General features: G+C 39.1%; 1 protein-coding gene across 1 annotated transcript; it reads right to left on the reverse strand.

Moving 5' to 3' along the window:
* Positions 1-30523: 30523 nt before the first annotated feature.
* CHIC2 (cysteine rich hydrophobic domain 2) lies at positions 30524-59109 on the reverse strand. Its single transcript, XM_089525242.1, has 6 exons — positions 58813-59109; positions 44109-44163; positions 43285-43440; positions 36032-36088; positions 35804-35863; positions 30524-32376 (listed from the first exon to the last, which is right to left on the reverse strand). Exons 1-6 carry the CDS (start codon positions 58929-58931, stop codon positions 32326-32328), a joined length of 498 nt encoding a protein of 165 aa, XP_089381368.1. The 5' UTR covers positions 58932-59109; the 3' UTR covers positions 30524-32325.
* Positions 59110-60948: the final 1839 nt, after the last annotated feature.

Genomic DNA, 60948 nt, shown 5'->3' on the forward strand with positions numbered 1-60948 from the left:
ATGAATTCCAAAATGTCCTCTATTTTGAGCATGACTAAGAAGGCATGAATTTATATTTATATTAGTGTTTTTAGCTTTCATTTTGTAATGCCCTACATTTTTCTTGAATGTCTTACATTTTTGGTGCCTTGTCTTCCTTTGCAGTTAGGACATCTGGTCACCCTGATTCCAATATGTGCTCATGTTTCCAACAAGCCATCTCGCCCCCCTCTTAAATATCACTGTGGACCCTCGCTGCATCTTTGGTTTTGGCCTTGAAATCTCAGGGTCTGGTGTGTTTCCCTAGTAGGATCTAATCCAGTGTATGCATGTAGTCTTACACTATGTTATAGTACTTTGATCCTACAAGTTTGCATATCATAGGGGAAACCTATGGATTTCCATATCATAGGGGAAAGCAGGCTCCTCTCTACAAACACTCCTCTCAGATTAAATGTGTAGTTCTAATCTACCTGCAGCATGAATGCTGTTTAACACTGCTTTACCTGCTATGACTCAATACTATGGAATTCTGGGATTTGTAGTTTTGTGAAATAGTTAGCCTTCTCTGGTGCCACAACAAACGACAAATCTTCATAGGGGTCCTTGAGGCACATCTATAGACCCCCAAATATCCCCCGCTCTAATCTCAGACATGTTGACCCCAAAGGTATTCTAATTATTCAGAATAATATTATGGGGAAGACATTGTGGTACATGATCAGTGACACTAAATGAAGCCTGAAGAAATACAAGTGCATGAAATTCCGCATCTTTCTTTTACTGTTATTTTTGAATTTGTGTTTCACAAAATTACTCTGTAGATAAATATACACTCATCCCTCCACATTTACAGCTTTGACTTTTGCAGATATGATCATTCATGGATTTTATTAATCTTTTCTTTCTAGGAATATCTAGGTCCTCCAGCGCAACTCTATTGTCAACTGTAACCAAAAGTCACAGTGAAGGACCTAGAGATTCCTAGAGAGAACATCTACTAGGCATTTATAGCTCCTCCATCACAGTTATAGATGTTGACCACAGAGTTGTACTGGAGACCTAGAGATTCCTAAAGAGGTGTTCTTTCAGGTAAAAATATAGTGTTTTTGTTATTTGCAGTTTTCCCACATTCACGAGGGTCCTGTGCCCCTAGCCCCAGCAAATTAGTGTATAGATGTTACAAAATGTATGAATATGTTTTTCTAAAGATTGTTGAAGTTTTTAGTTATGTATTCCAGGAGTGAACTATAACAAAACTTATTCAGTAAGAGGGATCTGGAAAAGAGAAAGAGTACAAAACCTAGATCAGGTCATGGTTGAGGAGGTCAAAGGGGTGGGGGAAGCAAACTTTCCAGATTTCAGTTGCTGAATGTTTCAGCAGCTGGCAGCTCTCCCCCCACTGACTGAATGAATCCTACTGAAGAGGCAAGGGCAGGTGAAAAGATAATAGACATTAATTTTTATGTGTTGACCTTTCCTGGGGGGAGGGTCATTAAGTATCCCATCACCAGGCCACCCATCATCTTGTACATTTCTTGACCAAGAGACTCCAAGGTAATTACAGTTGCCATTTTCTTCATGCCCTGTTATAAACTTGGTTTTTAAAAGCAGATTCATGGGGGTATTATCAAGTGATAATGGTTAAGCTAAGGATATAGTGTAATTTCTTCATTTCATGATTGCTGCTTCTGATGTTTGCCCATTCCCATGTTTTTGTAGCCATTTCTGCAGCCATGAATAACTACTTCTACTACTACTACTACTATTTATTTATATCCTGCCTTTCTCCCAATATAGGGACTCAAAGCTGCTCAAGATCAAACTTAGGTTGGGCTTTTTTTAGAGTGAAGTGAAGCTCAAGAGGAAGATGTGAAAATCATGTCTGGCTGCCAATGTTAAATCTCCATCATGTACCAGAATTAAGTGAATGCTCCCAGCCTATGGAATTCCTTTCCATTGACAGCCAAACAGCATTTTATTCAGATGAGCCTCTGACAGCTTGCCAAAAAGGGGGATTTTTCACCTGGCACAGTGCTTTTTAATGTGCTTTTTAATCACCATTAATTTAACTGTATTATCTTATAATTTGTTCGACCGCGTTTTAACATGCAACTATAGTTTTATCTGCAGCACCTTCTAAAATCTTTTTGTGAGCTGCTGTAAGTCCCAGGTTTGGTGGAAAAAAATGGGAGATTAATCAAATGCGTTAATGAGTAAATATATTATGATGTTGAGACATCTGTGGATCTTTATAAGAATTTAAACAAGATGGCTGGCAAGACAGAAGAACAAGGGAGCACTAGTGAGTTTCCCCCTCAATTATGAAATTTTCACTGAAAAATGAAAACAATGTATCCTAATTCCCCACCTCATATCTTTTGCCTTTCATGCCACACCAGATTCAGGCTGAAATTTGAAATATTGAGAAAATTGGCTGAACTCTACTTTAATGCAGTTTGCCAGATAACGTCTACTTCACAAGAATTGGGTTGGGTTCCTCCTCACAATGTTGGACAAGCCTAGTGGGGAAAGTAGCTAGATATATTGCTGTCTGAAGTGAAAAACAAGACTGTGCCCTTTCTCTGTCTATGTACTAAGTCAACTGGAGAGTGGGAGTGGAATCGTTCTTTATTTTGGTGAGAAGATAACTTGGAGGCAGTATGGTAATCTTAGGACAGGCTACATAATACACAGCTGTCCTCCAGCACCTTGTTACTGTCTCCCAACAACTCCTTATCTTCCAAGTACCCTCACTTGACAGAGATAGTCTTGGTGAATCCTTTCTCATCCCACTTTTAAGCTGTTTTTAACATGATCCAGCTTCTCTTTCTTCCTCCCACTTCCCCACTTTTTCCTCAAGCTTAAAATATGCCTTTGGTATCGGCTGGGTTTTGGTTCCAGCAACCTCCGTGGATACCAAAATCTGTGGATGCTCAAGTCTAATTAAATACAGCGATGTAGTAAAATGGTATCCCTCATACAAAATGGCAAAATCAAGTTTTGCTTTTGGGAATTTTTTTCGGGGGGGGGGGGATATTTTCATGCTGTGGATGGTTGCATCTGTGGGTGCAGAATGCATGGATATAGTGGGAGACTAGAGTTAACTGTACTTCCTTTGCTGCAAAATGAGGTCAACTTGCAAAAGTAATTTGCACTCAGTTAACTGAGGAGAGGGGTAACCTTGCTCTTTCCAGTAGGCCCAGGCAAAAGTAAATTGCTGCAGCCTCTCTTACCTTGTGTTCTTCCACATTAATAACTTTTGTCCTCTTGACCACATTCTGATCTTGCTTTGCAATATATGTCCTTTTTTATCTGTGAAATGTTGGAGGGTATGCATCTTCCATCTGAAGCTACCAACCTTCTCTCATTTTAATTAGGGTGGCTCTGAACCAGCAGCAAGGAAGTGAAGAAGAATGAACCAAACCATAAGTAGGATTGTTATTGTTCTCTGCTTTTTATCAGTTGGCAGAAAAGCAATGATCAAGACAATCTCCATTTTTACCAAATCCATCCAGCTGATTTTTCTCACCTGCCTTTGGTTCTGATTATAACCCCAAGGAACCCACTCCCACCCTCAGACTATGTTCATCAGATATTGATTGCAAGATTTGGTGAGTGTCCATAAGCAATTTACTCTGTCATGCATGGAAATGGGCCTGCAACCCTTAGAATCCACCAGACATTACAGTTGAGAAGAGGCAAGCAAGAGGCAGAGTTGTGCCATGTATTCCTTAGTTTGTTGCAACTATTTGCATCAGGTTTGACAAGTGCTCCAAAACACCTGCTGGCTATGTAGTTCTGCCTCTTCCTACCTTGGTCATTTTCCTTCACCTGCTGTGACCAACACAATTCTATTTTTGCTCTTTAGCAAGTGAGGCAGGAGGATGAAGATCCTAGTAACCTTATTGGCCAATTTACAGGCCTGTATGGAAGGAAATGCTTAAGGTTATGGTCTTAATAGAGCTTCAATATATTGGGAAATTTGAGAATGCAAAAAGGCAACCAAGGATGGTTGGGTTTTCTGTGTGTGGTTTGTAGCAGGAGAGTTTAACCACTATTGTTATCTTCCTCAGCACAAGGTTGGTAGTTGGACACATCAGTGCAGGGGATTCTCAGATGAAAAACAATGATTGCAATTTCACCCCAGATCCAGAGAGATCAGCATACCCCAGTGGATCCAATCTGTTGTGCTGCTCTGAAAGTGATCATGTTTATCGCCATTATTGTAGTATCCATCTGCTTTCACTTGAAAGACGACACATGTTTTCTTAATCAAAGCAGTTGCTCTGTTGTGTTTATGTAAGATCATTATTTTCAACTTTAGACCTTCCTAATCCCAGGAGAGAAGCTCTAACCGCAAGTTTGCTTCTACGCCGTATGACATGCAAGTGACCAACAATTCCAAATTGGTCTCCTGAGATTACATAGTGGGCTGCTTGCCCAAAGTGGAAGACATAAAAACAGCCTCTGACATCAGAATTAAATTGGCTCCAGAGATTTCAGCAGCTGGTAGCCCAGCCAATGAAGAAAGATAGTGTGTCATTTATTGAAGAGGCTCGCTGTTGTTGTTATTGTATGTGATGTAGGGGAAGGGGCAATCCTAATGATGTGAAAATGTTTAAATTGGAAAGATAGGTTAGGAATGCCACTTTAGGCACTTTATCCACCTCACCCAAGACTTTTTGCATTTGGCCTCAGTACAATTTGCATGGGGTGATAATTGTTTCAGCTACTACTGAGACACAACTCATGCACAAAGATGGCCCCAGGCAGTTTGCCTCTGTCCTCTTAGGTGTTTAGGTATGTGCCTTCAAGGAACTGGCAAAAACTCCACTTAGTATTCCTTGCCCAAGAAAACCTTATGAATCTTATGAAATTCATGAGGTCACCATAAGTCTACAGATGACTTGAAAGGCATGCATACAAACAAACAAACACATATACTAGACATTTATCTGCAGGCATTCGGTTAATTTAATTTAATTTATATCCACTTTTCTCTTGGGACAGGACCCCTAAAGCAGGGGTGAGCAAAGTGCAACCGCGTCCAGTTGCTGTTGGACTTCTCCCCGCAACCCTCATAACTGGCAGTGCTGGTTAGGGATGATGGGAATTGCAGTCCAACAGACATCTGGGAGGGGCTCATCATGTCGCCAACCCCTGAACTAATTCTATTGCAGTTTCACATTATTAGACCAACAAGTAGTTAAATGAAATTAAACTCTCTGTATTTTATTTAAATACAGGCCTTTTTTTAAAGAGAAAAAAATGTTAGAACACTTTCTAATTGGTATCATCCCTAATAGCAGTAACATGAAAGGACTTGTTTTGGCTTTCGTTTCATTGTAAATAAAGATCTAAGTCACAAAATCACTCTGGATGGTCCACAGAGCCGTAGGATGACCAGGTGCAGAAATTCTACTTTGGTGCTAATCCCCTCACTCACTCCATACTCCTTGGCAGTTAAGCATTTCCTGGTGCGCCTGGTAATCACTGGCAGCTGTCCTGTCAATCCCCCCTAAAACAATGCCAACAACAAAACCAAATAATAAGGCTGGAAAGTGATTAGCATTTTGACGTCTTCCACTATTCGTATACTTCCTTCCATTTTCCTTGAAGGAAGTTCAGATGTTGTTCCTATCCATATGTTTCCTTCCAGTTTTTTGAAGGAAGTTCAGATGCTGTTCCTTAAAATTCCTTGCAGTTCCAGAAAAAGAAAAAAGGGCTAAATGTTATTTGTTGAATCAAAAGGATATGATGATGAGAAAAGTGATAGCTGCACGGAAATGTACCAAGTCACTTCAGTACAGTAGGACATGTGTCTCATTTGGGTGGAGAAAGGTCAAACATAAATCCAGGGAGGGTCATTAGGGGATGCAGAGTGTGTGGACAGCACCAGGTGACACCTCACAGGGCAGTGAAGACTTGGAGCGATCACTTGCCATTTGTCCCAAGAAGTCCCCTGGCTGCCCCCTCTGCCATCTGCCTGCTGTGGCTGCAGGTGAGGTGGGGTGCTGCTACCACCTGGCAGCCAGGAATGGCCAGGCTGCTGGCTGGGGTAGGAAAGTGAGGAGCTGGTGGCAGTAGCAGTGGTCACGGACTCTTCCCCTACCACTATTGCCCCCCTTTACTGACCGGCCAGCAGTCCTCCAGGCACAGAAGGGGCTGCCAGGTCGCAGTAGTCCCTATCCCCACCAGCTGCTGTGGTGGACCACTTTGACCTCCATCCCTACCCACTGCCTTCCCCTGTGGTCCCTGCCCTAGAAGGCAGGCAGAGCAGGACAGTGGGAAAGAAGGGAGGGCAAGGTGGGCAGCAGTGGGCCAGGAACGTCTGGTGGGGATACTAACCAGATGCTTGTTTTATGCTAGGCTCATAGGACCATTTGGGATGCAGCTCTAATAGTGTGGATTAGTTTCAGTCTTGTTTATTGATCTCGTAATCTAGTTACATATTCAGTTTGATGATGTCGCCATACTAAATTTCTTCTTTGCTTATAGGATTATTGGTTTTTCCTGTTTTAATTTATTGATATATTTTGTAACTATATTGTGTGGAGGGGTTCTCCCCATGATCGGTACATTTATAGAGGGTTACTTTGAACACTCTTTACAGTGGGATGATAACATATAAATTAACTAAAATGAAATTTACATTTGTTCTCTACCCCAGCATGAGTGAAAAAGTATTACAAGAAAACATGGCGGGATACAAACGGGCAGGGGAAGACGTCTTGGAGGTGTATTCTGCTGAATACGGAGCCTCCAGACCGCCCACCCCGGGGGCGTGGCTCAGGAGATGGGGCTTCCACATGGGGGGCAGTGAAGACGCCTCACCTGGGGCCGTTTCGGACCCGCAGTTTCCAAACCGCCGCCTCGGAGGACGCTGCAAAGAGAGAGGCAGCTTCCTCACGGGCGGCCAAAAACGGGGCTTTTTTTTTTCCTTTGCCGGCTGGCGGATGCGCAGCTGCGCAGCTGCAGCGCTAAGCAGCGGCGGCAGAAAGCCTATGGGCACATTTAAAGTGCCCAAGCCCCTTTAAAACTTTTTCCCCCACTCTGCCCAAGAACAATGGTGGTCTCCTGCCAGCTGGTGATCAGCTGGTGTTGGCATCCTTGTCCGCTTGCACGTTGCCAGTGTCACCAGCATCATGGATGCCTCCTCTCCTTTGGTCCCCGCGCTCTTGCTGAATCTGCAATGCACAGCTACAGCTGTCTCTGCTGCCACCGCTGTCCCCCTGCCATCCCCCATCACCTCCCTTGTACATATGTAAATATTTACAGTTTTAGGGGTTTTTATTGTTAGGTGAAAATAGCACAGGAATGTGTGTAGGGGCTCACTTTAAAGTCCAAACTTTCCAAGCAGCGCATGCGTACATGTTGCTCTAGGGTTAGGGTTAGGGTTAGGGTTGGGGTCAGGGTTACGAGTCTTAAAACGCGCTGCAGCTGTGCTGCAGCTTCCACACCTGCATGGCAGCTGACGCTGCAATTAAAGCCTGACTGCAAACTGCGCATGTTCCAGGACCCCGACTCATTATGCGACTCAGCAGACACGGAGCTTTTAAATGGGCAACTTAAATTAGCGGCGTAGCAATTCTGGCGTACCGGTGCAGCAGCTTACAGACGGAGCTGCACAGCTGCGCATCAAACGGAAAAGAAGCGGAGAAAAGCAGCACCTTTTTAATGCCGCCTCTTCCCGCTTGGGGCGTGCGGGGGGCGTGTTCATGGCGGCATTCAGGTAAGGCCCGTCTGAAGGCTCTACCTTCATGACGTCATGAATACACCCCTTTTTGCCCGTCTGTATCCCACCCAAATTTGTTTTCAAAATGAGTGAAAAAGCAATATGAGAACACAAACTTGTTTTCAAAATGACCAGGAGAACCGAGTCAAGCAGCTTTTCCCTACCTGCCTTTTTTTTTGCTCACACTGCTTTCTAGTTTGTTTGGTTTTAAAACTGTATTCAAAAGAATCACTGAACTCAGGGTAATGTAATTTAACTAAAGTGACTTTCTATTCACAATCCTATTTTCCTCCTTAAAGTCATCAAGACATTTTGATTCCTCAAGCGAAAGACAAAATGGTTCGCCTCACTCCACTGCACATACAGAAGCCAAATGGACTGGCAGTTGAACCATCACTGGAGATATAGCATCCCACGCTATACTTGAATTTGTCAAGCTAATTCTGGAGGAAGGGATGAGCAGAGCTTGTATGTAAAGTCTTTTTCTTATGTAAAGTGTTTCATTTGTATTGCTGTTCCTCAATGACTAATGTATTACTTGTTACTCATTACTTTGAGAGTAGGCTAGCATGGTGTAGTGGTCTGAGAGTTGGACTAGGACACTGGGAAATCCCGGCTCAGCCATGGAAACCCACTGGGTGCCCTTGGGCAAGTCACACTCTCTCAGCCTCAGAGGATGGCTCTGAAGATACTTGCCAAGTATTTTGCCAACCCCCCTCTGAAGATACTTGCCAAGAAAATCCTATGATAGGTTCGCCTTAGGGCCACCATAAGGCACACAACAACAACAACTGCATGTGTAACATGCTAGCCGTTGTTGTTGTTAATAATAACAGAAACACAGCTGGCATCCTGTTCAGTAGGTATAAAATTGGAAACTGGATTTACAGTCTCTGGGGATTCACATTTATGGTCATTACTGACTGAACATGACCCCCTCCCTCAACCCACCTTTTAAGCCTGGCAGTGTCCAACAGAAGGGCTTCTAAGGCACTGTAGATCAGGCCACTAGGAAATGATGTCTTCAATGCTCTCCCAGTTATGGGGTGCAATAGGAGAAGATGTTGGGACAGGACCCCAAATGGTCTCTCCAGCTGCCTGTTCTCAATGTCCCCTGTGACCGGGAGAGCACTACAGCTTTTGTTTCCCAGTGCCCAAAACTTGAAAATGCTTTAGCTGTGATGCTGCCAAGCTAAAAAAGGCAAGTTTGGGGGGGGGGGGGGAATTGTTAGAGTTAATTCCAGTGACGGAGCTCCATCATTATATTGTAACTGACAATTCAAGATCTCAGCTTACATTGCACAAGCTAGGAAAAATGGCCAACATTGACCAACCTTGATGTTTTAGAAGTAATGAGTAAACATTATTTGCTCACACATATAAAAGAGTGGTCGCACTGCACACTGCTATATTACTTTGCAAATTTGACAGGGGGATAACATCATTATGATTTCATTATAATGAACCATGTTGCTTCCAGGTTCTGGGAGTAAGGGCAGGTTGTGTAGCATCCAGCCTTCCTTCCAAAAAAAGAAAGAAGTGACCAGAAGGGCTGGGAGGACAGACCATGGATTGCCATGGCTGCCCTGTACAGTTTTAATGTTTTTATAAGTGTTTTAATGTGGTGATTTTAAATTGTTTTAAAAAAAAATTTCTCAACATTTTTAATTTGTTGTTTTGTAAGCTGCCTTGTAAGTAAATAACTAAATAAAGGCCTCAACTAGATTTATTTAAAACAAATTAAATTATAATCATTCTAAGTAGGAAAGGGCATTCCAAAAAAGAGAACCATTAAATGAAATAAGATCTTGCCAAGCTCCTTTTTTTAATTGTCGGGGGAAAGACATGGGATCCTCTTTCTTTCTTTTACCCACTTCAGCTGAAAAAGCAACTTGAAGGTGGAGATCTTAATCTCTGTGGCATGATGCCACATTGTGCTGGACGGACATATATATCTGACATTTAGTGGTGCAAAAGCACGAAAAGAAGTTTTGTGCATCATAAACCTGATGCGAGGGAATTTGAAATGCATTTTTTTTTGTCAAAGTAACCATTCTATCAGGAAGTCATTCAAGAAAACCAACCATGATACTGCCCCTAGACGAAAGGTACATACATGGGAAGTAAGGAGGGGCAAGCATTGTTTTGAGGAAGGGATGTAACAAATGATAATGTTACTACAAGTCATAAAGGGAGAAAGATCTTTCTCATGAGCGGCCTTTCTTTTGAAAAGTCACTTTAAAAGGGCTAGCCTATGAATAAAAGACCAAGATTTTCACATTTTCCACTGGCCTCAAGTCCTCCTTTGTTCTTCTTGTTTTCTTTTTATTGAGAATAGCAATGCCTTTTACTAGGGAGCCAGAGGCAGACTGTAGATTAGAAGTTATTTAGCTATATTCCAGCCTATTTGAAATGTATTTAGCAATTCTCTGTTGTTCTGTGGGATTTGTCATAAATCTTGAGTAAATATACTTAGCACAATCTCCAAGGACTGAAGTTTTGAATTCTCAGAGGGCTCAGAACTTTGAGCCTTAAAAACTTTTCTTGTTCAAAAGGAGACAAAGGGAAAGAATCCATTTGTCAAAACAAACGTTTTGAGGGGCAGGGGTGCTGACAAGAACACTAGGCATTATCTCTTTGGGGAAGTAGTATTCCTTCCACGCTTTTTAGCAGCCTTTTCTTTCTCTATAAAGCAAGGCCTATGCTGGGAATTAGATATGATAGCATCATATCTTGAAATGATAGCATTGCTAAGGAATCTATCACATGGGAGGAATTCCTCTTAATTTTGAAGGAAAAGAAAGTGGGGCCAGAACTAGTTCAGCGAATTTACGTGAATTCGAATTGCATTTGAACTGGCTTCCCATTGCCCGAAAGTAGCTTGCCATTGCCCGAAATTGCATGTGGTAGTCTATCATGCAATAACGTGAAACCCATGATTGTGTTTGGATTGCCATTGGATTATACTACCAATTTCCCTTGTCTGATAAACTCCTAAGAAATTAAGTGATAGCATCACGGAGAAAAGTCTCTTCAAGTTTGTTTTGTTTCTCCCTGTCTCTTCCAAATGGCATTCAAAGCTGCCTTCAAAGGACTGTATCCTGTGGACAGACATTTTCTGGCATAAACATCTGATTTAAATAGTAGTAATACTTGGATCACTTTGGGGCTGACTGCTGTGAAAAAGAAGATACTATGATAAGTTCAGCTGGTGGCCAGATCCCAGGAATGAACAAGATGTAACCATGAGAAGTAGAATTCTAGTTCCTGCAGCTCAATTTGGCCTTGAACCTGGGAAGGAAAGCAAGGTCTGCTGCAGAGCCAATCTAAGATATCTTGCAGCCTGAAAGGAAGGATCAGTGGTGTTATTTCCACACCACACATGCAAAAGCTGGCTGGACTGCCACTTGAATCTTACTTCAATATAACTGACAGGATAGAACTTTCATCATTGTTGAGACATTAGGCTAATTTGGGAAGCCCGGGACAATTTGGTGTCATAAATTGCTCAACACTCCAGTAGAAGGAACGGTATGGAGAGTTCACGAAAATAACCCCCAAAAGCACCAAACTGCTGGAATGCACTAAGAAATACTGGTCTGAAAGAATCAAAATGAGATATAAACAAAACTGGATAATAACATGTAATGGCAAACTAGTAGGACAGAAAACAAACATATGTATGGAGTTTATCACACTGGGGCTGATTTCGGCATTAAAGAGAGATTAAAGTGCATTTAAAGTATCCTGCAAATAAAGCGGAAATGGTGAGTTATTGTGCGAATGTTTATTAGACACAATTGTGCAAATAAAGTGATAGTGGAAATTAATTGTCCCTGAAATCCTGGAAGTAAAAAGATGCACATTGATGCTTCTTTGTGACCACTTTAATGGTGGGTTTTGTGCGACATTGTGTGAAATTGTTTCACGTAATTACGTGATTTTTCTGGGATATTCACGGGATAAACTCCCAATCTCCTTTGTGCGATAAACTCCTAGGTCAAGAACATATATTAAAGGGAAACTGGAGTTTGATAATCAGTTGCAAGTAAATCACATATAATAAACATACACAACTTGATAAAAGCACTATGATTGTCACTTTACAGATATTATCCCTAGTATGTTGGGGATCTTTCCTGACTCAAGGGAATTACTACAGACCTTACTATCTTGGTTTCACTCCAGTCTGATAAGCAGTAAGTGGGTTTTCATCTGTGGAGAGTAGAGGAGGATATAATGAGAGAGAATCTCTATATCTTTCTTCCCAGGAGCTGAAACTAGACTCAACTTTAAAAGGGACAGAGCTCTCTCAAAGGTGGGTAATCCTCTTTCTTAATGTACTGTAAAAGCTAATTTTCTCATTTGTAAGCATGTATCTTTCAAATGATTTTACAATTGTGCATAGTGCAATTCTACTTTAATATTGACTTCTATACATTTTAACTGTATGGTACTTATTTTAAATTGTAAACTGCCTTGAGTCCCAGTTTTGGAGGGTAATGCTAGGTGTAAGTAAAATCAATAATGATAATGATAATAATAATAATAATTTTGTAATTACTCTCCCCAGGAAACACAGTTATATCTAAATCACATTATGATTGTAACTTAATGAGGGAAAACTACAGTGTAGATACAAATCTACATTTTATTTACTGTCACAGGACAGTAGTTGCTGAAGGAATACCACATGGTTCAAGCGTTGGCTTATGCTCTGTTCTGAAGGCTGACCCAGATGGGAAGGGAATGTGTTTTAATTTGTAGCAGTCAGATCTTTAATCAGTAACAACTAAATAACTATCATGTCTTCTTATATGGCAAGGGGTTGAACAAGATGCCCCTTGTGGTCTCTCCCAACTCTATGATTCTATTAATCTAACGCTTTTAGTGACTTTCAAGAAACAGATAAATGGAGATGGGGGGGGGGGGAATTATTGGGTGGACAGTTGGCCATAAAACAAAACAACCCCTTCCCCCCTGTAAAGGTATCACCACAAGATGGAAGTGCAAACTTGAATTTTTAAAACTGAACTACATTTTGGAGCGTGAAATGGTTTGCTGTTGTTATCCACTCTTGAGTCAATTTTGACCCATGGCGACCCTGTAGGTGAGACATCACCAAGACACCCTGTCTTCTACTTCTCTGCTTATTGTTCATTTCTGATCTGTTAGCCATCATTTTGTTTTCCATATCTGTTGACATATGTTGGTTAGCACTGGTGTTGTTGATCTCGTCAGTGTGGATTTAAGCAGTTTGACTGGAATATCAGATGTTCCTGGTGATTTACTTTCTCCTCATTTCTCTAATTGCAGCTTCCACCTTTCTTTTTAGAATTTGGGGTCCATCTTCATATGGCTCTTCGATCCATGTGTTCTTCATTTGTTATCCCTTTTATATAGCTTTTCTTATTTTTTAAAAATACCTTTCCACATTCTGAGTTCCAGTTTCAGGTTGAAGAAAAATAAGAAAGAAACACACAACTTCTTCCGCTGTCAGAAACTGAAGGACCTCTGTGTGATGTTCTGTGCATGATGGCAAAGTCTTACTGATCTTGAAGAAGCATACACACTGCATTTCAAGCTATCTGATGTGGGGGATGAACCATTTTCTCCCCAGTATGGCTACATGTTTTTCTTTCTTTCTTGGAAACATGACAGGGACTGGTAACTGATAGCTCACAGGCCAGCACCGGTCCATGGATCCCTTCTTTGGCCCACTAGCATTGCATTACAACATGCAGAAGTTGTAGCTCAATGCCCACAAAGGGTAGCCTGGCTTTTGTTTGAAAGCAAGCAAACAGTGGCAGGTGGGAGGTACAAAGAGGAAGAATAATCCAAACCAAACTAAGGCCATCCAAGTTAGCAACAGAGCAAACATTTTCAAAAGAGAAAGAAAATTCAAACAGTGTTGTGCTCAGAGGAAAATATGAGACGTTTGAACATGTTTAACGCTACAGAGAGGTAGCTTCCATCTATCATGGGGATCCTCAGCCCCGAGATTGGTTGAATGCCAAGCATTTCAAATGGTTCTGTGTTAGTACAAATGATTGCTCCCTTGGGCCCTGATGGAAAAAGCTGACAATAATTAGACTGCTAAATAATCAAGAACTCGTTTTGTAGGATCAGGAGAAGGGCTAGGAGCCAGTTGTCTCCAGGGTTTCCATTGGCCTCTTGTGGACTACCCTGTGTGCTCTGTGTATGCCAAATATCCCGATGAATGAAGTGTGACATTAACAAATATGCACTTAGCTCCCACTACATCATTACAACATGATTTCACAACATCTTTTCAAATTGAAGGGCACTAGATTAAACAAAGTTAAATATACAACGATGAGAGATGGTGTAGTCCAGTAGCACAAATCCTCAACTTGAGCTTGAGAGATGTGGAATATTACCACAACATGTCCCAAAACTCAAAAGGTGAACTTGGGCCAGTCTGGTGGTTCTTCTTAAGCTTTCATATCTGAATTGTGACTGATCATTCTTGTCAAAGAACCTGGGTCCCACCATGACAGAAATGACAAACCCACTCCATCAAAGGATATTTATATGATGTACAGGCATTCAGTTATATCACTTATGATTAAATTTTAAGGTTTTAATAATATACTATATTGTGTATGTTTGTTGGGTGGTTCCCTGGGTTTGAATCTCCAAGTCTTCAGCCATGTTAGTGTTAAGCAAGGATTGGCCATTCTTTCTTAATAAGTTTAATAGTAAAACAGGGTTTCCTCCTTCTCTTACTATAAGGGCCTTCATCTTCATGTCCTATGTGGCTGGCAGTTAATGGTCCTCCCTGTGTAAATAGCTATAGTTAGTGAATTTGGCCAGTGCAAGTGGGCTGAAATTAAGTTGTTTTTGTGGGCTTTGTGGGGTTTTTTGAAGAGTTGATTGACATTTGCAAATTTCATCATTTCTGAGATGGATTTTTTTTAATTAAAAAAAATTAATGTTGGAGAAAGTGGAGCGATCCTTGGTAGTGGTCAATATAAAGACCAAGAAATGAAAATCCCTAGCATTGTAAACCCTATTTCATAGCTTGAAATAATTATTTATCTGCATGAAATCTCCCATGTCTGTAGGGATTCTGAAATTACAGTCCAAAACAGTAACTTTCCCAAAGCCTGTCCTCATTTTATGAGAGAATAGTTGCCATTAAAAGAGGGTATGGATGGCAGTGGATCAGTTTAGGCTTCCCACATCAAAATATATTATGAAAAACAATTTGCCACTGCCTCTCAACTCCCCTAAAGGGATGGGAATTGGGCAACCCTCAAAATGTTGGACTGCAAGACCCACCACAACCAACAGTGAGGAAGTCAGAAACACCACCTTTCGATCTCTCATACCATATTTAGGTTCTGGGTTAGCAGGAGTGCCAAATAGTAATGTCCAGATTTGATTCTGATTCCTGCTCTTTTCCCTCCTTGGCAGTTTGTAGGTATTTTATAATGCAGTTGAATCCCTTTCGATTTTCCATTGGTCAATCCCTTGCTGAGTAGCCCTAATGAAACCAATGAGACATCTCACAAGCAATATTGTGATCAGGCCTTTGCTGAGGATGACTAGTTGTATCTTCAAAGTGCACAGGAGACTCTGTTTCATGTACTTTGAAAGCCATTCAGGAGGATTATCTTTGCCAATGGGAGGAAGGCCCTTAATTAAGGCAATCATCATGTTAATGGAAAGTGGTGGAATAAAAACTGACTAAAAGCTAATGGTCAAATTATGTTGGCAGTGATTTTTAATAGAGCATTTACTTCCTTGCTTTTTCTTCAAAGCAAACGAGTCCTTTAAAATTACTACTTTCATAAATTAAAAATATGGTTAAGCCTGATCTATTGGTAGCACAGACTCTGCTCCAAATTGTATGAAACCCAAAAGCACATTTATTATGGTCGTTGTGCAGACTCTTTTGTGTTATAAACAATGGAGAACAACATTTGTAGTGGATTAGAAGAGCAGGAAACAAACTTGGGAAATACTATTGATTTGATAACTGAAAAACAAGATACACTGAGAAGTGTTTGGCTTTAAGGAAAAAATTAGGTATATATAAATGGCACTGCACATGTTGTATAGACAAATAAATCATACATCTCATAAGTCTGAAAGTTACTTTATTGGACTAGTATCCAGAAGCTCCCAGAGAGTGGTCTGTGCCATTCCATCCTGACTTAAGAGATTCTGGATACTGTCATTCAAAAAGTTCTGATATTGCTTATAAAATGCTATCCTCATCAGCAAAAGATTTAACCAGGATAAACAGGGGGATGGATTACTATTCAGGCCTTTCCTGAACATTTCCCCAGCCATCAGAAGGAAAATCTAACTGCTGAACTCCAATCTCACTGTCTATAGTTCATTGTCTTTTAAAATTATTATTAAAGTATGTTTTAATTTTTATATTGTTTAATTCTATTTTAAGGGGGGTTGGATTGAGGGATTTGGATTGTATATTTTTAATTCTTGCATCCTATAGAGGAGCAGAATATAAATAAATTCTATTATTTATTTTATTATTTATTATGATCCTTGTAGTCTCTTCTAACTCTATGATTCTATAGACATGCGCTGAATCGTGGTTTAACCATATGAACTCAATACATTTCACAGCTTCTTGAATTTTCATTTTTCATTGTCTTGCTGAAAATTAGGAGTCATCCTTTAACATTTCTCTGACATAGCTGAACAAAATTGATTTCCATAGCTAGAGCCTGAAATGGTACTATCAAGTGTACCCCATTATTCTGAATGTGGAAACAGTTGCAGGACCTGTCATGTTATTTGGTGATGTCCTGGACATTTCTTGAAGGAAGAAGTTGAGAGCCACACTACTGTGGGGAGAATTGACACATAGCCTTCCAAAATGTGATTGCCATCCCTATACTCGAATTTCCAAAAATGTTTATAGAAGTCCCACTGTATTTTTCTTTTTCCTCCCAGGCCAATTAAATACTTTTTTGAGATACTTCACTTCTTCCTGTACCTGTTAAGTCCTGCTTCCTACTTATCAGGCCTTATGCATGATGGAACAATGTCCTTAGCCCTTCTCTTCCAGCAACACATTATGTATGGCACAATTCTGCCTTTTCTGGAGGGAATCATATGAGAGTGTAGCCTTATTCTGGCATTCTATACAATGAGAGATTGGTTACTTACCGTGATGATTACCCAACTGTAAAATGGATTGCTTTTCTGTGCCATCGAGAATGATTGAATAAATGCAAAACAAGAGGAGCATGCTGACCCTACCTCCTTCAACTGTCACTTTGTTCATGTGAAAAGTGACAAATCTGAGTCAGGGACCCTCCAATATACGTGGAGGCAACTCTATAAAAATATTTACACTGATTTCCAATGGCTCTGTCACAGAGAACTACCACAGGTAAATGACTTCCCCAGTTGCTCTGGATTTGTTATAAAGAAATGTAAAAAACAGTGGAGCCATAAAATTTGGTTCTTCATTTCAGAAGACAAGGGTCCCTGAAATAAATCTCCCAACTATCTCTGCCTGGTTTGGAGCAAATTGTGGAGAGTATTTTATTTTATTTATATTAAACTTGTATCCCGCCTTTCTTCCAAAATAGGATTCAAGGCCTATATAATCCTAACACTTCCACCTCCCCCTCCTTTCCCACACAAAACTGTTTAAAAATCATCTTTGCCTGATGAAGGTACTTCGGTTCAAAAAGTTAGCATCAAGATTTTTGCATTTTTTTTGGCTGGCCTCATAAAATTATTGTCACAGTATGGCCTCCAATACTAAACTACTCAACAGTGAGTACATGTTATTATAGGTGGCATAACCATAAATGTATTGGTCTATCTACGTAGTGAAGCTAGTATCTGCATTGGTAACCAGCCACATGTGCTTCTCAGTATCTAAGGCTTTTCTGCTCTGTAAAGTTGAGTAGCATCTAATTCAGCCTAGGTCCTCATATCCAGAAACTGCCATAATGCATTTAAGCATCTTAACGTCCCCACCAGTGTTTAGTTTGAAGGTCAATATTGGAATGGTGTGTGACGAAAAGACTGTGGAAACCAGCGACAAAGTTATGGCTCCCACTTTGCTCTTTCCCAAGAAGGACGAGTCTGCTCACAGTTAGGCCAGCGCTTTCTGATTGCCTGTATTAAGCCAATGAGGTAATCCAGGGAGAGATGGGGCTGCAGAAAGTGGGTGGTCTTTGCGGATGGAGGCGCTCTCTCTTCACCCTCTGTGCCTCCCTTTGGCCCAAGCCAGTTCCTGCAGCTGGAGCAAAGGCAGGCTGCAGACTGTCCCCGGCACATTTCTTCATTTCTCACTTGAGTGCTCTTCTTTAGTTGCTTTTCAACTGCCCACTTTATATCGGCTTCATTACACCACCGCTCCATTTGTCATGCAAATTGGGAAACTCAGGGAAGTTTTTCTTTTGGCCTTGTCTACGGAAGAATACCGAGAGGTATTCAAAACGTATTAACACAAATCAATGGCACCAATAAAAGCAGGATCTCCTTAGCAACATAATCTTGATTGCAAAGGGAGAACTGAGAGCATTTAGCAGAACAGTGGTCCGCATGGAATACGCATTTGTCTGGAAGAATGCGGGACAAAGCCTAAGAGAGAGATGCTGAAAAAAAAACCCCAAAATTAACTCACACTGAACAGTTACTCTTTTTTTTTTTCAGAAGTGCACAATTGGCTACATTAAATCTATCATGGGCTTTTCTGCTCAGAAACATTGTATCATACCGCTTTGCAAACTGAAATTACAACACCCTGCATGCTTCAGAGTAGCTCCAGGGTGTTTTTTTAATTATACATATAAAGAGGCTGTTAGGGATTTTTTTCTCCCCGTATAGAAAGTAACTAAAAGGACTTCTAAAAGGGGAAAGCGTCACACAAAGATAGTAGATTGTTTAAATTCAAGGTCTTGTGTATAGTGCTGGACAGCACTGGGAGTGCTACATGTTACGGCCCAGGTTTTCATTGAAATTCTTGTAATAAAGGGGGCTACCTAATAATGTTTAAAAGGAGTTTTGAACAATCTGAGTATTCTCAGAACTAATGTTTTACATATCAACTGGAAGTAGAAGTTTGCCGCTCTTGCTGAATTTTGTATGAATAGCTGTACCTTATTTTTGATCTAAATTCTAACATTCTTTTACACAAACTAGAAAGATGGAAATGGATAGAACTAAATTCTTGTCTGTAAGTGGAAAATCTAAACAAGGGCACATAGGCTCTTAAACTGAATGTAATAATTATAGAAAATTACCATTTAACCTAATATCTCTAAATGTCATAATGAGAGATTTCCATCTTCAGTGAATACAGACATGGGATAAGGGGCTCTTTAAGGTTTTTAATGCCCTTTTCATCTCCTCCTTCCTTCTCAACTGAATTGTGCACAATTCAACTGTAAGCCATTTTACAAAAACTAAGGGTATTTTGTCCTCAGAAAAATGCCAGCATCTTTCTAAATATGAGGACAGCAGGCCAAGCTGGATTTTAAAAAGCATCAACAAATTTGTGTAAAAAAAGACCCTAGCATCAATAGTTCTTCAGTGTTGCTATGTCTACATGTTGACTTCAGTAAATTGAAACACTGTCAGAGGACTTGCCTGGCAAGATTTATTTAGAGGAAATTTGTCCTTTTTTCCTTTGAGGCTGAGAGAATGTGACTTGCCCATGCTTTTACTGGGTATCCATTCCTGAGCAAGCATTTGATCCTCTGGTCTACCAGAAACCAGTGCAACACTCAAACCTCTCTGTAACATACTGGTTCTCATTATGGCCAACAGTTTTACCAACTCATTCTTCTTTGTATCTTTAGTATATTAATCAAAAATATATTTCTCAATGTATATATTTCATTTTCAGTGAAAAAGGTGTTTACAATGCAGTCCTAGTCATGTCCCAATCATTCACAGTCTGCTCCAGTTGGAACTAATAACTGAATTTAGCCCATTAGGTCCAACTCTGGCTCTTCCAGAGACCCTACTCAAATCCTACAAAGGCTAATGTAGACCAATGTACTGTAAACATTTTATAGACTGAAAATGAAAAATACACATTGAGAAATATGTTTTTGATGGCCTACATTTTCCAACATGGTGCCCTTCAGTTGTGTTGTGCAAGAACTCCCATTGTTCCCAAGCAATAGCCAAACTACTGTAATTGAAGCTGATGGTAGTAGTAAATATCAGGATGACATTGGATTAGCAAAGATTGGTATAGCCCATACTACCAAAGATTGGTATAGGCCATATTGGTATAGGCCATATAGTGTAAGGCAACGGAGCTTTCCCGAGGCATCTAGTTTTTCATTCTACTGATATGATGCCAAGCAACTATGTGTACCAGAAATATATTTTTGTTTAAAGCACCACATTCAATTTGTAAAAGAAAAGAGGACTTGAGAAGATAGCTACATAGTTTTATTGGTTTGTAACAGATACAATTTAGGAAATTCTCCAGAGAAACTATTAAGTGGAATACATTCTAAACTGGGCCAGGTCAGGGAAAAAAATCTTAATATTTAGGAAAAGTTGTGGAATTTGGCTCAATATTAACAGAAACCAGTCACAGTAGATGTGGTTAAATATGCACACACATGTTGTTTTATTTTTTTTAAAAAAACAGCTAACAGTGTTCTATTCTCTTTGCTTGTGAATTTCACAAATTTTACCAACATCTAACTACACAGTTTGGATTTAAAATATTTTTCAGGGGGAAAAATGGTGTCAGTCAATGGTGTTATTTCTATTTAAGATATCCTAGGCTGCTAGATTTTCATATTATAGTATGCTGAAATGTATCTTCTTAATAATATTGATTGCCCTCATTCCACTATGCTAAACTAGCTGTTAATTTGTGCTGCATAATTATTCCAGGAATCTCATGAGATGTAATTATTACATATTTCTTAATATACTATGTTATATTAGATTAACTGGATCTTCTTAAATATAGTCAAATGTACCCTGTGTCAGTCATCTAGAAGAATCAACTGAGTTATGCACAATGACAACAATCTAAAAGGTCACGGGTGCACAGGGCTCCCATTGCTGGGGTATGAAAAGGCTAAACACTATGGCCAGGATCCAAAAAAACTACTTTAGACATGCCTGTGGGTGATGCAATGCTGTGTATGTGTGTGTTTAAAGTTCATTTTGAACAGCAGAGCACCTTGCTGTATGACACATATTTTCTCTTAAGTTTTTAAAGTGGTCTGCCATCTTGTACAGGGGGAACATCTGAGAAACACCTTGGTTGTATGAAAATAGTTACATGGTTCCCTGCATCATACCGGCTTTTTGTCCTAAAATAATTCATATTATGAAAAATTGCTTTAATTGTTGACCTGAATTTCTTCTGTATCATAACCAGTGAGAGCCACCTGGAGAAACTTAGATTTTATGTTGAACTCTCCCTGCAATCCAAGAACTAAGCACATTCCTAAATAGTCATCATCCAATCTTGATTAACCCAAAAGCAAGCCCTAAATAAAGTTATGTAGACTTGAAGTCTACACATCTATTAGATTTACTTTAATTAAACAAGAATATTTAATCTTGGGCTATTAGCATGTTGGGACTGTAAACTTTCCCTAGCTTGCCTACTAGATCTAAGAACGAATACATTTTTACATACATTCTGCACTGAAATACTTTTCGTAATTAATTCTTGCTGCAAATACTGATGTTGGTTCTTTGGATGGCATACATGACAATTCACATAGCCCCATTTTTACATCTATAGTTAGCAATTTACTCAACTTATTTATCTCAAGAATGTCATTCAGAAGCTTCTTTGGAATTAGGTGAAAAGTGGTAGGCAGAACTGCTTGTGTGCAGAAGTATGGGGAATGGAATGGGAGGGCAATCAGAAGCAACCATGGCTCTGGACAGTGAAATTTCCTTTTGCTTTGACTCCTGCTGTTTTGTTTCATTTGTTATGGCAGTTAACACATATACTATCACCCAAATTATAAGAGTATCCTATGAAAGGTGACTGAGTCAGTCTGTGTAGTATGCTTGCCACAGGAAGCAGTTTTTCAGATTTCCTCATCCACTGGTCTTATCACATTTTTTCTGTCCCAGATGGCCTCAACTCATAAAGTAAACTATACTAAACAATATAGCCAGGTGATTATTTTCTTGTTAATCATGATGGGAATGCTAAACTTCAAGACAAATAAACATCTACAACACTACATGTTAAATCATGCACTAGCTGCCTGTTTATGCTCCAACTACAGACTTTGAGACTGAAGGTAACAAACTGACCAGGAGTAAGTTGGCTGTATTTCAAAATGTGAGCCTCCATGCTAAACATGAATAGCTTGTGATATCAGTAATTTCTCTGCCATTCTACAAGAAGTGACATGCTTCATCATTTCACAACCCACTCTAAATTCCCATGTGCTCATATTCCAAAAATTCTGGTGTCAAGCCATACCTTGAAAGTGTATTTCACAGAAAACATGCACGTTAGGACTAAGCATGTATTATGTTAAGCACATGATGCTTTAACTCTGTAATAATCGAGGAATTAGATTTTCAAATACTATAATTAGTTCAGGCAGCTTATTTAAATAAAAACCTATAATTAAATTCCTTAGGATGACACTGAGCCAGTATGTTTGATTCAAATGTTTTTAGAAGTTACTAAGCTATTTTGCTTTTGTTTTTAAAGGATACACTTGCAGCACATTGCTAATTTTAAAATGGAGCTGTGTGAAAGGACAGACAGATGGCGATTGGAACATACAGAAAACTTAAGGAAATGCTGAGCTATTCTCTCTACTCAAGGCAAGGCACTTTCTTCACACAGACTATTAGGTTTTTTTTTCCATCTAGGCAAAATTAATAGCCAAACATTAAATTTTAGGTATATTAAAATGATTACGAATTTTAAAATGCATAACTAAATAGAATACCACAATTTACAACCAGAATGAAAACATGCATAGAGCACTACCAAAAGTAATGTTACAAATATAGCAGGAAAATTAAAGTACAAAGACAAGTACCTGAGAATATAATGTGACAAAGGAAGTAAGTACACAATAAATAAAGTTTATAACATTAACATTATATCATTTTCTGATACAGTGGTGGTACTTTGCTCAAGAACCAAAATACAGGCAAGAATTCAAACAGCTCTTGACCAAAGTATTCGATTAATCTTAAATGCAACTATTTCCCTTAGATACACAAGGAGGGGGGGAATATTAGAATGGCTTATTTTTCTTTTTTCCTGCTTTCTACAGTACAATCCCTATATTTGTTTTCTCAGAAACCAGAGCTATTGTGGGGCTTAGTCCACAGCATGTTAACAATAGTAACATTATGCTGGTTTGTCAATTATAATGTACATGAAAGGATATATATTCTTAAAGTCATGCCTACAAAATGAAAGTAATTAACATCCAGGCAAAAATAATATGTGCTCTACTCAGGATTTGTTTTTTGCTTCTTGCCCGAAGCAGTAAAAACAGCAGTTGTCATGTGTTGTATCCAATTTGATCTGCCATACATAGTTCCAAATCTCCCATCAAGGCACCATCCTTCTGTAATGGTAGAATTGTGAGATTCCCTGAAGCAAGAGGCTATGTTGACAGTAGTATTGCTACTGTCAGGGTCTCCCAGGTCAGACAAGGAATTCCAAGATATAGCCGTGTTAGTATGTAGAGTGAACTTGTAGCACCTTTGAGATTAACTGAAAGAAAGAAGCTGACAGGATGATCTTTCGTAGAAGTCTACGAAAACTCATGCTGCCAACTTCTTTCATTCAGTTAGTCTTAAAGGTGCCACAAGTTCTTTCTACGTACTGATCTCTCTACATACCAAGACAGAGATGCTTTTGCTGAGGAGCCAACAAATGTGCCAAATACCTTAACACAATGAAGGGAAGCTACTGAGAAGCAGCAGCAGTGGGACATGACACTGGCAGAGGATTTCTGAGAGACAACAGCATTCGCACTTTACCTAGCTCTTGTTAAAACTAAACAAAAGGAGGCAATGGTAAACCTGAATGACTTTTATTTAAAACTGAATAATATTTATCGTAAAAATCTTGTGAAGAAACTTCTTATGAAGTAAGGGACAGTGATGGGAGATGGACCAGCAGACTGGAAGGCATTCAGCCTGCTACTGGTGAAAAGCAAAGTATGAATAGTGTGATTTCTCATGATGCAAATGAATTTACACTGAAAGGACATTCAACTGCTCATTGCTCTGATATGAAATGAGAGCATAGAACTATATAATATATGTAATAGGGATGTGGAATCTGAGCAAACTGAATCAGGGAAAGCTAAACAGTGTAAAACAATAAATGAACTCCTTTTTTATCAATTACATACTGTTTTACTCTGGATATGTCAATCTAAGCAATGAAATGGTGAAACAAGATGTACCAAATGCAGTTATGGGATATAGCGCAAAGTCTGACTGAATAATATCAATAAGACTTGACGGAAAACCTGTCAACTTAAGTGTATTCCAAGTTTATGTTCCAACTACAGAGGTTGAAAAGGAAGAAAAAATATGCTGGTATCTGGGAGAAAACTGATAACAAAACAAAACAGGACATGATAGTCATAGACAATTAAAATGACTAAGTATGAACAGAGCAGAACCAAACATTCTTGACGAATTTCCTAGAAGCAAGAAACGAAACAGGAGGAACAATTAATGAATTCTGTGAGGGCAACAGTCTGTTCATTGCAAACACATTCTTCAGACAACCATACTGTATATGTGGACTGTGCATGCAGGTGTCACTGGATGGGTAATACAGATATCAAATAGACTACATAACTGGAAGCAGAAGAGGGAACAACATTCAACGTGCATAAACAAGACCAGGAGCAGTTTATGGCACAGACCTTGAACTACCAATATTAAAAAATAAAGTAAAGCTAAAGGAGAACATTAAATAAGTTTTAATGCCAAAAAAAGAACACCCTGTAGAATTTAAAGACCATGAAAAGGTTTGTAGTACTAAAGGTACAGGAGCCAGTACAACTGAGGACATATGCTAGGGACATTATTATGGAAGAATGCAAATGACTATCTGTAGCCCAAAAAGAAAGAAAAAGTCTCATGGGATGACAGCAGAAACTCTTCAAAAGGTAAAGGACAGATAAGAAGCAGAAGACTTCCAATCAGGATGGCAGCGTGATTAGTTGCTCTGTTTCATCTCTTCACTTTTTTCAGCTTCTGAACAACAAACATCCCTGAAATTACCATCATAAAGGTATTATGTCATGCTAATAGATGATACTGTATTATGATGATGTAGAAGGGTATGAGTGTAAGGGTGAGAAGGCTGGTTTTATTATACAAAAATATAACTTATTAAAGTTGTAGGATATTGCACAAATGTGTCAATAAATGAGATTTTGTCTTTGTTAATAAAAATTATAATTAAAAAAGAAATTACCATCTTAATTACCATTCCAGCCTCAGACTCAGCCTGGTGTGTATCAGTTTCACTCTATGACACAATCTTCTTTTTCTCCCTCTTTCTTCTTTCTTTCCTTGTTTCTTTCTTGCTTTGCTTTTTTCTTTTGTTTTATTTCACCTTCACTATCTTTGTTTTATTCATTTTATTGCATTCCATTAATTCAATCTTTATTAGAGTTTCATTTATCTATTCTATATTTCCCCCCGCCTTTCCTATTGAGGGTGTTCTGTGAGACAAATTAGTTAAGGGGAGAGAGAACAGTGGAGTAGTGAATCACAATGCTTTCTCCAACTGGAAGTCCATGGGGTTTCTTTCTCTCTCCTTTTCTTTTTAACTATCTTCATGTTTTTTGTTGGGGGGTTGGTTTTTGTATTTGCTTAAGGGCTTGGGGGGAGTAAATATCGGTACTTGTTTCTTATTTTTCCAACCACCTGAAGTGTTCATTTTCTGTATTTTTATTTCTTTTTATTCACTTATATTAATTTTATAAGGTTTTTCAGAGTTTATAAGATTACAAATAAGCAGTATAAGCAGCAAAGTGACCATTTATGGATTTGATAGGCGCAGATCACAAAAGAAATACAGTGGGACCTTGTTATCCACTGGAGTTTGGTTCCAGGAAGTCTCATGGATATACAACCTGATGGGCATGCAAGTCCCATTATATACAATGGCATATTAAGTTGGTGTCCCTTATATAAACTGGCAAAATTGAGGCTTGCTTTCTGGATCTTTTTTTAAAAAAAAAAACATTTTCAACCTGTGGATGGTTGAATCCGTGGATACAGAGGGCTGACTGTATATGCTATTTTGTACAAGCTTTAAAAAAATCAAGTTCTGTAGTACTAGAAATCATGAGTGCAATGTAGATGCTAAAATGTAGTCATGGTTTATGCTTAATGTAATTTCATGGAATGTCAAAGATCAGTACTTAGTTACTGGAAAGATAGTTTTCCCCCACCTGTGATCAAACAATGCTTGCAACATATGAAAGAATGATGTGCAGACGAAATTTACAAACGGACTTGTACATTTGGTCAGGTTTTATAGAGAGTGTGGACTAATGTGGTTTATTTTACTTCCTTTTGCATTTTTAATCTCCTGCTTTTGTCATCCTAGAACATTATTGTATGTTATTGAGATCTCTTTTGAATCTAATTTTTAAAAATTAAATGAGATATTTGTTAAAGGAACAGATAAGAAACAAATGGAAAACCCTCAAAATCCTGAATGCAACTGACAGAAATGCCGTCAGAATCCCAAATGCAACTCTTCAGCAACTTTTGATTAGGAACCAATAGAACTATAATCATCACTGCAAATAAATAAATGACAATAAAAAAGGTGGAACAGGAGAGCTCTTCCCCAAGATCTAAGTAATCAAGGGGGAAATTAAACCAAGAGTAAGTACTAACTATATAGGCAATGGGGAGCACATTATATAATCAGGATAAAATAAATGATGAAAACTATATGCAAGCACTATATAAGAGAGATGAAAGGATATCAGATTCTTTCAAGGAAAAATCTTTTCACAATGAACCCAAAATTTTAGAATGAGAAGTGGAGGCTGCTCTCAAAGTACTAAGAGAAATAAATCACCAAGACCAGATTGATATACGAACAAATAGAGCCATTTCAAGCTGTAGGCAAAATCTATTTGAATTTTTTAAAAATCTGCCAACAAAACAATGGTCCAGAATAAAAAGTGCTCAATATACATTGCAATCTTCAAGAAAGATGACATCAAGGACTGTACACACCAGAACAGGCTGCTTGTCAGGACAGAATATGAAGAATATGAACAAAATCATTTCATGTGCAGGTTCAAACAGGCCTGCATCTTATCACCGTTTAAAATTGATGCAGAATATATTTTATGGAAAGCAGAATTAGATTTGGAGGAAAGAAGTGTAAAAATTGGAAGAAGGAACTTCAACAAATTAAGATATGCAGATGACACCATATTATTAGTAAAAATTGGCAAAGAACAAAAAGAATGACTACAGATGTACATAACTTAAAAGTGGATGATAAAGACAGTGAAATGAAGACTTTCTATAGTTAATTAGTTCTATCATAAATCAAAATGGAAACTGTTGTTAAGAAATCAGAAGACTAGGACTTGGAAGGACAGCTATGAAGGCATGAAGTAAGATCCCGCTTTTCTCTTCCTTTTCGTTTTCTTTTCTTTTCTCCCCCTTGCTCCCACTTTTTTGTATTTCGGATTTCTATGTATGTTTGTAAAAGCTAGATAGTCCTGACAGCTAGCAGAAAGAAAATCAATTGATTTCAAATGTGGTGCTGGAGGAGAGTTCTACAGCTATCACAAACAGCCAAAGAAATGGGTCAGAGGGCAAAGTATTTGTTTTTGGCTGCCCTGAACTTTCATTAGAAGCCAAAACGAATAAACTGAAGCTCTTATTTGGGCATATCATGAGGCCAGATAACTCAATGAAAAAAGTGGTAGCACTTGGTAAAATGGAATACAGCAAGGAAAACAATATTACAGATGGATCGATTCAATAAGGGAAGCCATGGTCCCGAGTCTGCAAGACATGAGGACAACTGTTATGAATGGGAATCTTAGAAGTCTCTCATTCACTGGGGTGTCACAAGTCAAAGATAATTTGATGTCAAATTAACAACAAAGCTCCAGCTCTGTAGAAGGTCCCATATCAGAATTACATATGAGCTGAAAATGCCAATTAATATACACAGTAGTTTTACGTATATTGGCTGGGAATAAACAAAACAGACATGAAACTATATTTAGTAGTTACGTTGTGCCATTGCACCACACTCTCAATTGAATCTATAAAAGCAGGAATCAGTCTTTTTTTAATCAGTTTTTCAAATGTATCACCAGCATTATAATAAAAATTTCATACAATGAACATTTACTTTAGCAACTAAAATATGTGTCCAAAGAGTTGAGCTACTTTTTAGTTTTGTGCTTTGAAGTTATTCCTCTACCCCAAGTACTAGCGTAAAGAAAAGATCTCTTGTAAGCAAAGTGTAGTCTCAAAACAAAACAAAACAAAACAAAACAAAAATTTAAATGATCCCTGGCATAGACCTAGATTTGGTCATATTTAGAGTATACCCATTGATATCAAATGTGATATAAGAAATGAACTGATTTCAGTGAGTCTGAAGTCAACATTTTTTTTATATAATTCAAACAGACATTGCTTAACTGCAGTCACAGAAGGATATGCAAGACTGGTCAAATGTATAAATGGATTTAGAGTGTGTGCAGACAATCAAAGCTATCTGGCTCATGCAAGTAAGTGCTACTCAAGTGATCTATTTACTTAAACAGTGTAATACATGTGCCTTTCACAAGGCTGTAGCTGCTATTCACTGTTAAAATGCATGTGATTTCTTTGTTCACAAAGTATGAATTGCCTTCCTGTACAAGAGCACTCGTTATGAATTATGCTGCTCATCCAAAGACAATACTCAGATGAATGTTTAACACAACCTGATGGTATGATGAGTGGATTACAAAGGCCATGCTTGATCGGAATGATGGAAATTCTAGACCCGCAATAAACCAGAGGGTGCTAGGTTGCAACAGATTACCTGAACCAGCCAGAGACAAAGGCTAGTTTAGAGTAATATACATAATACTGAAATACTTCTCACCTCTGTTAGCCTGTATTTAGTTTGACCTATTTGCTGTGTGCCTTCAAGTAATTTCCAACTTATGGCAACCCTAAGGCAAACCTATTACAGGGTTTTCTTGGCAAGATGCCTTCAGAGGTTTTCCTTTGCCTTCTGAGGCTGAAAGAATGTGATTTGCTCAAGAACATCCAGTGGATTTCCATGGCTGAGCAGAGATTTGAAACCTGGTGTCCAGAGTCATTGTCCAAACCACTACACTACAAATTTGAACCCCTAATTCATTAAAGATTGCAGAATACATTAATCATATTGTGAGAAGGTGTAAAACTGTCAATGTGATGATTTGACTTACTAAATGCTTGTGTAGTGTAGGGGCATTACTCCAAGAAACTCTGAAGTACCAGTGATTCTAAAATTCACTCTGCTCAAGAGCACTGTACACATAAAAGAATTTTAACATACAGAAAGAGCTCATACACATGCTCAGGGGGTCCCCACTAGCTCCAAACAACCTAGCATATGACAAAATGCATAGAAAGAATAGTTTTCACAGAAGTGAATGGTGAAACCTATGGCCTGAGCTCTAGAAAGAGGCTAGTAGCCATAAGGATTTTGTCAATCAAGCAGTACTGATTGTTTCCCATCAGGTTCTTCACTTTAATCAATCAAGACTATATTCCAGTACAGATTTTAATTGTAATTAAGACCACTCAAAACCACACATTTAAACACAGTGAGCCAGGAATCTGCACCACCCTGGCTTGAAATGCTAGCATGCTGCAGCATACTATAGAATTGTGCCTGTTGATCAAACCATGGGGTTTTGCTCCATGGTTCGTTTATTGTGCCTTCTGGCAGCAGATTGCTTCCCTTATCCAGTTTCAATCAATCAGAGAAAGAAATATATTGATGCTTTCCTGGGTTTCTCAGAAAGGAATAAACCAGAAAAGGGAAACTGCAACCAACTGCAAAGCTGAACTCCATGGTTTATTTAGCCTATGCACCACCACACTACTCACTCATTTCAAGCCAGGGTTCCCTGGCTTGTTGTCTTGTGGGGTGCATCCAGTGCTCTTAAATCCATGGACATGAATGGGCTTAATTGTATCTAAGTCTGTGCTAAAATGTAGTCTTGCTTGATTAGATGAAAAATTGTGGCCCATGTCTTTCATTACAAAGGTGTGCCCCAAACCTGAAAATATTTTAAAATATATTATAGGTGGCTCTTCATAGAAAAGAAGGGAAATACTTTCCAGTTTCCTTATTTGAAATAAGCAGAAAATAGACAGCAGGAAATTATTTCTGAAATTTTGAATAAGACTACATATACTGTATTTGTGGGGGGAAAACACATTTATATCACAAATGGAATCTAGGCATATATTTTCAGCAAAGACCAATGAGCATGATCCAGCCAAAGCCATGTTCCTTTCAACAGGAAAATGCTAAGAGTATGCATACTGTTTTCTCATTGAAGTCAATGTTGCCCAGTTTGGATCTTGGCATTTGGATTACTTCCAAGAGTAGGATAAATATGTGAGATAAATGTCAGAGAACTGAATGTTGTGATATGCAAAGAATAGCCTCGATAAAACACATTTCAAAATACATTTCTAGCCATTAAAAGTATTGCAAAGAATGTTTAACTTTCTAGTGAAGCTCCATTATGAATATTGAAATAACTGGCAAATAAGCAACAAACATAAGCATGATGACAATAACATGAAACTTGTATTTTAAAGAAGAAAACCAGTATTCTTGCAGTGGGGTAAACTTTTCATTAATACAATTAAGCAGTTTGCATTTGTTGGCTATTCACATTATTGCTCTGCTACATGAAGAACAGGCCCTTAATGTTACAGTCATGTCCACTGAAGTCCAAAAAACAAGTTTCAGAAATAACTGCATTAACTATGCATTAAACATAACACATGAAGATATGCACAGCCAAGAAACTAAGAACCGGTCTGATCAAAGCATACTATCACATATCCATATTTTAAAAAATGTTTTCTTGTGCAAACAGTACAAACAAGAAACTGAAAGTTAGCCATGTAAACATGGAACAAACAAAGAAACAAAATAACAGAATCTGGGGTACATTAAGTATTTATCCAAAACATTCGGTAACCTATTAAGTCAATCAATCTATTTTTGATTTATACATCTGACACACAGATGTAAAAATCAAGATATTATTAATACATCCATAGCTTCTGGTACAATGTCGTCAATATTTTACATACAAAAGCCCATCCCCAATGGAAAATTTAATAATAAGAAATGAGGAAGTTAGTTGCATTTCAGCCTCACAACATTAATGAGACTTAAAACGTTAGTCACAACTAACCTGGCCCAGTGATTTTAATGGAGCATAAGAACAACTAATTTTCTTTGCACAGGACCAAAAACACTGTTAACACTTGAAAACTCAAAACTACTTAAGTATTTGTTTTAACAAATATATTTCTGACAATCTTGCAGCCTTGTGTACTATTAGATCTGGTAAACAATAAAAACAGTAAAGCTGTTACATGGCATTAGCCACAATACATATGCACACTTGCAAGGCATGCACACACCCTCACACTCTCTCAAACATGGGTTTGTTGGAAATATAAAATTAATCTGTTCTTTCAAAAAAGAAAAGAAACAAGAAAGATGATTAAGAGAATGGGAACTAGTTGAAGGATTTACGTTCCATTCATTCCTCCATGCCTGCAATCTTTTAATTACTACAAAGTCAACTACTGTTATATGTGATACAGCCCTCTATGAAATACTAGTGATTTATAATCCTGAGCAGTATTCACCACTGGACACATGCAAATCTACCACTGATTCTTCTAGTGGAATAACAGCAATTTGATATCAGGTTACTTGGGGAGGATCATCTTCAGAGTAGATGGAAGTTCTTCATGGAAAAAAAAAATCTGAGAATGAAGTGATGTTTGGGTTTCATGGAAATTATCAAGAAATGCTGCTAGTCACCCCATAGATGGCTGAATTTATGTCTCACAAGGAAGAAAAAACTGGTATACATAAATGTGTCACTGGCAAAATATGCGGAGATTCAGAGTGCATAGGTTAAAGTGATTGCCAATTTTCACAATTTACAGATGTCGATCTCAGGGTTAAAATATCTCAGTTATAGAAATTTTTGGTTGCATGTTTATAGCTGTGTGTGTTCACACATGTCTGTGTTCACACACATCTGTGTGTATGTATAAAAGAAAAACATGACTGGAAAATCAGGATACAGTGATAACAGAAAAGGGACAGATAATAACTTAAATCACGCTGACATTTGCATGAAATGACGTCTCCAAAATTTTACAAAATACATTTTGAACATGCTGCTACAAAAATAAAAGAAAGAAAGAAAGAAATTACTGAATGAAGAACACCACAAGTTTCTGTAGAACCAATGCTATATCACCACCAGGAGAGCACCAAGCAAGGCACCATTGGAAAAAGACAACATACTTGGGAAGTCTCTTAAATAAAGCAAATGCTAGTCAGGTCGGAAAATTGGTGTCTTTGGTAAAAATTCTATAAGAATGACCTGTGCAAAAGAGGAGAAAAAAAGGCATTCAGTTACTTATTAAGAGCACTATCAATTTTAAAACATATCAAAATCTCCCAAATTTTCTAGTGTAAACAAAATAATAACAGTGGCTGGAATCCAGCCCCCTATGGCAGGAATGTCTAAGGGCATATACATACCCACAGGTGTTTTTACTTGCGTTAAATATATGCATACATGCACATTTACACAACCCATGCACATAAGCACTTTAAAAACTTGATTGCTAATATGAAGAAAAGCACAGAAATCTTCAAGTCAAGAGGGAAAAAGGTCTTACTAAAATGTAACATGATGGGTTTATTGCATATATCCCAAGTTACTCAGGCGGGGTACAGACCGCCGCTTTGCGGCGGTCTGCCGCCGCCGCCAGTAGGTCCGCGGGGGAGCCGGAGCCTTCAGACGGCCCGACTCCCGCGCGGACCGAAAAAGAAGCTCCAAAATGGAGCTTCTTTTACCGTCGCGTTTGCGACGTAGCGAGGCGCCAGGGGCGCGCTCGCTACGTCACAAGCGGCGCGACGCGTACGGACGCTCAGCGTCCGATACGCAAAGATGGCGGCGCCCATGTGGAAGGGGCGCCGCCATCTTGTACGTATAGGATACGTACTAGGGTTAGGGGGGTGCGGAAGCACCGCCCCTTCCTAACCCTAGTACGTATTCTATACGTACTAAATGGCGGTGTGTATCCCGCCTCAATCTCCTAATCCACATGGAACCTACAATATACTGTGGGACACATACCATGTACCTTTACAGCATCCCTGCTCCTGCAAGTCTCTCGTTTGTAGTACTCTTTGTGCTACTGTTCAGCTAAAACTCAGCTGTTTCTGAGGCCAAACATATTTTAACTTTTTTATTTCAGAATAATCTGGAGTACCACACAATGGGATATTGTAGCACATTTGAGACTAAAAGAAAGAAAGAAGAGGATAGCATGAGCTTTCGTAGACTTGAGCCTACTTCTTCAGATGCATGTTAGGATATTCATCTGACGAAGCAGGCTGATGTCTACGAAAGCTCATGCTATCAACTTCTTTCTTTCAGTTAGTCTCAAAGGTGTGACAAGATCCCTTTGCATACTGGAGTACTGCAGTTTCAAATAATACTAAAATATATTACAGTAGAACAGAACTATAATCCAATCCAATGCATACCTACAGTAGAGTCTTGATTATCCGTCCTTCAGTCATCTGACATTCTGGATAATCCAATGCCACGGCTGCTTGGGGGTGTGGCTGTAGGCATTTCCGCAACCCCAGACACGCCCCCAAACATGGCGGCCGTGATGGGCAAGGCGAGAAGGGCGAGTGAAGCCTCGCCCCAAAATATGGCTCAAATTGCGGCGGCGGCGAGCAGGACAAGTACCTCCAGGCCCCAAACAAGGGCCAAAGCATGGCAACGGGGAAGACCCCCAAACACGCCCTCCGGATTATCCAACATTTCTGGCTATCCGACTATCCGCCCGTCTGTTTATGTTGGATAATCGAGACTCTACTGTACTTAGAAACAAGTCCACTAAAGGTTATGGGTTAGAGCAAAATGTTACTCTCCATTAATGGAAAATCTTTTGTGACAAAACAAGTCCTTATAGAACAGAACCTGTAGTCCTTAAACAAGACCTTATAGAACAGAACTTGTAGAAAACCCAATGAGACTTTCATCAAATAAGTGTGCAGCCTAATATGTAAAATATGTTGTAAACTGTAAATATTTAATTCTATTTTAATTTTCACTTTTTGTATGTCTGTAGCTGTATTTTCTTTTTTAAATGAAAGCTGCCTTGAGTTCCAATTTTGGGAGAAAGGTGGGATATATTATTATTATTATTATTATTATTATTATCATCATCATCATCATCATTAATAATGCTGTTCACTATATTAATGTTATAGCCAATCCACTGATCCATCACATCCTCATTACTCATACAGTGGTAATCAATTCCATAAATGAGTCTTGAATTTAAACAGAAATTAAAAACTTAACACTATTATAGCTGAAGTCGAAAAGGTTTTCACTATAAGAATGCCTAGTCGGTTTAAATGAGAACATATGTATTATAATATAATATATTTAGAATGTGCTCAAAGTAAGAAGGGATTTTAGAAATTTCAAAATATTTAAAATACAAAACAACATTTTTTTACCTAGGTCAGTCTCAAACACCTATGTGAAATTTCCTTTCCTGCTTCCAATTATTGCAGCATTATGTGTCTTGGAGCATAAATTAACATGTTCACTATAATAGATGATCGTAAATTAACATGTTAAGTACAACAGACATTAAAAAGAAAGAGTTTGTAGAACTGAGCTATGGGGGAAGCATTTTAGCAATCTTTTATGTTTTAAGCAAGGTATTGGCCTTAGTATTTCCTCTTTTCTATAGTGCTAACATAGAAAATCTTTTAAAGCTAATATATAACTAAGTACTGTTTTAAATCAGTTTTCTAATATACTATCTATAATGCATAAACGCTTTCAAAAATTACATCTTTTTAAAAGATCTTTTCATGGTGGGAATGAAATAGCTAAATTTAATAATAGACAAGATGTATAATTAATATATACTGATGTATTACAAACAGCTACAGCTACATCCATTTGAGAGTTAGTTTTCATTTGTTAACCCCTGTTTGTGTCTTTTATAATACTATCATATTTATTTTAAAGCATTTCCATACGTCAGCAGTGCCCCATTCCCCAGGACTCCTCCAGAAAAAATTAAAAGTAGGAGTGACGGAAAATCAGAAAGGCTGAATATTTGGGGAAGGGGTTGAATCAGACAAGTAAGCACAATACAGGAAACTTTTTAATGAAATCTGCAAATCTTATTTTCTGTATAACCTTTACAATCAAGAAGAGCACCTCACCCCCATTTCCCTCCTTTCTTACTTTTAAGACTTTTAAACATTACTGTGAACCTAGTGATGCTCAAGCTACTTTCAAGACTGCAGAGGTATGGGGGCAGTTAAAATCTACAAAGTCTAAAGGTTGAGTAAGCTCCAGCAGCTTAGCTGAAAGGTCTTTTTCCATATGCTGAAACTTGATTAGCATTACATAAAACAGCCTAGGTCTAACTTGCTGTGCAACCAAAGTTGCAGTTATTCTTTTTATATGGCATTGGAAATTTCACACTCCATCAACACATGTTCAACCCATTTTATCCTGGCAATTAATTTATTATTTTTTCCAAGACACAGTGAAGCCTTGTTTTCAAGTCATTCATAACTTTATAAATCAGCCCTATGCATAAAACCATACATCTGTGAACCGTAGAAAATCCTTGCCACTCAGGCGATTAAGATCCTGACACCTTTGCTGATTAATAATCATGGAAAGAATAAGATCAGAAGCAAAATAAATGATCATTTAATAGAGAGACGCACAAAACAGCCCTTTAACTTACATATTCCATCATGTTATTCGATTCACATTTCCTTTTGCTTAGCCTCCAATGCAAGCACAGCTAGACAAGAGGGAGAAAAGGAAGAAGAAAAATGAGCTGTATTTTATCGCCAGCACAGAGACTAGTCCATTTGTCCACCTTTCATATTTCGCGTTCAACAAAAGCATCTGTTTCCATACTGTGCAATTCAGGCCTCAGCAGTACGAAGCTGCTCCCTGCGGCACTCACCTTGTGGTATAACCTATTGTTTTCCCATTCTAATAACTTCTCAATCGATCTTCGTGTCTGGAAGACAAATGAGAAAGAATTTACTCTTAAGTAGTTTTTGAAAAAAGTTTGTTTTGCAGCTGCCTTTGTTTGGAAAAGTTGGAGAGAAGGGAAAAGAGGTAACAGACAGTGAGTGAGTACAGGGTGGTCTGTACTGAATCGTTTGTATTAATTATAGCAAGGATAATGAGGGTTAGGTTTTTTTTTTAAGAGAGTACTATTGAATAAAGCAATATTAAGAAATATTTAACTGGATGATCAATTTACCTACACGTGTACAATGTACGTATAATACAATTTTCAAGTACTTTTAATAGTTTTATTCATTGACACTATTAAATGAGCTAATGAAGATCCACTGAACCTAGTGGGGCTAACCCGACCCAAATACAAAACAAGCAGATGGCAAATCAAGCATGGGACAGTTTTAATATACAAATATATTGTTGAATTGCGATACACAGAAAACATAGTGCCACAAACTAATTTCACATACTGGAACTCTACATTTGTGTGTTTTCAGTTTCACATTTAATGTAGATGCATTTGTTAATTAAGTCTTCTTCAAACTATGTTCTCTAGTTTCAACAAAATATTTAAATCCTTTTGCACTAAGATGCTGTTAAGTATCCTGACCTAGTTATATTAACATGCAAGAAGCACATCCTGCTCTCCATAGTCACTTAGTCACTTGACTGCCATATCATAGACTGCTCAGCAGTAAAACAGGATTTACTAGTCCTTATGAATAAGAGAATAAATCACGACACCAGGTGTTGAGATGAGACCAGTGTTGCAGGTGCAAAGGCATGGATCACTGAGCCTTGTGGCAAATTCAGCTTTGTACAGCTGCAGCTTCCTTACAAGAGACGGAGGGGCAAAAGGGGGGGGGGGGACATCTTGCATTTCAACTATAGCTAAACAAGAGATGCTACAGAACAACATCTTTATGAAATAAGCATAATTTTTCAAAAAAAGAACACTTCAACTCAAACCCACTAAATATATGCTAAAGGTAAACGTATTTACTATTAGCGATTTCTTCTGATTTCCAGTAACTGTGCTGTGACTACTTGAAAGATTCCACTTTGTTATGCATGAATTATGCATTTTTACTATTCCATTATTCCTTGCAAAAGAGGGATTCTCAAGAAGTGTAGGACACTTTGCAATAGCAGCAATGAAGTTACTGCACTTTAGTTTTAAAGTTCTGTTCCTTCTGGTTAATACTTTATACTTAATTTTATTAAAGACAGTGCCTGCCCTCTTACAATCATCAGCAGACCTCACTTGTTTCTTTGTAAAGATAGCCTTTTAGAGTCTGCTCTCCTTTTAAATGAAAATAGGGCAGCAGTTATGGTCACACTTTTGTTAATTTAGTTGCCAGTCAGCTTCGAAATCAAAAGAAAATAAGGCTGCAGAGTGTAATTAACATTCAGTTCAGTCGTTTTGTCCCTTGTCTAGCCCCCTGAGCTTTGTTCAAATTGCCATCTGAATGCTGAAGGCTGTAGGGAAATCGATTTGATTCTAATCGCACCATGAAAAGAACATGATCTAACTGCTTTCAGCCCTCCGTAAATCTGTACTAGGTCTTTAGCACAATGCAACTTCCAATTTAAAAAGCACTGAATGTCTCGTCAATGACTTTGTGAAGAAAAAAGAACAAGGAGCAGACATAAAAATTCCAATAGTTGTTTAAGCATTAAAGCTCATTTGCATCACAGCAAACCTGAAAAGGGCTGACCTCTCAAACCGCCTCTCAGGTCTATGAAGTTGTAGCCTTGACAAGCTCACATTGACAGAGCTCATTGACTCTGAAAGGCTACTCTATCAATGGTGAAAAATGGCAATAGGTTCTACTCCGAGCAGGCATCTGCCTGCCCACCCGCTGCTAAACCAATGGCAAACCCGATTCAAAAATTGTGAAGCTACCTTGTAATCTTCCTTGCCAGAACCTTTTAAATAATAGATTAAGACTGCTGTACAATTTAAATTTCATTGCTTGCACAGAGGGGAAGGAGAAAAGATGGGGAGAGAGAACAGCTTCCCAAATACTAGTACAATTAAAACACTTTACTCTCTAAATAGGAAGCTGAATACAGAATATTTAATACAACACTATAAAGGAGCTTCCCATACTTTTTACTGAACACACTTTCAACATTTAATTATTGTTCTTCTTATTGGACTGAGGTCTTAAGTGTGAAGACTGATGGGATACTGGTCTTTAAAGCAAAATATCATAGAAGTTAACACAAATAAGTAAGGAGGCGGTTTATCTTCTACACATATACTGCCGTTTAATATTAAATTGCTATTTTAAAACTTTTAAATGTCATTTTAACACAGCCAAACTAACAAAAGATTGCTGTAGATAAAGCCAATGTATGTCTGAGGTTTAGAAGAACATTTAATGTTCATAAACTGCAACTTATGTATATACGGTTTGCAATACTTTAAAAATCACTCAACCAACTCTGGTTGAACAAAAGACGAATAAAAGTTTAAACGAAACATTAGCAAGTACCTCTAACCCTGGGAAAGAAAAGGTGAATTAAGCAACATCATACAGTTCTTTTCCTTTCCCGTACTTGACAGGTGAAAAAAAAGACTTGCACGTGCAGCTTAATTAATCATGTCACTTGACAGCTCTGGTGATTTACAGTGAGGAGCAGGTGAAGACATACAAAACCCAAAAGGGACTCTTGATTTGAGTGTAACATTTGGATGACAACCCAGTGGATTCTTTCTCAATGGCATGGGGAAAACCTAGAGGACACAGTTGCTAAGTTAAGAGTTAAGTTGAAGAGAGCTTATTAAGAAGATTTAAAAGGCAACAACAATGATTATCTTTCCTTTCAAACTAATATGAGAGCCAAAATAAATTTGAATGTTAAGAACCTCATATTAGGAAACAAATCATAATTACTTAATAAATGGAGAGGTGTGACTTCAATAATAGATCTAGGAAGAGATGTGATCTAAATGCAGCTTTCTTATGCATGTTTACTGGGAAGTATTATTATTATATAAAGCATCATCATAATAATAAGTAATTTCAGGGATGCAACTCTCACAGCAGCCATTTCTTCTAAATTTATATTATGTTGTGTAAAAGGCTGGAGACAGTGAAACAGTGTAAACAATTTTAAAATTACAATATTTAAGATCCAGAATAAACCATTTAGAATGCTATATTGTCATGATTTCTTAAATTAATGTACACATTTTCATTCATCAGTCAGAGACAGTTGAAGATCCAATTCCCAGTTGCCACTGACAGCAAACAATTGTTTCAGACTTGGTGAAACTCATTCTAAGGTTCAATATGAGTATTTAATTACTTTTACTGCTGCTGCTAAAGTTACACACACACCACTATAATTTCAAGAAGGTTAGAAAAGCATGAAAGTGGAAGTTTCCCATTCAGAAGGTTTAACCACTTAAATAGGAAATTTGGACATAATAGGTCATTTGCCATATTTACACAAACTCTTATCATCAAAAGACAATTCAGATAAAAAGGAAGACTCAGGGTACTCAACACATCATACTGTATATTACTACATATATATAAAAGTACTAGGAAACTATGCCTTTAAGCATTTCATTGTACATTAAATTGTACATTTATATGCAACACAGAAATACTTCTCATAGGAAAATGTGTAACGTGAAGACTCTCATTCTGTTACTTCCAAAGAGCTTGAGCAGAAAGGAATGCTATTATTTTAAATCAGCCAAACAGAATCCTCCTTCATCCAATGGAGCATACATAATTTGTTTATAAGGAAGCTGGACTATAACAGGATATGAAAAAAGTGATCTCGGCCAGTGGTTCTTAAATTGTAGGGAGGGACCCCCAGGGAAGCCATGAGAGTTGCTCAAGAGGGACATGAGACTTGGAGGCTTGATCCCGCACTCCTCTACCCAAACTTATTCCATCTTAGAAGGGAAGAGAAAGGCAAGGAGGGTGCTTGGAGCATCTGCCTGAGGGAGGGGGAAAAGGAAGAGGAGAGCTATTTTCTTACAAAATGTTAAAATATGAATATGCATAAATGTGTGAATGAAAATACACACACTAAACAAAAAATATTTTTATTCATATATCAAGCAGGGCACATGTAGACATTAAGCGGGTCACAAGGGTAAAAAAGTTTGAGACCACTGATCTAGGTCTAAGATAAACTATTTTTTTAAAAAGTAAAGCACAATACTTCAAGGGAAACAGATCCATTTTCTTTTATAAAACTGTAGGTAGATAATTAGCTGCTAAGATTTAAGTACTAGAAAATGTCATGTTTCAGTTCACTGAAAATATGTGAGGCACAAAGTTAATGTAAAGGAACTAGAATTTAATTGAAGGATCAAGTCTGATGTGTGGTGACAAGTTATATATCAAAAAGTTTTCTGGACATGTGATAATAAGATGCATGCCTTAAAAACTTGGGTAAATAATTAACTAAGCCCCTGGTGGAAATTACACAAAACACAATGATCCTATCAGTGTTAACTAATGATGCCTCAGAAACTCAAAATAGTCAAGTATAGTATGTTTCTGATACTAAGTCAAGCATAGCACTCTTCTGAGATATACATGAGCCGTGACTTAAATGGAACAATTTTAAATCAAAATTAATCAAAAATTAATTTTTATTTTCAATGATTCTCTGAATGGTCTGCAAGTTTTTTTGTAGGGAGTGGGAAGGATCTTGGTAAATGTATGTCAATATGAAATAGTACAAGCTTTTTAAAACCTTTTTTTAAGGAGGAAGATGGAAGGCTCTTTCAGACACTAGGATATATAGCCCTGGTGCTTTCTAAACACCATCAGTGTTTTCCTGTAAATGGTCCGAAAGGATTGTACAGCAAAGGATCAACTGCCAGAGGCTGGGTGGCTGCATCATTCTATGCAGAACCCTGAAGAGTCCTGCACCTCCCTTTAGAGCTGCAGTTCTCAACCTGTGGGGGTGGCAACCCCTTTGGGGATCGAATGACCCTTTCACAGGGGTCACCTAAGACCATCGGAAAACACACATTTTATATTATTACATTAATAATTTTATGGTTGGGGGTCACCACAACATGAGGAACTGTATTAAAAGGTTGTGGCATTAGGAAGGTTGAGAACCACTGCTTTAGAGGGACAGCCATCCCCGCTTCAAAAAATTGTGTTCATTTTTTTCCTTCCCAAATGGTCCTAGCCTCTGGGGTGCTAGTGGCCACTTTGCTGAATTTTGGACCTCTTTGCACCCTTCCTCCCCCATTCCAAGCCCGAATGGGCCATATTTCAAAACAGGAAGTGACAGGGTGATCATTTCCTGTTGGGGGAAGACCATTTGGGCTTTAAAAAGGAGAGTCCTCCCAAAACACAGTAAAAAGGCTAGTAGCGAGCCCCCCTTGGAGGCACTATCTGAACATCTGATGAACAAAACAAAACAAAAATTAATACCCTAAAATGTTGGGACATGGGGATATTAGGATTCTTGGGGTTACACTTTTCCCAACTCACATACGAACATCTCCAAGCACTATAATAAATGACTGTCACTATCTGTCACAATTTCAAACTTTTCAGAAAGAGTTTTAACTTTAAATGAATGTTTAAAAGCTAAAGAAGAAAATTTAAAACTCCCCAAGCCATCCCAAATTTCTGTGAGGCTGTATTGTTATTACTTCAAAATCATGAAAATGTGAAGCTTTGTCAAAACTTTAATATATAGCCTGAATCTTACTGATTACTCACAACCAAGGTAGCTATGGAATCAACTGTTGGCTGGTAAGTCAACATATATTTCATTCCCTTTGATTCCATGTGTCTAATGTAGTTGGAATTAACAATAAGATTCAGGCCCCTGTATTTGTAACATGTGGATCAAATTATAATGGGGTCAGTTTACTCATCACTATTATATCAATTACATGTAAAAAGTATTCAGAATAAATGTTTTTCTCTCACCGCAGCAGCTCAGTTTTCTCTAATCTATTTTATTGCTCTATGTATTCACATCATGAAAAACAGTGTAAACCCCTAATGAATTAAACAGTACAAGTGATTCAAGACTAAATATGTATAATACACACACACACATATAACATCTATTTAAAACGTGAATGTTGTAAGATACATGATGGGTGTTCATCAGGAAGCAGAATAAAAAACACTATATAAAAACAAGTTGAAAACTGTACTATTTTGATGCATTATATTACACACTGGAATTTTATATAAGGTATCTGTACACTTCCCTACAATGTGAAGCATTTTACAATAATTAATATGAGCAAATGGATTTTACATAACTGAAAAACAAACTTTTTTGTAGTTGTCCAAGGAAGAAGTGGTGGGACTCAAAAAACACATCAGACACTGTGCAGTAAAAATCACTGAATCATTCTTGAGATGTTTTGTGAGGAAGGAGAATTAAAGATGCAGACAATTTCTAGGCATCTTAGAATCTCCTCACAGGAAACATAACCACAGTTGTTTTTTTTAATTATTTCATAAAACAGACTAAGGTACTGAAAAACACAGTAGCTAACTTAAGACGAGAGTGTATAACAGTGATGGCGAACCATTTAGGAGTCGAGTGCCCAAACTAAAAGGTCTTCCAGCACTGGGTGTTACCTGGTGCTGGGGGCAGGACTTCTGCTTTCTGGGGGGTGGGACTTCCGCCCTCCAGAAGGGACTTCCGGAGTGGAACTTCTTCCCCTCCCTTTCCAGGCCTTCAGCTGCCTCTCCAAAGACAGCTGAAGGCCTGGGCGGGGGTGGGGGGGGGGAAGCAGGGGGAAGAAGAGGAACAGGTGTGCCTCTTCTTCCTCCTCCCCCTCACTGTCCCCAGGCTCCAGCTGCCTCCAGAGAGGCAAGTGAAGGCCAGGAAGGGTTGGGAAGAAGGAGGATCAGGCGCACGCCTCTACCTCCTCCTCTCCCCACCGCATGCCAGGGGAAATGGCGCCACATGCCATCTCTGGCACGCCTGAAATAGGTTTGCCATCATATAACAACTATAACAACCAATACAAAAACAAATATATTTTAAACTGTTTTAATGTAGTGTTATTTAATTATTTTGTTTTACTTTTTGTATAGTAAGACTTTAGCTGTACTTTGTTATAATTTGTTGTAAGTCACCTTGGCACTCATGTTAAGAGAAAAGTAGGTTATAAATTTAATTAATTAATTAATTAATAAAAATAAGTGCAATGTAACTTACTCTTTTACTGAGGCAGATTACTGGCCACATACTACAGCCTAAAGTGCAGCAGCAGCAAAGGCAGCCACAGAGAAGCCATCGGACATTAACTGGAAGGTTCTTTTTGAGACAGCTGTTCACTCTGCTGATGCTAGCTTTAAACTCCTCAGGTGCAACCTGTAAAAACAAAAAACATGGAGCACTGCAATACACATAATAATAATAATAATATAATAATACTAAGTTTATTTGTATTTTCCCGCTTCTCCCAACAGATCAAAGCGGGATTACAACCAAAAATCTCCATACAGGCAATCATGTATAAAATACATATCATAAAATGATAATACACTCGTCCCCCGGGTTACGAAATTAATTCGTTCCGGCGCCATTTTCGTAACCCGGGGGACTTTCGTTAGCCGAATCCCCATAGGCGCTAATGGGGAAAAGCCGCGGCTCCGCCGCGGCTCCATTTAAAATAGCGCCGGCTTTTTTTCGCAACCCGGGTAAACCTTCGTAACCCGGAAATAATTAATTAAAGTTTTTTTTTTCGTATCCCGGGATTTTCGTATCGCGGCGCGTTCGTATCCCGGGGTACCAGTGTACTTGAGTTCCATTACTTTCCCCCCTTTAAAGACAACAACAGGCATCCAGTTGGTTAGCCCAAACTACAGCAGACTCATTCATTCAATTGTTAAATGCTGAGCCAACATATTGAAAAATCGCACTAATTCAGTGGATCCATTTTAGATAGAACTAACAACAGGATTAGAGTGACATGAAACTCGCTGAATAATCACAAAATTAGTTTTTCTAACTACCCTGGCCCAAGACCCAATACTTACTTTTCCTGTTAATGATGAAGGAAATTCTGCTTCAAATTTGTTGCTCAGCCCAAACCTACAAACAAAAAATCAAAACATTTTTCATTACACATGATACAACAAAGGAACACTTCACTAAACAGCAATGGCATTTGATGTAATAAAATCATACGTTTAGAAAAAAGATACTTGTAAAAGTGTGGATTCATAAATATAAGTCCATAGTATTGAAGGGAAATGTTTGCTCATTTTACATTCTACTGATTCATAACAAATGCATAAAGTTGGAAAGTGTGGTGCTGTGGTTTGAGCACTGGACTGGGACACTGGAAACCAGGGTTCAAATTCCCACTAAGCCATCGAAATCCTTTGGGTGAGCTTGCCAAGTCACACTCTCAGCCTCAGAGGAATGCAGACAACCCCCCCCCCCCCGAACTTAGACCAGCTATGGCAAACCTTTTAGGGACCGTGTGCCCAAACTCAAAGGCGTTCTGGCACCAGGTGTTACCTGATGCTGGGGGAAGAACTTCCAGGGGGAGGGAGCAGGACTTCTGTCCTTGGGGACGGGACTTCCCTGGAAACAGCTAAAGGCCCAGGAGGGCAGGAGAAGAGGAGGAACAGGCATGTGCCTGTTCCTCCTTTCCCCCCACCCTCCTGTTTCTCCGCATGCCCTCCAAAATGGTTCCATGTGCCAGAGAGGGTACACGCACCATTGGTTCACCACCACAGCCTTAAACCAACTACTTGATCTAAGGAAGGAAGTAGAATACAAGCCATTACACTGTTATAAAAGCCTGAGAAGAAACACCTGGAAAGACTGAGAGAAAAACCCGGAAAGCTTTCATTTTTCTCAAAGTATTTTTTAAACAATGAAAAATTTGATTTCCTAAAAAAAAGTCACAATGTTCATAGTATTGCTACCAGACTTTAACTCTCAACCTCCAACATACACAAACCAAATGATTTCTGACAAAATTGTAGAGTTAATGTTAGAAGGGATTTTCACACCATCAGGTATTTGATCCAGGAATGCAGTCTAGGATTCTACCAAGCATATCCCTTGGACAACATGACACAGCCTCTCTTCCTTGCCTTTTGGCTGCTTCAAATTCCTTCATTATATTCAGCATGTGAAAGACCTAGGTCTATATGTAGAAATACATCAAATGAAGAAATAATCTTATATAGGGAAGGGCAGAAAAGGTTGATGCAATCTGGACAGATTTTTAGACATCCTTGGAGATGATAAAACTGAACGATTGGAGGAAACAGAAGGTGCTGATAGTAATAGCTCAGAAAAAAAAAGTTGCATGAAGCAAAATTAGTATGCAGTGAGTTTTAGTCTCTCCCTTCCTTTTTCTTCTCAGCTTTCCCCTCTGAAAATGTCAGCCTTCTGTGTCTGCCCAACACTGGAGAATAAGTTCAGAATACAAAATAACTGCCCTTTGTTTCAGAATAACATTGATGTTTTTTTCTGTTTTCAGCTTTAATCTTTTGCTATTTCACATAAACTAGTGACAACTAAGAGATGTTAGATTTTTTAAAGTTCAGCAGTTTGTATCTACATTTCTTTTTTTAAAAACCCAACTTTTAAATACAATTAATACATCTGTAAGTGTCTGAATAAACTACATCTTTATATTTTAATGTATTCAAGCATGATATTTATGAACAAACAAAAAGATAAAAAGGCAAAGGTAGTCCCTTGCGTGAATGTCTAATTGCAGCCGACTGTAGAGGTGGTGCTCATCTCCGATACTAAGCTGAAGAGCCGGCGCTGTCCGGAGATGACTCCAGTGGTCATGTGGCCAGCATGACTGCACCGAATGCTGTTACCTTCCCTCCAAAGTGGTACCTATTTATCTACTTGCATTTGCATTATTTCCAACTGCTAGGTTGCAGAAACTAGGACTAGTGTCAGGAGCTCACCCCATCATGCAGCACTCGGGCCTTGAACTGCCAATCTTCCAATCATCAGAATTTGAGTCTTAACCACTAAGCCATCACATCCATATGAACAAACAAAGTGGCACATACTACATATTTTGTTCCTGAACTAATAAAATGGCTTTAGATCAGTCAAGTATGTACTGTCTACTTCCTATTTCTCCTCAGATTTCTGTCACTTCCTTAACTACCATTTCTGGAAATTTCTAAAATTACTTGAAATTTTAAATATCTTTTTACTGTATTTATATATTGCTTTTCGGCCCAATAGTTATGAAAGTGAAAATTAGCAATTGGCAATACAAAACATCAAGAACAAATGAATGAAAGACAGCAACAGGTGGAGGTTGGGCACCGTGAAAACAGCTCTCTGAACAACAATGATTACAAAGACAGGACCAATACTTAAAATTGTTTTAGAAAATTACACAAAAGGTGCTTACAGTATATGTGTTAATGCATGTGCCCTTCCCCTCTAAGTTCTGTCAAATAAGAAATACTGTTCAATCACACCAAAGTTGGGTAATCAGGCTTAAGAACAGAACTTCTAAAGAATAAGCCATGGAACTTTTGCAGAAGCTCTGGAAGTAATCATGTCATCCATCCTTAACCATAAGTGACTTTGCAAGGTCAAGCGGCTGCATTCGAAGTATCTTAAGCTCTTGGGGCATGTGTTATTCTCTCATCTTGACCTCCCTCTTTCTAGTAGTCAAAAAAGTCTGACCTTTTGCTCCCAAGAACACAATTAACTGTGGAGAAGAGATTATACCATAAAAAAAGAATCATAATGAACCATGATGGCCTGATAATTAGCCACTAATAACTCCCATGCAGAGGAAAAGAACATAGGAACTTGAGTAAGTGATCTACAAAGTGTTAAAAGTTAAAGTATGTGCAAGCCTTCAGGAATTGATGCTGTAGTCCTACTGGACATCTCTCCACACAGAAAAGTAACGGGATCAAATTAGTAGCCCAAATGTATTAGGGACTGAAATTTCATCCTGGAAGAATTGAAGCTCAACAGCTACAAAGTCTGCATACTCTATCTGTACAAACACATGAACCTCATCTCCACCCTGATACAGATATCAAAAACTTCGATGGGAACCTAAAGCCTAATACATCACAATCATCACAAAAGCTTTTAAAAACTGGACACATACTTTATTTTCCTGAAGCACAAGAAAGGAAATCTTCTCAAAATAGGTAGCTAGTAAAATGCAAAAAAACAACTGCTTAAAAAAAAATCAACAGTGTATGTGTTTCTTTTAGAATGTAATTTGTCTCAAAATGAAATCTGGGTATAATAAAACAAGTTAAATATAAATACCTCCGTTCATAATCCTTTCTCACACACAAGGCTGGGTTTTTATTTTATTTTATTTACATAGGATATGAAAGGCAGGTGGAGAAATATTTAACATATGAGTATTCTGACCCAACAAGTCAAGCAGTATAAAACATTTTATAAAAATTAAAGTGTGTATGGCCCACAAGTAAACAGGATGCAAATTATTTATCTTATGGAAAAATGCTGGTCTGTCACAGTAAATGCCAACTTTGCTTTTGGGAAATTCTGGGCACTTATATCACGATATTTTTCTAAAATCATTGCATTACCAATTGCAAAATTTCACCAAATTTTCATCTATGTCTCTAATTGACAGGTAGAAAAAACAGAGGCAGTCCCTTGCCTTATTTTATAAACCCCCCCTCCCCCTTTATGGTGTCTCCTGTACCTTACAATACCAGTGCCTGTACTTTTGTGGGAACACAGACTGGCAAGTAAGCACATATATAAACTCAAAGACCATGGAGTGCTGCAGCTAGAGCAGAAAAATTGGTCTAGCTGTCACGCTCTACAGCTGGGTCTCTGGGTTTATGGATATACTTTCCTCCTGATCCCTTTTGTTCTTCTTGGTTTGTTGCTAGCTGTAGGGCATTCAACTAAGTGGCAAACTCTTGGCAGGGAGGAAAGAAAAATCACTTGGCAAACATGGAAATAGGAAAGGAAGGAAGTCAAAATAAAAACAAGAAAGAAAGAAAGGAAAGAAAATATAAAAATGTCATCTGCAGGAATTTGAGGCATATTAATAGAGGGCCACCTTAGCGCATAGTTTAAAAAGAGAGAGATGAGAAATATGAATAAGGTGTGCAAAAGAAAAGATGGTGCAGTGACAATCTTAAGATTTACTGCCCACAATGGGGGAAAATTGTATGTCCTTGCTGTAATATATTGTGGCCCTTATCTTCCAGTAATTGATCATGCTCTGTGTCCTTCAATGGATGCAGACACCTAAACCCAGTAATTTTAGAATCTGTCTTCATCTTTCCATCAGTAAGCAGATATTGTTGTATAGTTCAAAAGGCATGTGGCCTGAATAAAAAAGGCTCTTAATAATGTTCCTAATATTAAAGAGTTTATTTAGTTGCAGATCAATGCTTTACTTGTTACAGCAACTAATCAGGAATATTTATCTAACTAATGCATAATTTACACAACAATAATCTGACTTTAATCCATCCCTCTTGGCAGTCACTATTTAAGTATGAACAAATCAAAAAAGATAAATGGCTTTTACATTCTCTTCTAACTGCAGAAATGCACACATGTGATGGCAAAAATCAAGCAACATTTATAAGTGCATTTGTTTGCATGCCTACTCACAGCTATGATTTCCTTTCTGTTCAGGGACTATTTCTAAAATATCCAAAGACTTTGGAGTACTGCTTACCCAAGGTATCTACACAACAGCATTAAAGCACGCTACATCTAAGAACAGCTGCATCTGTCAGCATATCAATTCTAAAATAAACATTGGTGATATCTCTATTAGGAAAACCAGAAGGTGCAAAAATCTCCACAAATTCATGTAATTTAGGAAGGAGGGGTTGACACTTTCTGCTTGGCCTAATGGGGTATCACCAATGTGTGGTTTGGATTTTGATTAATGGCTAACATAGTCACCCTGTGTTTTTCAAAGGTCAGCACAATAAACAGTAATGTATGTGTGTGAGAGAGAGAGAACACGCATCTTCAAGTTGCCTATCTACTTGTGGTGACCCCATAAAGTTCATAAAGTTTTCTAAGGCAAAGAATATGCAGTTTGTCATTTCATTACTATGAAACTGTGCCTGGTCGTCTCTAACCTAAGTACTAACCAAGCCTGACCCTGTTTACACTTCTCACATCCTACCCTGTCCCCCTCTTTAAATATTTATTTTCTGCCAGGGGATTTAAGAGGATTAACAAAGAAGGAAAACAGGGAAGCAAAAGTTAGAGCTCCACCCTTCTATTCTCAACAGACCCATGCCCTAAACACCATTTTAAAAAATCTGTAATTATTTCTTCATGTGCATCTATGTCCTGTAGTTTTCAAAAACAGTTCTAAAAAGGGGTTGAACTGAGCCTAAGGCTAAACCCCTAAATAAACTTTCCTATGAGTACGTGTCACTGAACTCAATGTGACTCTGAACAGACATGTCTAGGATAGCACTGTAAGTTAATAACATTTTGGTTTCACTGAAATTTGTGTGAAAGCTCAGTTAAATGTCATTAATTTCAATAGCCCTTACGGTAAATGCATCTACATAGGGAATCACAGATTCCAGTCCATGAGTTTCCTTCCACACCTTCTCAACTAGCAATCATAAGAATACCCCGAAGTAGGGAAAAATATTTCAATCATTTTTTCATATTACAGAAAAAAAATCTCATGAACACCAGACAGTGTAATCAACAAGCAATTCAATCTTGAAAAAATACTGACCATATGTTAAGCTCATAAGCCTAAACCAATCTCCATAAATCACATCCATGTGGTGACTAGACAACTGTTAAGTTTCCAACTAGACCGGTGATTCCCAAAGTGGGTGGTATGCCCCCTCTATGGGCGGTGGAAGGGGCCAGTGAGGGGTAGAAAAGGGACAGTAGGGGGTGGTGAGGGGAAAAGGGGGTGGCAGGGGTTCCTTCAGTCCAAGCATTGGTGTGCAGGAAAAACAAGGGGAACCAGCAGCCTTTGGGACCATAGTGGGGATGAGGGTTGCATGAAACTTCTTTTCAGTGTCCCCAGAAAATCACCTCACGGCCCCACTGATCATTTTGTGTGGTGGTATCTCTCATCTTTGCCTGCCCATGTGAACTCACTCTCTTACCAGTGTCATTCACTGGTAGTGGCAATTGGGACACTTGTGCGAGGCTTGGGCACAGGGCATTGCTTCTGTGGCTCAGGGCGGCATCATTTTAAGACAGACTGGAGTTAGAGCACATGGTAGGGGTGAGAAGTGGTGGCAAAAAAGGAGCTTTCAAATTGGGTCCCAGACTGAGCTTTATGAACTTGGCTGGGACTTGGCTGGCAAGTTGGAGTTGCACTGCTACTATCTTCAAACAGAGGTAGCAGAAGAAACAATTTTTGGGTGAGAGACAGGACATCTGAAGCTGTGTGGGGAAGACATGTCTCTGGGAAAAGAGTATCTGTGTTCAATCCTTGGAAAAAGGCCTTAGTCTTGGAGTGACTGCTGAAATTAAAATCTCTGCCTTTCCAGCCCACACCAGTCTCCAGTCCAGAGCTTGTGGCCTCTGTAAACCCCCCTATATATGTACCAGTTGCACTTTTTTCTGTCCCAATGAAGGATTGAGCATCCCTTCTCTCTAGGGAGAAGCTTCTCCCTTGCATTTGATCATCCTGGGAGCAGCAACTGAGCAGCAACCAATAGGCCTCTTGTCCTCACTGGCCTTTGCTGAAAGGCTGGCACAGGTGAGGCTTCTCGGTCACTGCTCAGCCAGCTGCTCGGTTGTTACTCCTAAGATGACAGGGCACAAAGGAAGCAGCAACTGAGCAGCCAGTCAAACAGTAAACAAGAAGCCTCTCTGCTGTGCCAGCCTTAACTGCAAGCCTGGCACAAGCAAAAAGCTTCTTGGCTGCTGCTCAACCAGCTGCTTGGTTGCTGCTCCCAAAGTGACTGCGTGAGAAGGGAATAGTAACCAAGATTGGTTGCTTTGGATTTACAGTAGAAAAGTTAAAGGTAGGGTTGCCACCCAAAATGAAAGCGGGGAGGTAGCCTTAAAAAGTTTGGGGAACCACTGAATTAGACCATACTGCAGGAAAACTTCAAACATCACTACATTAGGAAGAAACCTGTGAAATTTGTATGGGCAAGTTCTAACAGTGCCACCCTTAACAATATGACCCTTTCAAGTCAGTGAGTTTATAGGCAAAATGGAATAGTCCTACTACTTGGGACAACTACTCTCATGTTCAGGCAAAATGTTAAACTCCATAAAATAGTCATGGTTTTGCTGGTGGGGTTGTGGAGCAGTTCAAACAATATATCACATGTGGTTGCAATGCCCAAATGGTAATGTTTAGAATAAAGTAATTTGATTTTCTGCAGAAAATAACACATTGATTTTCTGAGGACAGTAACACATCAAAAATTTATCTATTTATTATCTTATTGCTATAATGTTGATGTCTGCTGTTAGAAATTACAAGAACATGCAAAACTCTGGAAGAGCTTTCCTTTTGATATTGAATAGACCACGCGTGGAGAATTACCCTTTCAGAAAAATTGAACTATAGAATTAGAATGGCTAAAAAGGAAATTTAAAAAGGTAAGTTTGCCACAGTTTGGCCTCCTTTCATCAATTTTTAAAGTAGAATTTTTAAAGTATAAATCTTTCTGTCCCAACATATTAAACATTTCTGTTGTCAGATAATACTGTGATAATTCATGTTATGTTTAGTGTTTTAAGATTTCTGTGTCTAATCAGTGTCCTTTCCAAGCCTCTCCAAGTCAGTAATGAGATGTTTATTTATATATTGGGCTAGCTATTTTCAGTGTGGTTCAAGGCTGCTTTAAAATATGAGTTTTGTTTGTAAGATGTAAAATGTGAGGTTTGTCTCTGCCAGCATTCATCAAAAATGGCAAAATGAAAGGGAATTTGCATTCTCTTCTGTCTACAAACTAGAGTTAGGTATGGCAAATTGTTCTGCAGTTCTCTTTGTTTGAACTTTAAAAAAATTATTTTCCATAAAGAAAACAAGAGGAAAGACAATCAAGATGACAAGTCATCAGAGTCAGGCATGTAATAACATTAATTTCAAAATCACCTGTATGATAAACCTTACACAAAATACTTTTAATACCGCAAACAACTTAAAATGATGAAGTCCAAAATTATTGCTGATATGATGAAGGACTGCCCTTCCATTGTTGAGATTCCTCATATACTATCAAGAATGGAAATAGGTATGCAGTAAAGTTATGTATCCTCTTAACAGAACTACAGTTTAAAAGTGATGCATTTTTAAAATCCTGTCTTCAAGAGTTTTTTTTTCCATATCCTGCAACTGCAAGGTGGGAGGAAACATACTAACTGAGGAAGAATTGGGTGAAAAAGTTTTTTAAAATGTCATTATGTCAGATTAGACTACAGATACTGTAGAACATTAAAACATCACAAGCCTATGCCTCAAAATAAGCTCTGGTTTCCATGTTTTATTATTTACATTCTTTACCACTGGCACAGCTTTGGACACACTCCGCAGTTCCTTTAGCCCAAAGATGCCAACCAGAGACACACTATATAGCAGTACAATGACATTTTGTAGCTTCTTGGTGTCAAGGGGAAAAGGTGGGTGCCTATTGCAATAGCACAAAATTGTGCTCTAAGACTACGGGATGGATTCTTAATAAGTATAATACAATAAAATCTATCAATCAAATTCTACAGTTTATGCATTGGACAATTCAGAACAATTTACCTAGCACCAAGTGGGAAGATTTCCCCGCTGCCTAAACTAGTCAGGCCTGGTTCACATACGCTATAGCAATGCCAAGTTTCTTTCACAGAGAAAATCTAAGGCTCAGGCCCTTGTGCCCTTAACATTGGACAGATATAGTCATATGTTTTACATGCTCAGCATTGTTATACCCACTATAGTATTTTATTCAAGCTAAGCAAAATTGTTGAAGCTGTAAGCAAATGGGTTTGTTGAGCATGCTTCCCCACATGTGTGCGGCACTTCATAATATATATCTTTATGTGGGGAAGCATGCTCAAAAAAGAATTAGAGGAGGGGTGGTACTACAGAGAAAATATTTAGTTATAAACTAATACATTCTAATGATAATAGCAACCAACTAATTCACACACTTACTCAGGAATTACAACATGGAAAATATGATTTTAATTTATTTGAATCATAATGAAAAATGACCAGTCTACTCTAAACTGCATCCCCCCCCCCTACACACACACACCATTTGTTGCATCCTGGAAATACTTTACCTCAGGATCACAGGAAGCAATACTAATACAGTCACATAAAATGAGACCTAATTTAAAAAACGCCAGAGTAAGTTATAAACATCATATACAATACCACATAGACAATTACACTGCTCTGTGATTGCATGTCCTAGTTACTGGATATGTTCACATAAGTACCAGCTGGCAGAAAACAAACTTGTTATTAAATGAATATGCTGAAACTGTGACTAACAGAAGGAGTAACAAGTTACATTTAGCGATTGCATTCCTGGTGATGTGTAAAATCACTAATTTATACAAACTTTGGGCTCTCTAGTTCCTGACAAGTCATCTTTATTTGGTTTATTGCTTTACATTCTGATATTAGTCATAACCAACCTCATCAACTCAATTTCCTTATTGTTCCAGACATCATGTTATATAGTTGTTGTTGCTGTTTGTTTTCCAAGCCATTTCCAAACGATGGAGATTCTATCATGGTGTTTTCTGGAGCTGAGAGAGTGTTTCTTGCCTGAAGTCACCCAGTGGGTTTCTATGGCTGAGTGGGGAATTGAACCCCAATCTCCAGAGTCCTGCCCTTGAACCACTACATCACACTGGCTTTGTTTATATAGCCAAAAAAAAAAATGTGCTCTATAATAGACCAGAAAAACAATAATTCAGTCGCCCCCCCTTTTTTCACAGGAGATCCGTTCTTGAATATAGGCATGAATGTATGAGGGCACATGCCACGGGTGCACGCACCATTTGTTTTCCCTCCGTTCGTCCTTCACGCATAAGCAAGATACGCGAGTCCGAAGACCGCGAGAACAGAGGGAGGCCTGTATATCAGAAATTAGGATAGGAGATCACGTTCCTCTGATTTTTACTGTCAATAAGAGATTTGTAAATTGAGGCATGTTATATAGTCATTGTGAGGCTTAAAACTAAAGCATTCTCACCCAATGTTGTGCTTCCCAGATATGTTGGACCACATTGTCTATCACTTCTAGCCATTGCTATCCATGCTGGTGATGGATGAAGGGAAATGTAATCCAACACATCTGGAAGGCATAACATTAAAAGAGACTTCTTGGAGAATTAGATTTGCCATGGCCTTGGCCTCAGGGGATGAGAAAGGGAAGACCCCACTCCACCAGACCTAGCCCAGAGAAAGAAGGGCCCTCCCTCCATTGCATCTGCCATGGCCCTGGCCTCAGAGGAACAGAAGTGGCAGGCACAGCTTCATGAGGTCTAGCCCAGAGGCAGAAGAAAAGCACTCCTTCCACTGCATCTTCCATGGCCCTGGCCTCAGAGCGAGAGAAGAACTACTGGACTTGATCCCCTTTCCTACTGCCATTCCCTTCTCATTATGTGTCCTGACTTTTTAGATTGTAAGTCTGGAAGCAGGGAACTGCCTAATTAACTATTTTGTAAGCTGCTCTGACAGCATTTCTAAATACAGTATAAATACAATAAATAATAATAATAAGTTTGCCCAGACATTATATAGTTGCAACACATCATCTGCTGTAAAAGACTAGGCGTAAGCATTGCGTAAAAATGTGAGGAGACTCTTCTCAGTATATAGAATCCTTTGCTTTGTTGAAGGACAACTAGAAAACAGGACACCAAAACAACAGAGATATCTCCAGGTCCAGGGAAAGAGGACAGCATAGTTTGCTGTTTCCTACTTGCTGACATTCATGCAGCATAACAGACTGATGGAAAATGCATAAACGACAAATAACTGGAGAACAGGTAAACACAGTAGAACCTCACCTTATGTGGGGATCCTTTCTGGACCCCCCTGCGTAAGGAGAATTCTGCCTATGCTCAAGCCCCATTATAATGAATGGGGTTTGTGCACGTGGCGGCGTGGCATGTGAGCTTCACTCACGCGCACCAAAGACAGTATTACAGTGTGGCTTTTGCGTAAAATGGAAGCCGCGTATGGCGCGCCCGCATATGGAGCAGGCGCACTGTAGTATAACCACTTTGACCCAATCTCATTCATCTGCTCTATCTATCTCAATACATGGATTGGGGGAACGCGTTAAGAGTTGAAAACTGAGCAAAATCTAGTAAGCTTCATCTAGGTGTGCTTGGGAGTTTCAACTCTATCTATTATCTGAGTAGATCTGGATCAACTATGTGGTCTTCAAGAAAAAAATATCATAATTTCTTCAGTTCTTCACCTTTTATTGTAAAACTCAGGGCTGGGGAGTAAGAGTAAGGAGTAAGAGGTTTTTACAGGAGTAGGAATAAGGAGTAACAAAATATGTTTGTTACTCCTTATTCCTGTTATTACATTGTACATGCAAACACCAAAAAACAATTTTATTATACTGCATTGGGGAAAGGACTGGGAGGCAAAGAGAGACACTTACACACACACACACCAGCCTTTCAAAGCAACCTGCCTCACAAGGGGATTATAAAGACTACTGAGATAACACAGTGATCTGGAGAAGGGATGCATACATCCTAGTGTTTTTGAATCAACCCTGACTCATGGCAACCTTGTGGATTAGCCATCTCCAAGCCCCCCCTGTCCTCTTCTGCTCAGCTCCTGCAGATTCAGGCCTATGACCTTGCTAATTGAATCCATCTATCTTCCTCTCATTCTACTGCCTTTCACCTTTCCTAGCATTATTGTCTTTTCTAATTATTCATTTTTCTTCATGATACTGCCAAAGTACAACAGCCACAATTTGGTCATCATGGGTTCCAGGAAGAGTTTGAGCTTGATCTGTTCCAGGACCCATTTGTTTGTCTTTTAGGCCATCAATGGTGTCCATCACAAATTAATACAGGTTTTTTTCCCCCTTATCTGCTTTCTTCACTATCCAGCTCTCGCATCCATTCATGGTGAGGGGGAATACAATGACTTACAGTATATGATTCTAACACTGGCGCTCAGTTGTTTATCTTTACACTTTGGGATCTTGTCTACACTCGTCCCACCACATTTGCAGATTTGATTATTCATGGATTTTATTAATATGTTCTCTCTAGGAATATCTAGGTCCTCCAGCGCAACTTTATGGTCAACTTTAACCAAAAGTTGAAGTGAAGGACATAAGAGATTCCTAGAGAGAACATCTACTAGGCATTTGTAGCTCCTCCATCACAATTATAGATATTGACCACAGAGTTGCACTGGAAGACCTAGAGATTCCTAGAGGTTAGACAAGTGTAGACAAGATCACAAAGTGTAAAGATTCCTAGAGAGGTGTTCTCTCAGGTAAAAACATAGTGTTTTTGTTATTTGCGGGTTTTCTACATTCATGAGGGTCCTGTGCCCCTAACCCCAGCAAATGTGGAGGGACAAGTGTAGTTCTTTCACGGCTGCTTTCCCCATTCCTAGTCTTGGCTGCACTCTCTTTTTTTATCAATGTCTGATCCAAGGTACAGGAAATCTTTGACTATTTCGATTTCCCTCCTACATCCTAGTATGCAAAGAGATCTTATGGGACCATTGAGAGTAACTGTGCAAAAGAAATTGTAGCATAAGCCTTGGTAGACTGGTGTTGACTTGCTCAGTTGGCTTCAAAGGTGCCACAGGACCTCTTTGTGTACTAGGATGTAGGAAGGAAAGAGAAATAGTTACAAGGTTTCCTTCCAGGATGCACTAAATGGTGTGGGAAAAGGGGGGAGAGAAATGCAGTTCAGAGTAGACTGGTCATTTTTCATTGTGATTCAAATAAATTAAAATCATACCATATATACTCAACTATAAGTCAACCTCATGTACAAGTCAAGGTGAGATTTTGGGTGATGTTTACAGTTGAAAGTGGATGTAGAGGGTAGATTTACACTGGAATTTTAATACGCTCGAATAGTACTGAAATGTATGGAAGGCAAGGGTTGCCAGGATGAGGGACATCAGGTCATGTCAAATCCTTGGGTCTGGAATGTAGCAGCCCTGAAGTGGTTCCTGCTTTAAGCTATTATCCAAAACGAAAGGACGTAATACAGGACGGTTGGAGACAGCAAAAGAAAAGCGTATAGATAATAGTTTGATTGATAGGTATCATGACGGGTAGAGAAATGCAGGTCAGGTGTACGAATGACCATCCAATAAGGGTGAAGGGGTGTGCAGTCATCCCTCCATATTCGCTAGGGTTAGGGGCACAAGACCCCCGTGAATATGGAAAAACCGCAAATAACAAAAACACCATGTTTTTATCTGAACGACACCTCTCTAGGAATCTCTAGGTCCTCCAGTACAACTCTGTGGTCAATGTCCAACATACACTGACCATAGAATGGCACAGGAGTAGCTACAAATGGACTTTCAGTGCAACTTTTAGTTAAAGTTGACCAGAGTTGCACTGAAGGACCTAGACAGTCGCAGAGAGAACATATTAATGAAATCCGTGAATCAAATCCGCAAATATGGAGGGATGACTGTATATGTTTAAATTCATATGTAACCAACGAAACATAATTTGTAGTTTTCTTGGTTCACTTTGAAATCTGGGCTCCAGATATTTGGATGTACACTTTTCCCTCTGTATTCGCTAGAGCTAGGGGCACAAGGCCCCCATGAATATGGAAAGACCACGTTTTTACATGAGAGGACACCTGTCTAAGGATCTCTAGGTCCTCCAGTGCAACTCTGGACCACAGACACTGACCATAGGACTGCCCTGGAGGAGCTACAAATGCCTTGTAGAAGATTCTCTCTAGGAATCTCTAGGTCTTTCAGTGCAACTTTTAGTTACAGTTGACCATAGAGTTGCACTGGAGGACCTAGATATTCCTAGAGAGAACATATAAATCAAATCTGTGAATAATCCAATCCGCAAAAGTCAAAGCTGCAAATATGGAGGGGCAAGTGTATTTCCATGTTGTGATTCCTGATTAAAGCTGTGCATTACACTCATCCCTCCATATTTGCGTCTTTGCTATGTGTGTCTTTGATTATTATCCACTAGGCCTTTGTAGCTCCTTCAATGCAGTTCTATGGTCAGTATCTGTCGGGCGTTGACCACAGAGTTGCCCTGGAGGACCTAGAGATTCCTAGAGAGGCGTTCTCTCAGGTGGAAACATGGTGGTTTTGTTATTTGTGGTTTTTCCATATTCACGGGGGTCTTGTGCCTCTAGCCCTAGTGAATACGGAGGGACACGGCTAGTATTTATTTATTTACTTATTGTGGTATTTCTACCCCGCTCCTCAGCCCTAAAGGCTATTAGAGCACCCTACAATTATTATTACTGTTGTTAATTAGACGGCTAATTAAACCGTCCTATCGATAACAGCCCTATTGGTTGCTATTCTCATTAGAATGTGTTAGTTTTACCACTAAATAGCTTCTCCGTAGAACCACTCAGGACAGATACTCCAGAGCCTGGAGTAAGGCTTTGTGGAGCCCAGCAGTGATGTTTAGAGTCGAAGGTGGCTTCGGGTTTGGCCAGAAGGAGCCTGGCTGAAGGCCAAGGCCTCACTCCCACTGCCACCCTCCCTTCCTTCCCTTCCTTCCCTTCCCTTCCCTTCCCTTCCCTTCCCTTCCTTACACAGTGACATGGCCGGAGCCTCGCACCACCACCGGGTCCGGCGAGTGCTTGAGCAGCTGCTCCTCCAAGGCCCGCTCCTCGTCCTCCTCCTCCTCGTAGATCTCGTCGAAGTCCGCCATGGCCAGGGTGAAGGAGGGAGGGAGGGAGGGAGGAAGGAAGGAAGGAAGGCCCGGACTAGACAGAGACCGAAGAGCCGCCTTTGGAAGCCTCCCCCTCAGCGGCAGGAAGCGCTTTCCGTCATCATGATCCGGGCGACTGACAGGAAGCACAACAAGGACAACATCCGCCCGCGCGCGCACACGCGCGCGCGTCCTCCCCGGCAGCCAATCAGAGAGGAGGAGCGGGAGGTAAGCCCCGCCCCCCTCGGCCGTCGCCGCGCGCGCATGCGCCACAGAGAAAGAGACACAGAGACGGTGTTTTCTCGCGGCCGCAGCAGAGATGGATGCAGACTTCCTCGCGAGCCTTTTGCACGACTGCGCATGCGCCACTCTGGAACCTTTACGGATGCAGACTTCCTCGCGAGCCCCCCTGTTTAGACTGCGCATGCGCCACTCATGGTCAGAGAGTGTCTGGCGGCCGCAGCAGAGATGGATGTAGAGTTCCTTGCGTGCCCTCTGCTTAGACTGCGCATGCGCCACTGTGGAGCACAAGTTGATTAGAATTGGCTGAGGAAGAGAGTCTTAAACTGCTCTGCTGAAATAACGCAATTCCAGACCGTTTTAACTGCCCTGGCTCAGTGCTAGGGAACCCTGGGAGTTGTAGTTTGTTCACTCTGGCTGCATCTCCCTGCACTGTACGTTTAAGTTTTGATTTCATTTATATCCCGCCTTTCTCCCCTGAGGGTCCCAAGGCGGCTCACAGATAAAAGGTTTTAAATTATTATAAAAATTCAAACAATTAAAACATCTATAAACATAAAAAACCATATAATACATAACACACACACATATAAACATATATACTCAATAAAATACAGTATAAAATCACATTAAAATGCAGTGAAGTTAAAAACAGACTAAAGTTAAGTTAAAAAGAGACTTAAATTCCATGGCTCATTTGTTATGGAATTCTGGGAACTAGTTTTTTGAGACATTTAGCCTTTTTGTGTGTCAGAGAGAGCTGTGGTGCCACAATGAACAACAAACTACAATGCTGTGGAATTCTGGGATGTGTCATTCGTTGACTCAGGCTGCATCTGCACTGCAGGAATGATCCAGTTTGATTTCCCCTTTGACTTCCACGGCTCAATGTTGTGGAACTCTGGGGACTGTAGTCTTGTGTGACATTTTCTGTCAGAGCTGTGGTGCCACAATAAGCAACAAACAACAGTAAGTGTAGTTAGTGCAGTTTGTTATTCATTGTGGCACCAGAGCTCTCTGACAGAAAATGCCTCACAAAACTACAATTCCCAGAATTCCACTACACTTCCCAGAATTCTATAGCATTGAGTCATGGCAGTTATAGTGATGTCTAACTGGAATATTTCTACGGTGTGGATGCATGCAGCCTTAGGGACGGGAAGCTGCCTTGGTGGCCTGCTCCTAGTTACACACAATTTAATTGCTTTGGCTTTGGTGCCCAGGCCCTTCCAAGCCTGACTCATGGGCAATAAGGCTTCCTGATCTCATTGAGGCTTTCTTGCAACTACAGGGAGTCCTTGGTATCCACTGTGGCTTGGTTCCCAGGGCCACCCATAGATACCAAAATCCATTGATGAATAAGCCCTATTAAATGCAATGGCTTAGTAAAATGGTGCCCCTTATATAAAATGGTGAAAGCAAGCTTTGTGTGTGTGTGTGTGTATGTATGTATGTGTGTATATGTGTATATGTGTGTGTATAAACTATTTGCAAGCTGCGGATGGTTGGATATGGATGGCCTTCTGTACTGTAAAACATATCTTGCTCAGCCAAGTTGTGTCTACCTTTATTTATTTAATGTAAGTACCCCCTATTTGTCCCAGTATTTGTACCCAAGGTGACACAGACATACCCCATAATTTAAAAACAAAACATCATCAATTACAGCATTTTTAAAAAATAACGTCTACACCCTTGGTTTATATTGTTGTTCTTAAATACCATCAAGCTGGCTTATCAGAGAGTCAGTGGGTTGTGCTGGTTTGAGTGTTGGAGT

The sequence above is a fragment of the Sceloporus occidentalis genome, unplaced genomic scaffold (genome assembly GCF_023333645.1).
Source record: "Sceloporus occidentalis isolate IW3139 unplaced genomic scaffold, rSceOcc1.0.p SCAF_5, whole genome shotgun sequence".
NCBI lineage: Eukaryota > Metazoa > Chordata > Lepidosauria > Squamata > Phrynosomatidae > Sceloporus > Sceloporus occidentalis.

What these genes read in the sequence shown, in the direction of transcription:
- CHIC2 (XM_089525242.1), bottom strand. Translation starts at nt 58,931, where the DNA reads ATGGCGGACTTCGACGAGATCTACGAGGAGGAGGAGGACGAGGAGCGG. An exon ending in ACAATAGGTTATACCACAAG is followed by an intron (nt 35,864 to 36,031) that starts GTGAGTGCCGCA and finishes CCTCTTGTCTAG; the next exon opens with CTGTGCTTGCATTGGAGGCT. An exon ending in CGAATAACATGATGGAATAT is followed by an intron (nt 32,377 to 35,803) that starts GTAAGTTAAAGG and finishes TCTTTTGCACAG; the next exon opens with GTCATTCTTATAGAATTTTT.